The sequence below is a fragment of the Liolophura sinensis genome, chromosome 1 (genome assembly GCF_032854445.1).
Source record: "Liolophura sinensis isolate JHLJ2023 chromosome 1, CUHK_Ljap_v2, whole genome shotgun sequence".
Lineage (NCBI taxonomy): Eukaryota > Metazoa > Mollusca > Polyplacophora > Chitonida > Chitonidae > Liolophura > Liolophura sinensis.
In genome coordinates, this window is record NC_088295.1 from 62,729,931 (window position 1) to 62,799,077 (window position 69,147).

At 39.0% G+C, this 69,147-nt stretch overlaps 1 protein-coding gene across 1 annotated transcript; it reads left to right on the forward strand.

Moving 5' to 3' along the window:
- Nucleotides 1-22,653: 22,653 nt before the first annotated feature.
- LOC135461622 (uncharacterized) lies at nt 22,654-48,218 on the forward strand. Its single transcript, XM_064738799.1, has 6 exons — nt 22,654-22,788; nt 33,477-33,563; nt 41,990-42,049; nt 42,439-42,632; nt 44,984-45,222; nt 46,344-48,218. The coding sequence occupies exons 1-6, from the start codon at nt 22,713-22,715 to the stop codon at nt 46,480-46,482; spliced, it is 795 nt and encodes a 264-aa protein (XP_064594869.1). The 5' UTR covers nt 22,654-22,712; the 3' UTR covers nt 46,483-48,218.
- The last annotated feature ends 20,929 nt before the right edge of the window (nt 48,219-69,147 follow it).

A 69,147-nucleotide genomic window follows, 5' to 3' on the forward strand; every position in this document is an offset into this window, starting at 1 on the left:
TGCGGAAGGTCATGAGTTTTCCCCGGGCTCTGCCCCGCTTCCATCCCCCAATAACACTGGCCGCTGTCGTATAAGTATTTATTTATTTATTTGATTGGTGTTTTACGCCGTACTCAAGAATATTTCACTTATACTACGGCGGCCAGCATTATGGTGGGAGGATCCCGGAGAAACCCACGACCATCCGCAGGTTGCTGGAAGACCTTCCCACTTACGACCGGAGAGGAAGCCAGCATGAGCTAAATTTTAAGTCAATCGGGCATTGCGTCTTGTCAAAAATGACTGTCAAATGTTTTCACTTCAACCCAAAATGGCCGCAGATCACGTGACTCTCAGGCCACCCAACTCACCGCGAACGCGGTCTTCACGCTGTGCTAACGCGCTAACCAACTGAGCCACGGAGGCCCCTACGTCGTATAAGTGAAACATTCTTGAGTAAGGAGTGAAATGCAAATCAAATAAATAAAATTAATGTAGGATATGTAACAGTAAACTATATCGATGTTTAAATCAAAAAGTCTAAAATTTTGACATTCGATCGGTTTGTGACTATGATTCTCTTGTATATGTGTAAGTCCTTGGCCATTTTTTTTTTAACACTTAAAGATGGTGCATTCATGTTCTTGATTTAACGTGTGCATATCCAGATTCAGGCCTTGTGTTGTTTGTATAGTCATGTCCCTAATTAAAATATTTATTACAGATATCTTGAATCATACGTCATAGGGTGGGCGGCCTGAGAAAGAAACCCAGGGGTCCTGTATACATGCAGCTCACCCTTTGTCTGAAACCAAAATAAATTTAATCGCATTAGCCACTATTGAGAAGGTGAGCGTAAACACAAAGCCATGGTGCCAACATAGCCAGTCTATGTTGTCTGCCTCGTCTTTGTGTGAACTAGAGATTTCGCGTGCCTGGCGGCAAATGACAGGGGAAAATGTCTCCTAGTAGAATATAAAGAAGACGTTATATTTCTCGGGATTGAACCCTTAACCTTGGGCTAATAAGGTGCACCTGCATGCAGTGTCAAACGGTAATTTATTTATTTATTTATTCGAATGTTGCTTAGGATCCTACTCAAGAAATTTTCAAACATACGATGGGCGAAGGAAACTGGTGTATCACCAACTTTCTGGTAAGTTAATAATACGCATGTATCCCGCATGACATAGCTGTAGATAAGCAATTTACGTTCGACTGTGCAGTCGACCACGAGCTAAGTGTGTCGTCGACCGCTTATGGTCACGGAGGTCCCACAAGCAGTGAGAGCAGGGACGAAAAGCGATGTAGCATAACGACATGCTTGAAGACGAGATCATCAACTTGCAGTGATGACCGTTAATCACTGATGATGACCGTTAATCACTGATGATGGTGTGTTATATAATATATACATATAAAGCCTTATCAAGATCACAAATACGCGTTCATGTTCTATGGAGAAAGGCAATGTAGGCAACAGAAGAAGGACAACCAAAAACTATGATCAACTAAAAATTGTCATTAACTTACTATCAGTATGCTCCTTACAGCTCACCTTACAATTCAAACATTTCGCTGTACTCAATTCAATGAAAAAATATCTTAATGCAAAAACCTATGTAAGTCTTTCTCCTGATGGTTTCCTCATTTTTATGTGTTTTTTTTCCTGTAATATGAATTTGTATGTCAGTAGTCACCACGTGCTTAGCGGATATATCCTAACTTCCTTTCACTCCGACCAGTCGGTATCGGAGTTCAAACAGGCTATATATTATACTTTCTTTGTATACATGAGAACGCTTAGGAAAGCAAATATGGATCCGAATGGAGGTAACTCATCAGGGATTTCATTTAGGTATATTGACACCTGTTCATATCACAAGAATTGATGCCTCTGTGGCTCAATAACCCAGGAACCTCTCACCAATGAGAGCGCTCTGAATTCAAGTCCAGCTCGGCTGTACGTGGGAAGGTCTGCAGCAACGGCGGATGGTCGTGGGTTTCCCGGCTTCTCCCCACGATGATGCTGGCCGCCGTCGCACGTACTCTTGAGTACGGCGTAAAGCACCAATCAAATAAATACATACGAGTCACAATATATAGTTGTAATGAATTTCCCATGGAAACATTCTCAAGCAGGCAAATATTTAGTATTTATTTATTTGGTGTTTTACGCCGCATTCAAGAATATTTCACTTATACAAGGGTGGTCAGCATTATGGTGGTAGGAAACCGGGGAACCCCACGACCATCCGCAAGCTCAAGCAGGTATATAGCCCTATAATTCCACATGGAAATGTCCAGTTGACAAATAAGCACGTCCAATGTTGTTATATATTGTCCAAAATAATGCAATTATTTATGTTGTATGTATACAAACAGTTGTCATTGTGGATACACTGTTAATTGAAAACATTTCCCTTCTAAAGTAATTCGGACATAAGCCATGTAGTCTATTTTTCTTTCCAGCCTTCGCGATGGCGTTTTATGAGCCATCTGGTAAGTTATAGTACACGTGTGTTATACGAGAACAATGGACATTTCGGCATGGGCCCGAGTCAGTATTGCACGGGAGTTGTACCTCGTTGACCAGTTTTGGTAACAGTTTTGCGGAGACTTTGCCTGCAAACAGCCAGGGGGAAAGTCGCAATAACTGCTACATCCCACTATAGTCGAGTGCGTTCTGTGTCCCCTTACACTCAGGCACCTCGTTAAGTGAATGACTCTCGCTAAAAGGTAGATGTCGAACATTTGACAGACCGACCCGCATATTGACAGACAGAGCGACTTGCAAGAGCCGGTTGCCTCAGCCAAAACCAGTGTCATGGCGTGCAACACGGAACGAGATATGTGGAGTTCCTGGAAAGTATAATACGTCAGTCTGAAAATGAGTTCCTCTGGGACGTAGACAGCAAAGCCTGACCGTTCGCCACGTTCAGAGTCGCGTACTCACAGTTGTCAAAATATCTGACTCTCTCCAGAGTCTCCACGTTATGGGATTTCGTCGTGTACAGTTCGTCGTAGGGACCAGACGCTGCTCTGTCCGGAGCGCGGTCACACTGACTGGGAGCCTTCGTGTCACACGACATCAATCTGTCATATGTGGATGTTACCATCTGCGCATTACATGCACCGCCTGTGAAGTTCTCATTAGCTAAGTCATCACAGGTAGAATAAATGTCTTCTGTGCCACCTGAAGATATTCGGTCATTAGTGTCGCCTGATGCATCTGGGACAATTCCATGCGGGCATGTTAGACTCTGCTGCCCCACCTGGCTCCTGTCAGAATTTCTTTTAACCTTTCCGTCCGGGTCTGTCTTTCCACAACGTTTGTTAACTCTCGCGTAGAGATCACAGGTCTTGCGTGGTTTTGGCGTTGGCTTCACTGTTACGGTTTTTTCTTGAGTAACTGTACTGGCGCTTTCTTGACTGTGTCTCTTAAAGTCTTTGATTTCAGCATATATCGATGTTATTAAATACCTCTGAATTTTCTTCTCCAAAAAAGATCCTTGAGGCGATTGACCCTCCAGGTTGATATCATGGGCTTCTTCCATATCATGACACGACGTTACTTCGGGCACGTGGGTGACAACAGGTTGGGGCCTGCGCAATGAAATGTCCATTATTTCATAGGCGTATTGACTGGCCTCTTCTTGAGCATCGCACTTCCGTCGTTTCCTAAATACAACCAGATATGATAAAAGGAGCAATCAAACTGAATGCTTTTGACATTTAATTGCAGAATAACAGGATAAAACTACACAAAACATAGGCCTTGCGCCTTTCTTAAACTATATGAAAGCAATGTTTTGAAAGCATAAGCGAGCATCATAACAGGTTAATTCGAAATTAGTAGTGAGAAATAAAGTACGTGGATATCCAAGATGTTCCGCATACTGTAAATCCTATAAACTTGTCAGTTATATACCACACCCCCGAAAAAAAAATGTAGATAATCCATATTGAGCTTAGTAATGGTACTATCAACTTAGATTGTTTCTCTTCTTGGTTGTCAGTTGAACGTGCAGAATCGATCTCAGAACTGTAACAACTACCCTTTATCTAAAATTCCGAATAGCTGTTTCTTGAGACAAATCAAGATGCCGCGACTTGCTATACCTTTTAACACAGAGAATAACCACTGCAAGAGTGCTGATGGCAAAAATTACCGCTGCTCCTCCAATGATACCGCCAAGAAGTGCGCCTGAAACAAGAAGGTTAGACGGTTGGAATGGTTATCCGGGTTGAATAGCTTTAGACCGACGTATTGAATCTACTAACTGTTAACAAAGAGTCTCGCTTTATATTGCTTCAAACAAACGCCAGCTTCAAGCATACAATGTGTGTTTCATATACGGAATTGAACATAACGTTTGAGGGAGTTTGAAATTTAATATGCTAATATGAAATATGGATTTGAAACGTCGAACATTTGTATACCAGGGCCGTTGTTGGCAGACTCCTATATTTGTTTCTCATGGAGAAAGACAAACCCTACATCTATACTCTCGCCTGTTTAATTTATTTTCCGCGGGTTCGGCTGCAGCCTTTAGTCAGGATATTTGTCATCTTGCTGATTAGGTGCAATGGTTTCCCCTTGGCTCTCTATCCACCCTTCAAACCTGACAACAATCATTATAGGTGCCCCATTTTTTAATATGGCGTAATAAATGTGAGCCCACAAAACACAGTATGATAAGTTTTATTTTCAGCGTTACAGAGATCCAATGTCATGACAGTGAAAACCGCAAACACGAATGATTCTTAGATCTTTGGAAGGTCAAACAGATTGCTAATCATAGCCGAGCCAGCTTTACAATTCAACTTTGAAGAACCAAAAAACAATCATAATCAGCTTTCGTTGGGCCGAATCGATTTACAGACGTGACACATGTAGCGTTATTTCAAGCGTCAGGATTAATAATTAGTTCGGTTTTGTTGACCTAAATGTTGATCTGTGTCCCAGAATAGGCCACTGACGATGATGTGGCCTTTGACTAAGAATACCGGGCGTGTGCAAATTGATTTTAGATTTACGTCTGCCAGAGGGATGGTTAAGATGTTGTGTGTCCTTCCGGGCGTGGCAATTGCTTCAAACTTTGTCATGACCTTTGTTGCCAGACAGTTATATCTACATGAAAAACTGGCATAAATAATGAAATGAAACACATATTGCGTTTGTTCATTCAACTATGATGGCTATATTCTTGTTTTTTACGTGTAAGCGTTAGTGAAAGTCGCACTTTACTGACGCGTCTTCGATATTTTGTATTTTCTTTTTACTGTTGGAATAATTATGCAAAAACTGTTATTGCACTCAAAGGCTCAGACATAACTCTCTGTGCTGTGAGTGTTCTATTGTATTGTACTCTTGCATAAACCAGGTGAGCAAAGGATTCTTGTGTCCCTTTGGATTGTTTTCATGTTCTTGTCTGTTAAATGTTATGGCAACAGAGCATTTTAGGTAACTGTAGACTGGTGACGTCTGAGAAATTGCAAATTAATTTTCTACCTAATTTTGATTAAATCACCTTCAATTTCGTATTATTTAAGCATTTACGTGAATAGTTACAATAAAACCCTTAAAAATTTAGGCAAATTGACAAGACGCCGTATTTCACCGGTTGCGTGTGACCATTTGCAAACTATCACACTGTCGTTGCTGATTTGTATGTGGTGAGTATGTCCGCACAAATGGCGTGGATTTAGTTACAGTCTTCGCACCGGAAGCTCGAACCCCCAGATGGTCGGAAAAACATTCTAAGCGATTTCCGCGGAGTAAAATGAGCAATTATACCACTGTATATCCAAAAATCCAAAACCCAAATTATGGGACAAGATTTCTTAAAAGGGAAGAAAACTTAAAAACATGACATTATAGGCTGAAAAGAGAACTTTTTTATATCTGGTGCTGCCTGATTTTTGCTCGCCATACACGTAAAGCCTGAAAACGGCAAAGCCGGCATAAATCGCTGATTCCATCGCGTCCTCCATCTTTAACACTCGGTAATTTATGCTAGGTGTGTTGCCTCTCAGCCAATGAGAGTTGTTAATACTTCCGGCTTGTTCGTGTAAACTCGGAACCTACGTCCAACGTTCCGGTTTCCCGATCGTCAAACGGAAAACGAACTGTACTGTTCGCTACCTTCTGGGAAGAAGAGTTCTACCGGAAATGTACGAAGTGCCCTTCGGCGATCTCGGACGGCAATTCTCCTCCTAATACAGAAGACTTCAGGACTAGTTCTTAGACAAAATGGACTCGCCAACAGCAGATTTTGGCGCTGACTTTATTTATAATTTATCAACTTGAGGTACATATTAGAATTTTTTATGGCATGCACCTGCGAAGAAATGCATACCTTTTTCAATGATATTTGATTCATATTCAAATTTTCTTCTCCTTTAATCAAACTGGTTGCCTGTTGTCAAATTCATTACTGGGGAGGGAAGGGCAAATATTAAAGACTTTAATTATTGCCAAACATTTTCCTTTCCCTCGTTCCGCCGGCATTGAATATAAGTTAATAATTCCTAAGTATGGCATTAAATAGCAATTAAATAAATAAATAAAATAAATAAATGTTTTTTTTTCAACAAGCATCTGCATCATGATTTAAAGATATAAGCACAGCTGCTGTTACCGTTTACGCTATTTCCAGCAGTTTGATGATCATCTGAAGCACGCTGTACATCGTGACTCCCCTTCTCCGATGACGGTATAATGCGAGTAGAGTGGTTTTCTGCCGTCAGTGTCCAAGGCGTTGTTGTAGTAGTACTCGCTGATGTTGTTTCAACAGATGGCAGTGTTGTAGCATCAGCGATTGATGGTTCAGTAGAGACTGATCTGGTGTTGGCGTGAGGATGAGTTGTTGTTGTTGAACGGTGTGTCTTTTCGAGACGGCTAAACGTGGTTAAGGACGTGGCCGAATTCAGAGGCCCGATCGACGGTATTCTTGAAAACGGCGAAGATATAGAAAGTGCTGGTATTTGGGTAACAGCAGTTTTTTTCCCGTAACTCTCTGACAGCCAGGTAGTGTTTGATGTTTGGGATGCGGATGAGTTCAGGTGTTCCTCTTGCGTGGAATGAGGTAAAGGATCTTGCACACTCTCTGCCGTGGTTGTAACTGTGACTTCTGTTTGAAGAACAGTAGATGCTGGTGGTGATGCTTTTGTGAAGAAAAAAAACAATCAAAGATAAAATTAAGTAATATTTAAAATGCGGACCGTTGCCACTTTAACTGAGACAAATTTGGATAATTTTGGGGGTGGGGGGGAACATATGACATTTATTCCAAATAGGAATTAAGGAAAATCCAAAATTAAATGGCGGTATTAAATTTTGACGCATAAGAGTAAAAAAAAAAGTCAAACCTTAATTAGTCTTTTTTTCTTACCACATAAGCAACTGTACCGAATAGACCGCATCGTGCTAATGCTGTAGGCATTCCTGGGACACCTGATGGCAACCCTGTCCACGGATAGTTCGCACACATTGGAAGCCTCACGACAGAGCAGTTGCAGCATTGGTATCTTCTGTCTCTTGTCTTGGTAGCAATCATCGGTCGCTTCTCTTTGGCAGCAGTGGGGCTCCACAGAGTGACTAATTTCGTATGGACAGCCCGGTCTGTTTTTGGTGGCATACGTCACCTGATGTATAGCTATGGTACAGCCAATTGGACAACGCAGAGTGTTGACTGTTTGATTTAGCCCGGGGATTCCCCTACACCCATGCGACCACTGGGCACCTGCAACATTAAGATGTAATAAAGTATCTGTCGGTGAATTTTTTTGGACACATTCTTAATCGAACAGAAGTCCAGCTCATGCTGCCTTCCTCTCCGGCCGTACGTTGGAAGGTCTTCCAGCAACCTGCGGATGGTCGTGGGTTTCCCCCGGGCTCTGCCCGGTTTCCACCCAACATAATGCTGGCCACCGTCGTATAAGTGAAATATTCTTGAGTACGGCGTAAAACACCAATCAAATAAACAAACAAATTAATTAATCGAACAGATGCTATGGGTCATTTTAAGAACTGATTCCACTGCGTCGTTCAGGCACAGCGATGATATTGTGGGTTTGGCTTTTACCAGTGAGGAACCTCAGGTATTTAAAGCACTGTCTCGTTTGAACAATGTGCTCGAATCCAGCTTTTGCAGCCTTGTCTGTGGATTTAAAATGAAAAGGTACAATACAACGCAGGTATGGTTTTAAGGAAAATGAAAACTGCTATGCCGAAAAAATCAGAAAAAAATTCATGTTTGAAGTATATTTTATATTTCGTAATAACCCTTCTACTTTATGCATATATTTTGTCAATGGTCTGAGATATTCGGAAATGAGATCATCGATGAACACACTGGGAAACACAGTTGTTTTTACAGCTATCGTCGTTGACGTCAATACAGCAGCAATACATATCATATACTCCGTATTAAGAGATTAAAACCAAGTGTTTTATGCGTTCATTAACTAAGAAAGTTCGGTGGTTTACTCCTATCACTCTGGTTTCCTGCACACCTAAGTGAGTGACAAATTTTAAATGTCTATATAGTTGTTAAACAGCAACCAAATAAATTAATCAGTGCATTGCCCATGAAACTAAACACGACCAGTGTAATAATCCCTTTAGAACTGGAGTCTATGTGATGAAGGCCTTTAAGCGTATATGGTGCAGACTATACATATTCACTTTTGTAACCTGCAACCTGTGGCAAAGAACGGAATAACTTCAAATTACCTTTTCTTGCATTGCGTGTTTAATATATTAAATTTACTAAAGAGTCTTCTGTAAGATGAAAAATATGTGTAAGTCCTTTTTTTCTTTTTTTACTGTCTTTCGTATACCTTATTTTGAAACGAATTCAATGAAAAACAATTTCAGTGGGAACAGTTTAGGGCATAGCCACAATTTAACTTTAATTTCGGTTTTTGTTTTTTTGTTTGTTTGTTTTTTCGTTTACTTTTGATAGGAAGATTAGTGTTTACCACAGTGTGTAAAGAGATAACTGACTGAATGGTTTACTAACCACGGGCTAGCCACACACGTACGATTTACGACAAACACAACCGCTATGTTAATATATAAGATGAAAGGGGGAGGTCATCCAAGCCCAAGACAGGGAGAACGATCGGATTGGTTGGACAATGCAGGAAACTCAGTTAATTCAAAGAATGCCGAGGTGGTCCGGAAACCCACGTGAAGAAATCTAGAAAATTTGATACGGATTTTACAGGCCTCTTCCATGTGGAAATGTGTTGACTGGAGCTTTAAACACCAAACAAATCAAAAAAGTTTTGTAATTGTAAAAAGTAGTTTTAATCGAGAAGCCAGATATTGTTACTATGTTTTTGTAGCATTTATTAGATCCTGTGTGTTATGTGACGATTTCAGTCAACGTCACAAGTTATTACTGCAAAAAACTGTGTGAAGGCTATTTCATCAAACGCCTTCCCTGTAAATTACGTCAGTTTTAAATTCTCTTCTAAGTAATATGGAGAGACTATCAAGATTCTTTGGCACTCTGCTTCATAACTATGTCTATACTATTCCGCTTAATCCGGGGCCGTATATTGATCGTATTGAAATAGATCGCCACGCTGGACATATAAACAGCTGCAATCAAAGCGCAACTGAGAGAGATATTTTGAGCACTGACAACTTATACACTGGTACAATAAACAGTTTGAAAACTGATTTAATTCACTCTCCTAGAACATTCCTTGTGTCTTTCCGTCATCACTGAAATCTATTGACTTCTTCTCTTTCCATAATTCTTTTCAGCGGTTTGTGTTGAACCTTGTTTTGGGAATTGACTCCGCGACTACAAACCCGGAAAGGTTCATTTGGGTTGATGGCTGGTTTACGAATGTCTGTAGTGACGCCTACAATTGACAGAGTCAACTTCAGGACATGATTGACTTGAGATAAACAATTCCATGCACTTCAACCGACAGTATCTATTTCAAAAGATGATTTATTTATTTATTTATTTATTTATTTACTTGGTACTATACGCCATACTCAAGAATATTAGAAGGAGACAAAGACGACTTAAATGGCTCAACAGTTCAGCTTTGTTTTGGAAAAAAGAACGGTTAATGTCACGATTTCGTCTATGTCACATTAATTAATGTCAAAACGTCCATAGAGACATTCACCTGTATCACACACATGATCACATGCCCTCTCTTATTTTGATGATTTAGACATTCACAGGTGTTAGATCTATGATAGCGATGTCTCATTACACCCAAAGAGATATTCAACTGTGTCACACCAATGACAACACTGTCTCATTACGTCCAAAGATATTCACACGTGTCACATCCATGATAACACTGCCCCATTGCGCCCAAAGACACATTTACATGTGTCACATTTGTGATTACACGGTCTCATTTCCCCCCCCCCCCCCCCCCCCCCCAATATAGACATGCACGAGTGTCACATTCACGATAACGCGGTCTGTATAGACATTATCCTGTGTCACATAAAACGCAGAAAATAAAAATGATATATTAAAGGACACATGTATAATATAGTGTAGTTTATACATTGGTCTATTCTGGTGGTGGAGTATCCAAAATACTACTCTTGAATTCACATGAGGGCCCCATTTGAACCAAAGGCCAGGGGGTCAAAGCAACTCATCTTACATATCATTGAGACAATGTGTCCAGCTGTAGTATTTTAATTCCTGAGGGCGACCGAAATTTTCGCAAGATTATCCAGTTCTTCCTATCCCTGGAGCTAGAAGCTCGTGTTATACCCTTGCTAATTGACACTGTCAACACATTCAAGCGGACATTTTAATTCAACAAAATGCCACAGATCATATGAGAATTCCCGCCTTCGTTGAAAGCTGTTGATTAATCTTATACCAGAAATTCAACATGAAACACCCTGTTTTCCAAAATTCGGGGATCACTTAGACAACCACAGTATGAGCACTTCATCATCTTATGCAGAGTCGTCACTAAAACGCTAGTGAAAAATAATACCCTTTCTTTGAAATTTATAATCAGGAACCTCCATTTCACAAAACTCCTGTAACATAGCACGAGCAAATAATTGTACTGTACGCCAGGGTTCGATTCCACTGACTCGTATTTGATTAAAAGGGAAAGCGTGTATTGAAAATAGAAATGCACTCTGAAGATAATATTCCTTTATTTACTTTATACATTTTGTTTCCGCTGTATAAAATATTGCACTATACGGTGCATTTTAATAACTATGTTAAAAATTTTGGATGCGCAGTGACTGTATTCCGAGTTTTCTACTTTTATTTTCACATCTGGATTTAGTTTACTTGATGGTGTTTTCACGCCATAATCAAGAATATTTCACTTATACCACGGTGGCCAGCATAATGGTGGGAGAAAACTTGACAGGAAGCGCGTTAAACTCGCGACCATCCACGACCTTCCAAGGTATAATCATAGGGGATACTCGTGTACTAATAACCTTTGTAGTCTTTATGAAATTTCAAACACTGATAATTGTACATTTCTTACATTTGACCGCCGTCATATAAGTAAAATATTCTTGAGTAAAAACTTAAAACACCAATAAAATAAATAAATAAATAAAATCGATGGATGGATCATCCGATTTATGCGTCGAAACAGACATTCATATACCAGCCGTCAAACAACAAGGACATTCCAGATCAACAGTTTTCAGTGATTTTGGAAAGACGCAAGGTATGTTTAAAGCGGTTGAGTGAAATCAGTATTTTAATCGTGTACCATGCTGGAATATAACTTGTCAATAGCAAAATATGTATCTCAGTTACGGATCTAACAAATGCTACAAGGCGAGATATGTTCACGCCATATGCAGGACCCCTCGGTATATTGCTGTCCAAATAAGGATAATTTACGTTGTCACACTTCAAGTTATCCTTGTTGGTGTACAGGCCACGACAGAGGAAACCGTTCAAATATAGGTCCTTCCAGCGAAGGTGTTTAAAAATATTTCGCAGCCTTTGTTATATATGGATTGTTTAAACAAAGCAGATAAGCAATATACCGTTTTTAGTGAATGGGAAAGATGTCCCACCATTCCTTCTCGTGACAACGTTCCTTCTCATTCCATTCCCGGTGAAAACAATTGTGACGTAACCAATGTGTATTACATCCGGTTGTGCAACATTACTCGTATGACTGCTCATTTGCGTGTTCTTGATTGACAATTGGGAAACGACTATTCGCGGGAAAATTCATTTATGTCACAATTTGAATTTTTTGGAGGCCATAACTGAGGTGGACTGAAAAAAGTAAAGGTACCCCATTTATATCAAATTTGGAACTTTTTAGAGGCCATGACTAAAAAGAGTCGGTATTTCACCGGCAACGTGAGACCATTGGCCAGCTATCACACTGTCGTCGCTGCTCTGGTTTCCCTCTTAATGTTCTCTATGCTGTAAATTTTTTATTATATTGTATTCCTGCATTAACCAGGATTCCTGATGGACTAAGTGGTCCCTTTGCATTGTTTTAATGTGATTGTATGTTAAACCAGGATTCCGTTGGTAGACTAAGTATCCCCGAGGCCTGGTCCCTTTGCATTGTTTTAATGTGATTGTATGTTAAACCAGGATTCCGTTGGTAGACTAAGTATCCCCGAGGCCAGGTCCCTTTGCATTGTTTTAATGTGATTGTATGTTAAATGTGATGACAACACAGCATTTTGGTTAATTCTGGACCTGTGACCTATATTTTTTTTGGGGGGGGGGGGTGTAAATTGCTACCATTTATGCATTTACATGACCGGTTAAAATGAGGCCCTGACTGAAAAGAAACTTGCATGTGACCATTGGCCAGCTATCACACTGTCGGCTCTGCTCTGGTTTTACTCTCCCTTCTGTACGTCTTTAATTATATAGAGTAGACATTAGATTGAAAGATTATATTTGGGCTTCAAGTTTTACAGCTTTGTGCATTTGGTGGCTGTATTTTAGACAGCCTAAGTCATAGTGATATTTACATGGACGTTACATTACATGTATTACATCCACGTGTCTGCGATGCTCAGCGTAGTTACTTCAGGACACGTGGCACACATAGGGGGCGATGTGTCTGGCAGGCCTGTGAGATGAATCCCACAAATAACTCCACGTTATCCGGACAAGATGTTGTGCCTTTAAGCCATATTAGGAATGTCAACAGGGCCGGCTATCGTAAGCTCAGTAGCAAATACTTCGTCAGCCCACTGACCTTGTAGATTCTCTCACTAGACAAATATTTATTTGAAGATGTTTGTTCTAACCACCCCCTATATACAACAGCCCTTGTTAGCGAACAACCCAGAAACGCAGAGCTATTCGGGATGACTTATTTTCTTGTAACAAAACAGACAATGAAAACTGAATTAGATAAGCACGCCAGAGACGCCATGGAACATAATATCGAAGTATAACTGAAATATAAAGCGGACAATTTCTCGATGTGTAAACAGTTTGACTGACCAGATATTTATCGCGCGGGTTGCAATCTAGATCTTTTATAACCTGATAAAAACGCAATGATAATAGAGACTGTAGTTGATTTGGTGAATAAACAATTAATCAATGCATTAAATCCGAAGTCGCAAATCACGTAAAGACGTTAGTAATTACCACAACTTCTCTCAAAACATTTTATGGTTAATTTTGAAAGTTTTATTTTTTTATTTATTTATTTATTTATTTAATATTTATTGTTGTACTCAAAAATGTTTCACTTATACGACGGCGGCCAGCATGATGGTGACAAAAAACCGGGGAGAGCCAGAGTGAATCTCACGATCATTCGTAGGTTACTGTAAGACCTTCACACATACTACCTTAACTTACAGAGTTGGAAGTTTTACACAAAAAGCTAAAATTCTGTAATATAAGAGAACGGGAAAAGAAAAGTAGGCCCACAAGAAAACTGCGAACTACATTTTAAACTTGAACACACTACATGCAATAATGTACTTTGTATATGAAATGAAAAATAAATGGATAACAGTCCCTGATTTTCTTACATTGTGCATATCATATCCATATATGTGCTACTAATCAACAGAAAATCTAACTTATATATTCAGCTGCCTCACAACACAACCAGATTTTTTAAAATTTGAAACCATCGGTAGATAGATTATCATGGGCATTTTAATGTACAGACCAGTGCTAGAAGAACTCTATCTTGTTTATATCTTAATTTCAGTTAACTTGCATCCGCATCTATTACGTGGAAGGTTGAGGCTTTGGTATGCCTGCGTACTTTCTTTCAACTTTGAGGCTTATCTTGGTGATCGAATTTTCAACTTTGACACCGTGTTTTGTTTTATTGGCCACATCATCTTCTACTTTTGACGTCTCTTCGTACATCAAGAAAAGCACGGCTCATGATGTAAGTTATTCTACCATGTATTCATGTATGTCTCTCAGTTGATAATTGTAGAGTTTACAAAGAACAAAAGTGCTCAGTAAATGGTTTTCAGATATGTGTATATGATGGAACTGTATTGTCTTCTTACCTTTTTCTCTGTTTCTGCTCGGAATTTGGCCTATTGTAACAGAGGCAACCATAAACAGCATCAGCAAAAGCAACAGCACATACGCCATTCCTAACTCTCTCATAGGTAAAATAGTTCACCAGACCAAAGGAATCTCCTCGCCTTTCACCTCTCTTCAGTTGTCCCCAAGGTTGTGTATTACCGCCGTCTTATCCCGGCAGACCCATTACACCTCTGATTATACCTCTCCTTGCTGTCTTAACGGGCTAATCCGAGCTTACGGCGAATGTCCAGAGTGGATTAAGATTTTAAAGTGTGCAGATATCCTTGGATGTTCCACGTCCCAGTCCTTTCATAATGCTGGATACCGCGTGAGAGAATTTAAAACTGTCTCGTTCCAGTGTTGAACGCTCCGTATCATTCAAACAGAATTTTTTCAAACGTTTGAAACAGACATTGCTCATTTGCAAGCCGTCCTTTAAAAGGCTCTAAGCTTATATAAACCTTTTCTATCTTTTACATATATATATATATATACACACACACACAACTCTTACCAATCATACTGATGATATCTCATAGCAAAAAGATATCATCAGATCACACAAAACAGTCGAGAACGTCTATATCCATAAGAGAAAGTAACAACCTATACTGGCTTCTCAAATAGTTTACCGTTCACATATCTATACATAGGAAAAGAGAAGGAACGGTCATTTTTTGCTTCCTGACTTGTGTTTTTGTTCTTGCCACAAACATGAGACTCAGACCGTGGGTCAGCCACGGTGTAAGGCCGGTACAGGTAGTTCCGGCTTCCCACTCTCTCTTCCTCTGACCACGTCCCAGTTATACTGCTCAGTAGAACGTGGATAACTGCTGAGCACATCTTTACGGACCTCAGGCAGGCATTCTTTTGTCTTAACCACGGTTGGGTACAGAAAATTCACGCTCCGTACATTCCGCAAACACTGACTCACACAGAGGCCTGTATCTATGCCTTCAGTTCTATAACGTTAGTGAATGATACCCTTCAACCTGTAAATCTTACAATATCATGTACAATAATCTTAATTTCAAATCACCTAAAATATATACCTATAATAATATATACTTATTCTAGTAAATAAAATAGATGTTGACATCCTCACTCACTATACTGTTATCATCACATTTAACATAAAATGCTTAGTCCACCAGAAAGATTCTTCATGGTTTATGCAAGAATACAATATAATAAACGACTTACAGATCTGAGATACAGTCAGAGAAGCGAGGATACTGTGACAACTTACAAACGGTGACACGTAACCGGTCAAATACGACCACATGTCACCTGATCTAGGGGTTTTATTTAGGGCTTGAACACCGAAAACTGTCATTATAGAGTTATATGAAACAGTTCATTGATATAACCTTTGTGAGAACATCAATCAGCTTGTCAAATGACAGGTGCTTACGAAACAGGTGATTTCCTCAACTCGTTTTATAATTTCCTCTCTGATCCAAGCCAGCCTTAAGGAATATCTCATTCACACTTGGTTTTTCAAAACAGCGGCTAAGTAAACCAATGGAAAGATAACATCATCAAGACCTAAATGCAGGTTCAGGAAACATGTGTTCATTGCAGTGTTTAGATTTCTAGATCAGGGATGTCTACTGAATTGCAATTAGCCTCATCGCATTTGTTTCTTCTGCTTAAGCGTTACCATTTACGCATTTACATAAACTGTTGGAATAATCAGGATTGGAACACTTATATGTGACCATTTGTCAATCATCACACCTGTCTTTTAGCATATATTGTGTTTAATATTTGACGCATTTAAACTTGCTCATATGTTGTATGTATATGCCCATACAGAAACTGATGCCACTATACATGTATAATGGTTAAATTAAATGTCACTCTGTCAGTCATTGGTGCTGTAAATTATTTTGATTGGTTAACGCCGTGCTGAATAACTGTCCATTTTATAGGCCGTCTTCAGGTTTATGAAATGAAGATGACAGTCTTCGTGTCGTAAGGGTTACCCCCCCCCCCCCCCCCCGCTGCTATAGCATTAATAAAGAATATCATGGAATTTTGAGGTAATATACACCATCACAATGTCCTTCTTCACCGACTGGTCTCGGGTCATTTTCCAGTGAATTCATTTTTACATAGATTCAATCAGCATGACTCGGGTTTTTGTGAGACCCCTTTATTGGAAGATTCCATCTCACATCTGTTATTTCACTGTAAAACCTACAATAATGCAAGGAAACTTTTTTTTTTGCAGATCTAATTATAGGTGGGGACACTAACCCTTCCTTGGAAACTGTCTTCAGATCGTTATATAATGAAACCCTTCAGGCTGTTACCTCCTCTTATTACAATGTAAGAAATTCTAGATGGTATGTAGTTATTAGTTCAAGGTTCGATGAATTGATATAATGTTGGCCTACTGACCATCTTTTCTCAGAATTTCGTCATCTTTTGTTTTTTTTTTTGTTTTGTTTTGCTGTGTTTGTGCAGAAAAATTTGAACTCCTATGGACAGCAGACGACATTAAGGTGAGGAAAAGGTGAATTAAGGGTATTGACTTTTGGTCAATGGTTTGGTCTTATTCCTCCTTCAACTTTCAGTAGGCGACTCATTTTATCGCCCACTGGAATTTCCCTATGACATTTAATATATATAGGGAAGTGGGGTTAAAGGCTGATTCCACCATTCACTCCCGATCACCTGTCTCGGTTATACTCATCTGCTATATGGTGTAGTGTGGATAAGAGGCTTGAAGGTGCGGAACTGTTGGCTGTGGACAGAATGTATGGTACCTGAGGCGCTACTTGTCATTCTGGGTCAATCCCAAAGTATGTTTTTCCACAGGAGTGGTGGACCCATGTAAGCACCAGATTCCGTGATAATGCACTTCTTGAAATTTAATCTACGATACTAAGGTATACGGGCGTAAACTATTTGGAGCCGACAATCAACCAGCATCATTCAAAACTTGTAAGATTTATTGCATTCACTCTGAACGAAGGTACCTAATTTAGCCTTATGTGAAGACTGAAAAGTAGATTATGAGCACTGTTCATTTTAATCTGCAGTAAAAGCTGTGTTTGTTTTAACAAGCGCCATACTCCAAAATCTTCCTGCTTATAAGACGGAGGTAGAGGAAACCGGAGAGACACAGGATTGAGCATGTGAAAGTGTGGCAGAACCTTCATCATTTCGTGCAGCAGTATACTGACGCCAGTATTTGGAAATTTTAGAAACAGTATCTTGGAAGTTCATAAAGCACCCGACAACTCTTAATACGGCGTTCTAATCTGATAATTCCGGCTCTCAAGACCTACACAAATTGATGTTTGATACTATCAATCAGTGATGATGGAGGATACACAACAAAACATAAATTACTTTTTTGTGAATGGGCTGGTTCTCAGATTTTCTTGCTCTGTTATCCCCAGAGAACTTACATCCATCATCCTCTTACTACATTTGTGACGTCACTCTGGCCCAAAGGTATGTTGATCCTAGTCAACACACCTGTCGCCCGCTTACTACATTTGTGACGTCACTCTGGCCCAAAGGTATGTTCATCCTAGTCAACACACCTGTCGCCCGCTTACTACATTTGCCAGTGATATCTGCATGCATCACTCAGAGCAAGATGGAGGAAATATCTAAGCAGGCCATCACGTAACTAACGGCTCAGTTAAAGGCAACGTCTTTCTTGGTGTTCTTCGGCGAGGAAAGGGCGCCATTGTGAGCTATATAGCCTATTGAAATGCGTTACCATCTGACAAATGAACATAGATGGGACTAATCTTCAATGTTTACAGCTTCTATCTGAGCTCGAGCCAAGTCTTGAACGAAACCAGACGACCCCATACTGCAATCCATCTTTTACATGTACATCATAAATTATGACTTTTTGGTTTTCAATTTGTTTTCAAATAATCTGTTCAGTTATATTCTTCCATTAACCCTATTAATAATTTTGTTTCGTGCCGATTTCTGTAAAAATTTAACAGAGTTTGGAAAGTTAATTTAAGCATTCTTCAGTAACTCATTACATCATTTAACAAGCCGCACATATATCAGCGAATTAATACAATGACATGACCTGGTTACATGAATGAAATGGCACACGAGGTCTCTTTTAATGCTGTTGTATATTAAATATGGTGACAGCGCAGCGTTTGGAGTAATTCTAAACGTCTGAGAAATTGCCGGTAATATCACTGCATTTTTAAAACCTAATTTAGAAGTGGTAAGGGGCGTGTAATTTTGCTACGGTACTATGAATGCATTTATGTGAAGCGTTAGAAAAAATCCCTAACTGAGGTAAATTTAGAGGCTGTAGTTCACCAGTTACGGTTGACCATTTGCTAGTTATCTCACTATCGTCGCTGCTCTGGATTTGCTCTTAATGCTGTACCTCTTTTTATTATATCTTATTGGATTGCACAGAGGGCTTTATATAGGTTTCCTGTTAGCAACAACGCGTCACAGACAATTTAATACAGGGTTGCTTGAAGACATCATCATTTTGCACCTTTATACAAGCAAAGAGCGTCATTGATATGAGATATTATTAAGAGTTCTGACCGATTCGTCTTTAACGTCATTGTAGACCTGTTAGGGCTAACGTCATGTGTTCTATATAAGTTCTGTAGAGTGAAAGGAATGTGGTAGTCATCATCCTATCATTTAATATTGTCAGTCCATTCAGACGCCAGACCAAACAGAATCCATCTACCCTAAACAGAGCACTCTGGTTGGTGGACTCCCCACGTCCAGCGTAGTTTGGCGACTACATTCCGTTCTGCTGTATCCGGACTGTACTCCAAGTCCGGAACCCGGAAACAATCCGCGATGGTAACGGCCTATGTCTTTGTAGGGGATTAACTTATTCGATCGGTCTGGTGCAAATAGGTCGTTATCTCAGGTGTAGGAGTGTGAACAGTACGGGGGAGGGGGGGGGGGGAATAGGAGGGGGTGGTTGTGACAAATGTTGATATGGCATCTCGGGGTCTTCCCTTAACCCATACCACGCTTTGCCAATCGGTCAACTAGCTGTCTTCATTAGTTTTATTAATTAACAGATTAAGGACATCGAAGGAGCAGCTTGAAATGGGAAGCCGATTTTCCATATTTAGCGTGAGGCTATTATGAGATGAGCCCTTGGATAAGCTTAGTGTGTAAATCAAACTGCTCGTTTTTAGCAAAATATGATCTTTGGGCTTAATATTCAGTTTATTACAAATCGTGGATAAACTCCGGACGCTGTAAATTACCTATTATTTCTTTATAATATTAACACTGACGTTATAAAATTTCGATTCGAATTAAGGTTTGACGCTAGACTGTTAAGTTTAAAGATTCCGACAGCGGTAAGTCATAGAGATGATGCATTCACTGACGACATCAGACAGATTTCTAAAAAGTTGTTGACACTGGTATCCGTAAAAAATGATTTTTAAGTTACTCAACATGATCATCTCTAAATATAACCTTCAGAAAAGGGATGGATGGCCGCGAGTTTTCTCCGGGCTCTGCACGGTTTCCTCTCACCTTAATGCTCGTCGCTGTCCTACATGTGAAATATTCTTGAGTACGGCGAAAAATACAAATCAAATAAATAAATAAACAAAATGTATAATTTCAATTTTTAAAAATTGTAAATTATCCTTATCTGGAATATAAGTAATATACCATATAGCGTATGTCTGGCTTTGTGACATTTGTTAGATTTCAATCAAACACCAATTTGTCAAGGGTTCCTCCATCTAAGTTTCTTCAATTTTACAATGAACATACGTCTAATTGAAACAGAAAAGTTCCAGGTCAGTAATCACAGGGCCAATACAACACTTTTTTTGATAACAGAACAGAGTGTTCAGGACCTGTGTTTGTTTCATAGTTGAAATATATCTATCGAAATATGCTTAACCCGGAACTAGGGGACGTATAAGCATTGTGTTAATATGCATATGTTAATCAAGATAGACGTGGTGCTTTTGTGAATAGTTGCAACTAAAGCCTCAATGCGGTACCTGTATCTGTATAATACCTTGATATCATATTTACGGACTACGAGTGTTTGGAGTTGATGTGATTCACTGAGTACCCACTGTCTTCCCTGCGTCACTGAAAATTGCGTCACTGACTGCTTCTCTCTCGCATGTTATTCACTTTATTCAATGTTGATTTAATTATACCTTACGTATTTCTTTTAGAACAAGCTTTTTGGGTTAGTTTACTTTGATAGTCCCATCATGGTTGACCAGTTTTATATGAATGTCGGACTTGACGCTGAGACTTTGTTCACTGATTCATTTCATGCATTTGATTCGTGTTTAAAGTCATACTCTGGAATTTTTCACTTACCTGAAAACGTTCAGGTTCAAGAATGGAGTAAATCAAAGTAAAGGGATTGAACCATCCACCCATTCACCAGGTACCTCACAACCCCCTGACAAAGCTGCAGCCAGAATACGAGACCTCCTCGCTGAAAACCCAAGGGTTGTTGTTTTAAGTCTTTAAAATACAGCTCAAATGGTATGTCGGACTGCTTCGGTGGTCTAATGCTTAGAGCGTCCGCCTCGAAGTCGGGAGACCTCGGGGTCAAAAACGAGTCGGGTTATACCAAAGACTAAAATGGTACTTTCTGCTTCCTCGATCGGTGCTGAGCTCTAAGATATTAGAGCAAGTAAACGTGACTTGTTGGCCCGGCGTAATTATAATGTGACTGGATGGGGTGTCATGTCTGGTGTCTTCGACATGATACTTTAGCGGCGTCAGCACATTGGCGGCATGGACTCGCCCTGCCACAAGAAGACATAATATACGTACACACACATAATGACTTCTAGTCGTCATGACTGAAAAATTGTAAAGTACAACGTCAAACTCCAAGCATACATGCATACATGGTATGTGGGTATGCTGACAACAGATTCGTTACAAAGAGTAATGACACAAACGTGCATTTTATAACGGGAAATTACCGGAACCAGCTTAGAAAGTTATACCATTACAACAGCTAGTGTACGTTTACGTTTTGCTAAATCATCGATTGGTGTTTATAGAAGGTGATGATAGCTGTTATTACATACAAATGTCATTCAAGGCTGGTTGTCTAATCTCTACGCTATGATTCATTCTATTCACACATCTGCATTTACCAGACATTCCTGATCAGCCATAGGAAATATCCTGTTCAGGGCATTCTTGGTCTGCAGTCATGGTCTGCAAATGTAACGTAATGCGGATATAATTTCCAACACTAATAATTCGAGACCAACGAAAATACTGGCCCATGTGAGAGTTCGTGAAGTCCGTTTCACTTGAATCAGTATTTTCGCCGGCCTCGATTTATTAGTGTTGGAAATTATATCTACTGGATGTATTCCCTGATGATAATTACAAATTAGGATAATTACACCCTTATAATTGGCGTCTGAAAAAAATCTTGTGGAGTTGAATAATTCTCGTCTATGGTCAGCACGCTGTTGCGTGCATGTCTCATACAACCCACCGCTCGATTATCTCCCCTTTTATCGTTTTTTTCTATCTGGCTACAAGAAAACTCTGAAGGATGGTAGCTTGGGATTCACACGCCGGGGGAGGACAATAGGAAATTGGCTTCCTCTTGGAAATGACTCGTCAAAGCCTGACAATAAATCCTTATGTTGAGGCTGTCTCGGGGTTCTGGATGTACTGATCTCGTCATATGGACGGGGTGCCGCGGGCGACGTGAAAAATGGCTGGAAGCACCCCAACCTGGCCTGAGAAGCACGGTTCCCGAGGGGACCTCCCGTCTTGACAGATGTAGTTTGCGGGGGAGGGAAGGTTAAAGGTTAGAGCGACCTTGTAGGATGGGAGGACGGATCACCTGGTCGCCACGCTGGCCTCGGGATGTTCACAATATGCTGGCTTGCCTCGCGGAGACTTATTAACGACAGGCGAGTCAGAGTCGTGCACACGCAATTAAGCTAATCAGTAACTTATCGAATTTTAATTTTCGTCTTCATCTACTTAGTGGACGACGAGAAACGAACAGTTTAGAAAGACTAAACGATGCTGGAGCGCTAAATGCCTGTATTCAATCAGTTGTAGTTGTTAATACGGGCTTATATACTTCTATATCCATTCAGTGTGACCACAGCGTTGCCGGTACTGGGAGCCTTGTTTGATTAAGTCTTTACCGTTTTTTCCGCTTTACCACATCTAGCACGCTGCAGAATGGAAGATGTCCGAAATGTTGCGTATTTTATCAACTTGCTGTCAATTGTGATTTTGACCATTTTACCATTATCAGGTGAGTTAACTTGTTTTGAAATTAATATGCGAAAGTAAGCGTATTTCTAACTGCTTTCAGTGTTATCGATGGGTTAATGTCTTTATCTCTGTAATTATAAGCATAGTTTACTAACGTTAACTACACAATTAACAACTTTTAAATCAATTCACAAGAGTGGGAAAGAGTGTTCTTTGAAAGCTATCAACGATACCGCGAGGCTTTACAGTACTTTCATTCTTGATGAGTACAATTTACATTTCCAGTGTCTTTTACTTACCCAAGTTTACCCAGAAGAAAAGGACATTTTGCTTTTTAAGACAGTTTATAGTGACGACAGGAAGTGGTTGTGATATATGCACTTCATTTCATTACTTTAGGTGTATTAAACATCATTATGGTCATTATTGTGTATTAGATTTTAAGATTTCGAGCTGTATTAAGTATGTATTCCAAAAATGTATGTATTTATTTTATAATGTTGAGTCTAAGAATCATTCAGCATTACTAATTGAGTTCACTAACAAAAGGGGCAATTGTTCCCGTCTGTCACCATGCAGGCATTAATTAGCACATCAGACTAATTAATTAGGCCGGCATGATTGGCTTTGGTATTTGCCTTGCGCTGAGTTTCTCCCTTACACAGTCGTCCACATATGTCGATAAATGTATATAAAATGTAGTGGTTTCAGCCAGTTTTCGGCACTAGAATCTGTGCTGTGATTCAGCAAAGTGTGATCCTAATAACGATAATAATGTAAGATGTGTACAAAGACGAACGCTGTTGCCGTAAGCAGCGACAAGCAGCTCTATACGTTGCTCTTTCTGTCTGTCGACCTGCCTGTCGGTTGGTCAAACTATTAAAATGGGTCATCGTTTTTACTCTTGATGTCACGCAGCAGTTGTGAGTTTGCACTCTTTTAAATACTCCTTGAAATGCCTATTTATTTATTAATTTATTTAACTGGTGTTTTACGCCGTAAAAAACCCACGACCATCCGCAAGTAGCTGTCATACCTTCTCACGTTTAACCAGAGAGGAAGTAAGCAAGGCTCACATCAATTGCATTGGTGAGAGGGTCCTGAGTCATTCTGTCGCGCTAACACACTAACCACTTTGACACGGAAGTCCCTTGAAATACCGACTGAATACACAAGTCAGACTAAAATCCGATTATCACAAGTTTCTGACATTAAATGTATTATCTTCACTTGGCGTTCTGATGTTTCCACGTGCTTACGTAAGGGTTTATACCTATAAGTGTGATATCTCTGATACTATTGGTGTACCGCCAGATCACTTATTCCCTTCTTCGCAAATTCCATCGATAATCTATATATTCTGAGGTCATCTTATACAATTGTGTTGAAAACACAACCCTGTAGATTGGTGAATTTTACCAGTTAATTTTTAGAGCAGCAAATGTGTAATATGTTAGGGTGGTGACATACACAGATGTTTTCATCACATATTAAACACCGTGTTATTCTTACCGCTAAAATAAGCTTTTTTCGACAAATAATGTACCGTAGACCGGTCGCCCATTGAAAGGGGGTTCCCCAAAGAAGTCGAAAGTTCGAATACAGCTCTCGATGTCTGGGGTACACGGTTTATGTCAAAGGGTGGAGATATTTGAAACAACACGATTTATTTATTTGAATGTTCTGTATTAAACTTTATTTTAGTTTGGAAACCTTTTGAATACGATGTAAAACACTAAAGGAACAAGCGTCGATCTTTTCTTGCGTGGACGACAGTATGTAATGATTGGGCATGAAGTTTGCTAATTTCCACAAATAGGCCTTCAAGACCAGGATGTCGTGTCAGGAAACTTCCCATCTGTTTTGCTCGCGCAACATTATTGCTACACAAAACCAATTTAGGTTTTTTGGACATCAGTAAAAAAATCGACACAAATACCGACTTAAGCAATTTACTGAACATAAAAAATTTCCAGAAATCAGGCCAAGACCTGATTTGTTTAGCAGCACCTTTCCTCTAAGGAGCAAAGACCAATGACTAGATTATTGCTATGGAAATCATCTTTACCGGGAAATTTAAATCACATGTCAATGTAATTGCGCCAATTTACAGGTCACCTTTAATGATTAAACTCTGTTTGAACATTGTCGGCATCTGAGTGCAATTTTATTGTAAATTCGATGAAAATTACGTAAAGCAATAAGTTAAACTGTCCATCTTTACTAAATCCAGACAATCGTTGAAAGTTTAAACAGGTTGATCTGATATCGTAATCGATGATTTCTATTAAATTGGGCGCACACCAAGATAAATTAAAAATTTAACAGGTTAGACGACGATGTCAGATAAATCCATTGATTAAATTATTGATAGCACAGTAACTTCTGAACGAACTTTAATGCCACCTGGTTTAATCATGTTCTAGCCACAGTATGGCTGAAATATTATCGACCGGTCCATAAGTTATAATCATTCAGTTATTCATTCAGAGCGAACTGGGATACAGGTGCAGGTTATTACATTACTGACAAAACTGACCGTTTGCATGGAGGGAAAGCATTAAAAGTGGAAATTAAATTACACTGAATATGTTTTTTACCTGGATATCAGTGTTCACGGTTTCTCTCATAAATGTTACGAGTTCGTTATCTTTATTTATACATATTTTTTTACACATTCCTTTGGAAACTAGTCCTAAATGTTTTGGAAATGGGCCGTGCGGTTATCGACTTAGAACGCCCTTTTGGGTTTGGTTTAGGAGTGGTATGTGAATGTCGAATTTGACCCTTAGATTTACAACAAACACATCCATTCCAAAAAATTTCTCGTAGAGATCAACACAGCCCAGGTTCAGAAAGCCAAGACTTTTCCCCTAAACAACTTGCACCTAATTTTGGAAATGCTTCTATCTCGATTCGATGCAGGCCTAATTCAAAAACTTCTTGGCATTTATAAAGTGGAAACTTTAAACAAACTTTGCTTCTTGAAATAATTTCATTTTTAAAGTCCAATCGCATTTTGTGGGTTGTGCTACTTCAATACTTCACGTAAATTGAACAACCTTTTTACCTGGATGATATTACTGCTCGTCCTTATAACTGTTCTTAAGATACACATCTGGGATACGATGGTTTCATCTTGTATGTATCCCCCATATGTTATCTCATGCGTCAATTGATTCAGGAGGTCTGTCTGATGATAATAATAGTGGTTATACGACAATGAACGTTTTTCTCGTAGAACTGTGTCTCAACTTTTCTGGCCGTTCAACGGAGAGCATGGTAACAGAACAGTTAGGGACTTTCAAATGCAACAACAACAACAGACAATACCCTAAACGGATGACCTAAGTGGAAAATTATCAACTTAAAGCTTTTCGCACGTGAAATGTGGCTTAGGAAAAATAAAATAAGAAGATTACCATTCCATCGTGCTGCAATTAAGCAATTTCAAGATGTGGATATCAAATATGCTTATCCAAACAACACCCCCCCCCCCTTCCCGCCTTCTTCACTGAGATAGCAAACAAAATTAAAATACCCTAAAAGATATAAGAATCACATTAATCCTTTCGGAAGTAAAAACGATAATAAGGCTCCGTGGCTACCTGTGTCAACGCCTACAACAATCAAAGTGAATTTCTTTGTATTTGTAGCACACGAATCGAAAGATTTATCTTGTACTGTTATTTCGGATTTAAAGTTCCAACCCAAAGATATGGGCGAAAAATCTGACCCAGACACACAGAAGTATAGTGGCATTCAAACTGTCCACCGGAAACCAGTCAATGTGAGAATAGACAGGTTAGGCAACGAGTGACGTCATCGTTATTTGTGCAATTACGTCACAGTTGGCTAATGTATATGTATACCAAACTGGCCGTGAAGGTCTATGGTTCAATTCCTTAAAGTTGTGTGAAAAGTACATCAACGAAGTGTGACGTTTTAGCACAAAATAACGGTGACGTCAAGAATGGGAGCAGTTTAATCTCTCCATTGTCTGAGACTTTGTCGGATTAGTTGCGAAAGTGTTAAAGGACTATTTGATACGATCCATACTGCAAACCCTCATACAACCACCAGCCGTATAACTGTGAAAAGAACACAGTTCGAGAGAACTGACGACCTCTGCCAGTCCACCAGCCCTTATACATAAGAGGGCGCCGGCTCGGATCTAGCTCTCAGAAATTCGACTGCCGCTTTACGTCAAGAAGCGGGTAACAGGCGACGTGGGGTCTTTCTTCTGGGGTTCTGTTTCTGTTTTTTTTCTCAGCCACAAACCAGATCCTCGCTTTATGATTTAAAAAAAATAAATAAATAAATAAGAGAGTAATAAAATTCGACACTTCCAATTCATTTTGCCTTTGTGTTATTTAGCCCAATTTATGTTTATCTATAAACATAAACACACTATGCAGACATCGGCATACTTCCAGATTATTTCGAAGTCCGATTTTTAGAAACACTGATCACGGTAGATATTTTTTGCATCCGGTGTCGATAGACATTTAACTTGTTTCCAAAAGAAAAGCAAAACACGTTTCTCAGCAAAACTTGTCTTATCGACAAGGGTTCTAATCGGTCCAGGGAAGCCATCTGTGGCGTACATGTAAGAATTCCGCACGTTTTTCGTGTCACCAGTTGGCAGGACGCCTTCAGTGGCTCTAGTCAGATGCCTTGAGTTACGGGAATTCGGCGTGCTAACTGTTGGGGGTGGGAGGGCTGTCCATATACTTCTGGTCAGGTGCGCGCCGGCGAGCCGATGCCGTACAACAATAGTATCTGACAAGGTCAAGACTGTATTAGGCTATCTGCTTCCACAAGTCTTTGTCCCAGTCGTCTCCTGGGAGCTATTTGTATCAATACATGCGAGCTGCTGTGTATATTTTTAATAAATAGCAATTAATACTGTGCGTTTCTCGGTTCGGTAATTTCCCCAATGCCGCATGCGGTCTCTTGTGCCCGGATAATAACAGCACCAATAACAGTATTGGTCTACGAGACCTGGGCACTGTGTTTTATCCGAGGCGGATCAGTGATGAATTACTGGCCTTTGCAAGAATAGAATCAGGAAGTCGCTAAAGTTGAGCTGACATAGATTGTCTGTTTGGTGTGGGTAGGGCTTAACGCTCTATTTTTGCACGAGACAGCATCAACCTTGGCTCAGTATATGTAAGAGTCGCCGTTGGAAGGTCAGCTTTATAAGTAACACATATACTTTAGTGCTGGTGTGAGAGATTGGACTTATATAGTGGCTGAGATGTTTCACGGTGTAAAACCATGCATATGATGAGAATGATAAGTTAAAATTTAACCATAGTGCTGATTATGTATCAAACAATAAAATAACAGTGCCGGTGGTATACCATACCGACTTCTAATTCTGACGATATATTGAACGGTGCTAATAATGCATCGAAGAATGAACTCTTCATATTGATGATATATCGAAGAATAAGTCACAGTACTTACGGTATGTCAAAGATTTAACTCAGTTTAAAGCACAGGTTATTCATAGTGTTTTATTTGATAATTAATCTAGACTGTTAATTCCAAAAGTATATTTTATGAAAACGGCAATTATCGTAGATGAATTTATGAAATACTCCAACATTTTGAAGAAACTGCAACGATGCGTGTGCGTGAGTGAGGAGTACGATGAACGTGTGGATAGTAGGAGGTGGGGAGGATAAATGAAAAATAAACGCATTCACTGACACCATGATTTTATTCATTGATGCATCATTCCACTATTATTTTTTCTGTTACACGGCGGCACCATCATTGTATTCTTCTCCGGCGCTATGGTTTTATTCTATGATGCATCATCGGCTCTATTGATTTACCCTTTGATACATCATCAGCACTATGGTTTTATTCCTTGATACACCATCAGCTTATTATTTGATTCTTTGATACATCATCGGCACTATGGTTTTATTCTAAGATACATCAAAGGCACTATGGTTTTATTCTAAGATACATCAAAGGCACTATGGTTTTATTCAATGATGCATCATCGGATAATATCGAACGTCTTGACGAAGATTTAGAATTGGTGTCAAACGTTTGCTCTTATTGGCGGTAATCCTTGTCATGGAAGAAATATACGCCAACTTAGATAATGTGAGAAATTACACGATCTGTCTTATAAACTGAAGGCTTCTTCTATCTCATAAAGTATTATGAAAAAGAAAAGTAAAAAACAAGTAAGTTAGGCCTGTTTTCTTGGTCATCAAATAGCAGCACTGGGACTATATTGAGTGAAATAACAGCTGCACAGTGTGACTTCTTCCGCATTAAGCACTAACAGTTTTGTCTCAATGCAATTGGTTTATTCCCTCAGCGACCTTAGACAAGTGTTGCAGGGACACTGAGGCCCCCTTTACACATCGACAACGCAATATAAATGCAAACGAGTCAGGTTGGGCGTTAGAAGTAGGGCCTGTTGTTTGAAGTAATTAGGATGCGCCGTGGTAATTAGTGTTGGCGAGCGGCCCTGTTCGTACCGGGATAACTGAGTTGGTACGCGGGGGAGGTGCTAGGTTATGCGTAACCTCGCTAGAGTACGTCCAGAATGAAATTATACCTTAAGGTAAATGAACTTTAAATGTCGGAAAGTACGGGCAATTATATGCATATCTGACATTAACAAATCATACAATTCTAAACGCTATGTTCATACTTTCTGATTCACTCGTTTTAAAGCATAAATTGTAGTTTTGAAGTAATGAACTTTTTTAAGAAACTAGCTCAAAAAGTCCATGAACAGACCCATGCGCCGTCCAGACCGGTGTGCCATTTTTGTGTATCGTCCTCTTGTCTCTACATTCTTGACGATCGGATATGGATAGTATATTATAAAAGATTTACAGCATAGAGTGTAAACCAGAGCAGCGAGACAGTGTGATAAATGGCAAATGGTCACACGTAACCTGTGAAATAGGGCCCATTGTCAATTTATCTCACTTAGGGCTTTATTTTAATTGTCCATGTTAGTGCTTAAATATTGGCAAATTTCACATCATGGCTTAAGCAGACTTAGGTGAACACAAAGTGCAGTGATGATACTCGCACTTTATTTGATGTCATTGGCCTAGATTTACTAAAAATGCTGTGTTGTCATCACATTTAGTAAACAATAACATGGAAATAATGCAAAGTGATAGGCCCTATGCCTGGCACGGACACACTTTGTCGCTCATGCTAATTTAGTCGGTCACACTGATTTGATCCGACACACTAATTTGGTCGAACACACGAATTTTAGTCGAAAGATGAGCTCTGAGTTTTTGGGCTTGTGAGCCTGAGTTAATGCTAGAAGAGACTTCTGAGGGCTTATAATAGAGGCGTGTTTCTTGGCTGTTGAATGAAAGACTGGAAAATGTTAGCAATTAACTGATAACTGCCAGCAAGGATATCAATGTTCCTAAGGGCGATTTATGTTGTCAGTGTTTCTCCACAACATTCGTTTAACTTATTCCAATGGCTCCAGGCCATGGTTGTCTGAAGTGAAGAGCCTTGCCTTAAGTATGTAAATGGAAAGACCATTTTATACTGAGTGAAGAATCTAAATTTTTATGCGCAGGAAATATGCTATAATATCTTTTGGCCATCTCTTAATGCTTAAGGTTCGTCTCTGATAACCTTATTTCCATCTCTGTCGACCTTATGTCAATCTCTGAAGGCCTAACAATAAGCGACTGATGGCAATTATCAAAGAGTCTCTTATAATACATTGTGTCAATGTCTCCCTTTGAAGACTCCGATATATTAGCCTGCAGAAATCTTGCTGACCTCAGACAAGCCGGTATTTACACCTCAAGGCCATTTTGTAAGTAAATTACTTGGACGGATTTCGCAATGTTTGTCGTTGTAGGGCCTTGCCCCTCAAATCCCACCTTTTTCACACGGTAGGTGTAGTACTCATCTATGTTTAAAATTTCGTTAAACACTGATGTCTTAGACTGTGCCGATGATAGTCCTGACTATCTGAGGTAAAGTGACAGGAGGTCGTACTTCACCGGTTACGTGTGACCACATGCTAATTATCACACTGTCGTCCTGCTCTGGTTTTTACTCTCTATTCTGCAATCTATTTCACCTGTTACGTTTGACTATTTGCCAACAATCACACTGTTGTCACTTCTCTAGTTTCACTCTGTGTGTGCTGTAGTCCTTTATACTTATTGAGTCTATTTCATCAGTTACGTTTGACTATTTGCCAACAATCACACTGTCGTCACTGCTCTGGTTTTACTCTCTGTGCTGTAGTCCTTTATACTTATTGAGTCTATTTCACCAGTAACGTTTGACCATTTGCCAACAATCACACTGTCGTCACTGCTCTGGTTTTACTCTTATGCTGTAATCTTTTATTCTGATTGAGTCCATTTCACCTGTTACGTTTGACCATTTGCTAATTATCACACTGTCGCTGTTGTTCTGGTTTTACTCTCCACGTTGTACGTCTTTTATTATATCGCATAACATCCATACCTTTGTATAAGCTATGGTGACAATTAACCCCATTTTTTCACATACCAAAATTAAAACATCTGCATACTACAAGCGATACCCTTGATAATTGAAGGGTGTCAAAGCTCTTTCTGGAAACCTGTTGTTCCCTGGGGAATAATGGGGCGAGTGTTCATGTCCGGGTAACGGTTCCACCAAACAATTCAATGTTAAGTTGATTGTAACTAGAGACCGCTGTGGCTGAGGTAGTTAGCACGCCAAAAGATTCGTTGAGAGTTCAAGTGCTGTTCATGGTAGCTTCCTCCCCAGCCGTACGTGGGAAGGTCTGTTAGCAACCTGCGGATGGTCGTTGGTTCCCCTCCCCCCTGTTTCTGCCCCGTTTCCTCCCACCATATAATGCTGGCCGACGTCGTAAAAATGAAATGTTCTTGAGTACCGCATAAAACACGAATCCAAATAAATAAATAAATAAATAAATAAATAAATAATATTATAACTACTGTAGGCTACACATGTTAATGATATATGTTGTTATAGTGACTATAATCAGCTCACCTAATGATTGCGTTCAGAACAACACGCAGATGTAGCTGGTTTAAATTGCCGCCAAGCTATACGTAAAACAATCTTTGTGGACAGATCTAAACACCCTTTAAAGTCAAAGAGAGCTAGAGAATTAAATGAAATTCATCCGACGGAGAGCTGAAAGCTTTGCATAAAAATACGCGGATATGTTTTTTTTTTTTTTTAGGAGATAAAGGTATTTAAATGTTTGATGTCTATGGATAGCTTTAAGACCCATGTAGACTATAATTACCAAAGAAACCTTCTAAGGTGTATTTGGCGTTATGGTAGCATGCAGTTTAAAAACCTGCTTTGAGCTGTATTTAACGGAATAAACTAATGCTCAAGCAAACATTGAAATCAACTTACAGTCAGTGACAACACAACACCGAGAATCTTATGAACAGTCATGCATGTACATGTACAAGGTCATTGTCCCTGGAAAAGTGCGATGGTACCCGCTGGCTCTGCTTAGTTTTCTCGCACCCTTTAACTATAATGACGTAAAGTGAAATATTAAATCATTGGTAAGTCGTAGAGGTTGGCGACAAGAGGAGCAGTAAACTCCCTGGTGAGACGCTTCCGGTGGACGGCGGATTTGCTCATGCATCGCCCAACATGCTATGAGGCAAGTATAGTCGGCTTAATATGGACTGGTATCTGTATACGATAATGTGCTTAAGTACATAAGAACATGACAATTAGCATATTTTGCTTATTCCAATTCCCTTAGATATAACTGAAGACCTTTAGATATAACCGCTGACACACAGCATGTTGTCGATTTACTTCAAGCAGGGTTTCATTCTAAATGTCTAAATAGAATTTTGTTTTAAATGTCATAAACAAATTCTACTGAAAAAGGATCTATTAATAGCCTATAGTCTAAAGGATTGGCAAGATGTTCCATAATGCCTTAATTTAAACGTTGACACGACGTCACTTAGAGATGCCTCGCTGCCGTAATCACTCAGTCCATCTAGTTCTACCAATGTGAGTGACCAAACAATCAGACGAGTCTTCAATAATCTCGTCATTTGACTCGCTTTCTTGCAGAGATGAATTAGTTCACTTGGAAATTTAGATTTTTTAATGAGTTGACCCAAACTTTTCTCTCAGTGCATGAATGTCACAATGAAGACTCACCTGACTGTTTATGAGTCACATACCTTCCCACGTAAGGCCCAACGAACTAAAAAAATCAACCTGTTTTGTAAAATTGCTAGTGAACTTACTCTAGATTTCGGTATTATGTTTCAGCACAATCTGTAAATAATGACTAGTATATTTAACTCCAGTGTCACTTCTTTCTCATACATACTGTCTTGGTACTAAAATATGAGGCAGCATTGACGAATTTCATTATTATTTTGTATATCACTCACCAGGTCCAATATGAGTCAGGTGGCAAGTCTGTTGCCTCTATGGCTAGTTATATTTTTGGATGTTCTTTCCAAGAACAAGGTATTTTTTCTGTCGGGATGTTTACTGGGCAGTTGAGGTGTGAGGTGTTAATAAGCAGGAACTAATCAGCAGGCCCAGAAACCCACTCGTCTTTTGCGTTTCCTGTTCACGTAGGAAATTCTGTAATATTAGCATCCAGCAAATGTCAGTCACTCTGATCCTGTCAGAACTAGTCGTTAATTCTCTCCCATATTAATCTTGGGGTGTTTTCTTATCTTTCAGAATGCTATCGCCGAGGATTTAACATACCTTTACCATTAGCCGATCCTTTTATCACGGAAGATATGGGAGAGTCCGAGCTTAACACAGGTATGGTTCCCTGTCTTTAATCACCATGTTCTAATCAACACAAGCAGATTAGCATTAATATGGTATGTATTATCACGTCAAAAATAAACCTATCCAAGTGTAAAGAGTAGATGTTTAAAAGTTAATGTTTTCCTCCCACAATCTGGTGATCAGTCGCGTTTCTGAAACAAGCCTCAAGGGTGAAGCCTTCTCTGCCTACATGAATGGTGTGTTATGGGCTTAAGTAACTTTAGTATGAAGCTGTCAATTTTATTTCTGAGCAAACTGTAGAAGAATTTTTCTTTCATGTACGACAACCCAAAAAGTGATACTGCCTTCCCAATTGTGCTGCAACTCGTATATTAGTTGTCAATCAAGAAATCAACAAACATTTTGCTGGAAAAATTTGAAGGGCTGTATGCAGTGTTAAATAGACGCCTGCGAAGTCCACCAAGAATGTTGTGGGTCTCTATGTCTGTAAGTAAATAAGAACATTTAGGAACTTTGGGAGTTTTGTGGTTGTGGAAACGGTATATAAGAACTCATGGGTTACAGGTGACCATTTGTCAGGCATCACACTGTCGTCGCTGTTTTGGTTTTTCTCTGTATACTCTACGTCTTAATTATATTTTATGTGTATCTAATAAAAATCGATGGGTTCAACTCCTAGACTGAACAGTGGTTTAGAGAGCAGCAGTGGTATACTTGTTAATTCAGCTTGAAAAACACTGTTAATGCATGTGCGTAGCACCACATTTGGCCGAGAAGTCAAAACTGCAAGCAGCTGATTACACTCCCCCACCCCCACCCAGCGCGCTTTGCTATTACGTCATTCAGTGCGCAATACAGTACGTGTACAATTAGGCCTCACAATCAAAATTTACATACAACCTGTAGTAGGAAGGTGATCAAATCAGTCCTGCGATTTTCTGGTTAACATTCATAAATTAAATACGTCTCGTCTTGTAACTTTTAGCTCTTGCCTGCAGTTCTTTGTATATTGTGGGGAGTGGTTGGGCGAATTCGATTGAATTCCAGGTATACTATCAGATATTTTTAGTGCTCTTCTTGGAAACGAAAACTTGCACCGAAGTCTCCACCTATCAACTAAAGGTAAACCCCGGACAGTCGTACAAACTATTGTCAGGTAGTGCTATTGCACTTGCACCGGGTACATTCGCCAGTATGTCTTTTCGATAATCAATACATGTACTTGCGTCGGTGGTAGCCCACCAGAAGCTGAGTAACGGTATTATAGACTCTTCACTTTATCTAGATTATACACCAGCTGCCCGTATCATTCGCAACACTCTGTTTTCTGATCACCGACTATAATGACTTAATACCAGCTTAAACTGTATACGCTGTCGTCACAATGCCCGGATGACGACAATAGGCTGGTAATAGGCCCAGAGTCGTCGGTGAACCCTCCATGATGATTTATGGATTGGATGTGCAAAAATACCACTATTGTACTCGGGTTATAGCATGGCTTACAAAAACGGCACGTGGCTGGTGATGACGTATTGGCATTGGTATATCTCGGTTTATTTTTACCATCCTGACGCTTATATATGTGTTCTGGTTTAAACTAGGACAATACAGATTTCATTACATCATACGGCACTGTTATTAACCTACGTTATAAAGTTCAAGGGAGTGGAGCGTCGGTCAGGGCTCCTTTGCCCTCGAGGTGTGGGTTCATTCCCAGCCTTGGGCGTTTTCATTCTTCGTGAGACCTTGGTGACAATAAGAAGCGATGGATCTTGCCGGTCATCCATAGAGCTAGTGGCGTGCAAGCGTTCCAATTTCAACAACAAACGAACAAATAACCCCGCAATAAAATGTTAAAAGTTAAGTCCCAAATTAGTGTGAAAGTTCGGAAACTGTAACACGTCAGATATCATGAACGCTCTGCCAAAGAATATATTAAATAGTATCACAAATTTTCTCCTGTATTTTGAACCAGGAAGGAACATATCCCGCCAAAAGTATTGCCAGTAAAAGCTTTGCGATCACGATTTTCGTTGTAAAAAATGTATTAGAAGCTGACAATATAGATGATTTTACCAGAGCTAGAGCAACACTGTGATAGTCTGGTCTAGACTTAGTTTAATGCTGTGGTGTCATCTTATTCAATGACAGTATCTTAAAAACAATTTGTCTCTCGGGCTTGGACTCGATTCGCCATTGTGTGAGAAAGGTACACTATCACAAGGGTAAAGAGAGAAATCTAATTGTCAAAACCGACATTCGTACATGGATGTACAGCACTCGTAGATCATAAAAGCTGTTGCAGGTCAATAATAGCCAGACACATTCCCTAAACAATTTAAAACACTAGTTCCTCAGAAATAATATATAAATGAATAAATAAACTCTGGTAGCGTGTAAGAGAGAAGCAGTCATAAGTTTTAATCAATGCATAGACGACAGTCTTTGTTTTAGGCATCACATCCATATACAAATTTGTAGTGCGTAAATAATTTCCAAGGTCAAATGTAAATATAGATATCTGAGTTGCGGTTCGATCCCAACTGTTCGTAATAACACAGAGCTGGTATGATAAAAAATGGATAAACACGTGCGTTGTCAGAAATATTTAGCATTTTGTATAAGATCAAAAGCTCATGGCGAAAGAGATGTGCTTTTATTAATGTTCAGTTGTCTGCTTGTACTGTGGACCAAGTGTACTGCATAGGTCACCAGTGTCAATCAACTACCCTTTGTATCAGCGAGAACCGTATAACCTAATGTAACGTCATTGGTTCGTGACTTAAGCCGTTAGATATATGCTTTTGTAGTCACAGTGGTCGACAGGTCAGTGGAACTTTGCACTTATTTGCCTCATTTCAGTCTCATTACCAAAGACTCGTACCTTACATGCAGCAAGTTTCAGTGTCTCATAGCGTAATGTTAAATTAAGAACAAAAGAAGAAATATCATTTTTTTTTTGTCTTTCCTCTATTTTCTGTTCTTGCCTTTTCCCCCTTTTTTGCCCAGGTTTCAACAACCGTAATTTTCCGACACATGCACTTCCATGTTCATCACAGTGCAGCTGTGAACGTTTTTTTTTTAACGGATTCTAATTCGCCGTAATGTGTCTGATGTTGCATTTAAGGTTGTTTATATTGTAAACGTAAAACTAGATTTCCTTTGACAGCAACTTCTAGGTTTATTAGTGCTACTTTTCGGGTAAAGGCTAACAACGTTTTTACGTATAATGCTTCCGGTTGCTCGGTCTTATATGGAATAAATCGTCTATGGCATACACAATAAAATGTAGCTGGTATCCCAGTTCGTGTTGACATTCACTATTGTATAAAAGGGAATGAATAACGAATATAGCTCGGCTGTTCACGACATGTCATTATAATGGTCAGTGTACACCTATAGCGTGCCGGCGTTTTGTAGGACAGGCACTTGAATCTTGTTGGGATGGATTTCGAAATTTACATTTGAATTTGTCTGTCAGTTTTTCATACATTTGACTAAATCATGACTAAAAGTGAATTTTCTTAGATACATGTTGCTCATTTTGAATATGCCCTACTTTTGGAATAAGTATAAAAAATAAAAGCATAAAAAGTCGAAGTGCATTATTCAAGCTAAAATGAACTGTTTCAGTGACAAACTACGAATGTAACGCCAAGGTACATGATACAACATATTATGTATAACTGTCATGAATATGATCGACAGTTTCGTCATTACTGTCGTCTTCTTGGCTGTTTCTGATATTTACTCGTACGTAATGCTGCGGAAAAGTTTTTGTTCCCTTTTTTTACCTTATTCTGTAGTGAGAGCCAAACGAGCACCGAATAACTACCTCGTACAACCGTTATGTTGGGTTGTGGGTGTGCTTCGGTCTTTGATTAATGGCCCCGGGGCTAGTGTTGATTGATCTCTCTGGGAATTAACCTGTTAGAGGAATCTCACATGTCACCTGACGCTTTAAGGGTTTGCTGAACTTTGGCCTTTAGGCACAAAATGAACAAAAAACGGCGGCCTAATCTCCATTCAATTTCCATGCGCTTAAGAGATTTCCTTCTGTTCTTAACCCAAAGGTGGTTTTTGTATTGAAAAGCCGACCACCCCCGCCGGAATAACGTGGGGCCGGTAAACTATCACACATTTTTCTACCAAACAAAAAATACTATTAGTTACATGTAAATATAATTTGCATGTAAATAGTTTTGAAAACGCTATTGTTTGACCAGAAGAAGGTCTGTTAGGTAATATTTTAGTCAGAGAACGTGTGAAAAGCGTAAAATTTTGAAAGTGTAAAAGTGTAAGTAATTATTTTTGGTCTGTCAGTGAACGTTCAGTAAAAGTAAAGTTGAACAAAGTTTTCTGGTATGAGAACGTCAACTAACGTAAAGCGAGAAGAAGAATTTATGGTGAGTAGTCAACTTACGTAAAAGTGGAGAAAAGTTAATCTGTCAGATAACGTTGAGGTACGTAAAACTGGAGACAAACTTTTCCTTCAGATAACGATGAATAACGCAAAAGTCGAGAAATTTTAATGTCAGATAATGCTGAGTTGCGCAAAAGTGGAGAAAAGCTTTTCTGTCAGATAACGTTGAGATACCTAAAAGTGGAGACAGGGTTTTCCTTCAGATAACGTTGAATTACGTAAAAGTGGAAAAAATTTAATCTGACAAATAACGTTGAGTTACGTAAAATTAGATCATACTTTCTCCACCAGAGAGCGTAAAGTTACGTAAATTAAATGGAAAACTTTTTTGTCATAATGCGTTGTGTTACATAAATCGTGTGGAGGAAATCTTTTTGTCAGATAACGTTAAGTTATGTAAAAGTGAAGAAAATTTTGTGTAGCAGAACGTTCAGTTTTCTGAAAGTGGAGACAAATTTTGTGTAGCAGAGCGTTCAGTTTTCTGAAAGTGGAGACAAGTTTTGTGTAGCAGAGAGTTCAGTTTTCTGAAAGTGAAGACAAGTTTTGTGTAGCAGAGAGTTCAGTTTTCTGAAAGTGGAGACAAATTTTGTGTAGCAGAGCGTTCAGTTTTCTGAAAGTGGAGACAAGTTTTGTGTAGCAGAACGTTCAGTTTTCTGAAAGTGGAGACAAATTTTGTGTAGCAGAGTTCAGTTTTCTGAAAGTGGAGACAAGTTTTGTGTAGCAGAGAGTTCAGTTTTCTGAAAGTGGAGACAAATTTTGTGTAGCAGAACGTTCAGTTTTCTGAAAGTGGAGACAAATTTTGTGTAGCAGAACGTTCAGTTTTCTGAAAGTGGAGACAAGTTTTGTGTAGCAGAGAGTTCAGTTTTCTGAAAGTGGAGACAAATTTTGTGTAGCAGAGCGTTCAGTTTTCTGAAAGTGGAGACAAGTTTTGTGTAGCAGAACGTTCAGTTTTCTGAAAGTGGAGACAAATTTTGTGTAGCAGAACGTTCAGTTTTCTGAAAGTGGAGACAAATTTTGTGTAGCAGAGCGTTCAGTTTTCTGAAAGTGGAGACAAGTTTTGTGTAGCAGAGCGTTCAGTTTTCTGAAAGTGGAGACAAATTTTGTGTAGCAGAACGTTCAGTTTTCTGAAAGTGGAGACAAATTTTGTGTAGCAGAACGTTCAGTTTTCTGAAAGTGGAGACAAATTTTGTGTAGCAGAGCGTTCAGTTTTCTGAAAGTGGAGACAAATTTTGTGTAGCAGAACGTTCAGTTTTCTGAAAGTGGAGACAAATTTTGTGTAGCAGAGAGTTCAGTTTTCTGAAAGTGGAGACAAATTTTGTGTAGCAGAGAGTTCAGTTTTCTGAAAGTGGAGACAAATTTTGTGTAGCAGAGCGTTCAGTTTTCTGAAAGTGGAGACAAATTTTGTGTAGCAGAGAGTTCAGTTTTCTGAAAGTGGAGACAAATTTTGTGTAGCAGAGCGTTCAGTTTTCTGAAAGTGGAGACAAATTTTGTGTAGCAGAACGTTCAGTTTCTGAAAGTGGAGACAAATTTTGTGTAGCAGAACGTTCAGTTTTCTGAAAGTGGAGACAAATTTTGTGTAGCAGTACGTTCAGTTTTCTGAAAGTGGAGACAAATTTTGTGTAGCAGAGCGTTCAGTTTTCTGAAAGTGGAGACAAATTTTGTGTAGCAGAGCGTTCAGTTTTCTGAAAGTGGAGACAAATTTTGTGTAGCAGAGCGTTCAGTTTTCTGAAAGTGGAGACAAATTTTTCCTTCATTACATGTCGAGAAAAGTTTAACGTTGAGTAACGTAAATTAAATGGAGGAGAGATTTTTCACCCTAGGCTGTTGGATTAAGATGAATAGAGAGACTTGCCACAAAGAAGTTATTTTGCTCTAAAAGATATTAATACAGTATTATGCTACATTTCATCCAAGGTTGATATCGACTTATCATTTAATTATGCTTACACTATGGTGCTAGAAGGTGTCTAGCATAATGATCAAAATGTCGTAATTAACAGATTGTACAATTGGTAGATGCCAAGTATCACACTGTCATTGTAATCTAGGTATAAGTAACCCATGCCAATGTTTTTTGTGTATTCGGAATGGTGCACCTGATCCAAAAATTCTTCAGGGATTAAATCGCAAAATTGATTGGATTAACTCATTAAACTGATTGAATGGCACTATCATGCTTGTTGGATTAAACATTAAACTCGCTGGGTTAACTCATTAAACTGATTGAATGGCACTATCATGCTAGTTGGATTAAACATTAAACTCGCTGGATTAAAACATTAAACAGACTGAAGAAAACATCATTATACTGGATGTATTAAATCAGAAATTAAATGAATTATTAACCATTAAAACTAATCAAATTAGTTTAAACTCGAGTACTGGCTGGATTTAATCGATAAACTCGCTCAATAAATTAAACCTTCATACCAGCTGGGTTAGACCAGTAAGCCGCTTTAATTAAACAAGTAAATTCACTTGAGTACATCAGTAAGCTAACTGGATTAAATCATTGAACTGAATTAGGTAATCATTGAACTGAATTAGGTAATCATTGGTAATCACCATCTGGATTTAACCACCAACCTCACTGGGTTTAGCCGTTTAATTCCTTGGATCAGATCCACCCTCAAGATAATACCATCAGGTACATAAGTCACAAGACATTCCATTAAGCATGTCTCAACCTGCAGTCTTTATTAGTGCCAGTCAACTCTGATTCCTTAGATACAATACGTCACAAATTATTAGCAACTAATGTGTTAAAAATTCCATTTCAAACACCTTCATTCAGGCCTGCCTGACATGTTTTTGGAAAAAAAGCCTCCAGCGGTTTACTTCATTAGTGTATCTTTTTTTCACCTTGTGTCTATTAAAACGGTGTTGGTGGCATCACCAAGCCTCTCCACATGGCGTTGTATTAGCCCTACATGTATGTGAACCGTTTCCCTTTAAAAATTAGCGAGATTTTTCTGAGTTTTATGTAAGAATTTACAAATCCACTTGTTTACACCTTAATTTAAGTCGTCCTAGATATGTTCTCAATCAGCATGCATATCAGTACATTACATTCTCCACTGCCTTCATTTAATATACCAAAGCGTGCAAATGATTTATTTATTTGATTGGTGTTTTCACTGAACTCAAGAATATTTCACTTATACGACGGCCAGCATTATGACGGGTGGAAGACGGGCAGAATCCGGGGGAAACCCACGACCATTCGCACGTTGCTTCCAGACCATCCCGCATAAGACGCGTTGGCGTGCTAACCCCCGCGGTCACTGTGGCCCCGCATGAAAATTAATCCGAATTTGTATTAAGTTTTCGTGTAAGGGAAGAACGACTTTCTCCACAAGAGGATCCCCAGACTTCAACAGTTTTTGTCCATGCAGACTTTTTATGTTTCTATGTGGTATCCCATGACTTGTTCTCACCAATCCTTGGTTGACAAATAAAGCGGATAACATGTCAGTATAGACGACTTAAGAATGAAAATTGATGAGAGAGATTATGGCCTGCGCGGCGTTCAGTAGTTCAGCATACTTGGTCACGTAATAGTGTGGAAGGATCATGTCTTCAGTCGCCACCATGCCCACATATCACTGACGTTTGATAAATATCATCAGTAGTCAACAGACTTAACCCACTAAACAGTCGCCTTCATTTGTTAAGTGAATAACAAGAACACAAGACTACAACAATACGTCTAACAGTGCTTGAATACAAAGGTCAATGACATGTTGGCCAACGGGATAGGTAGTCAGGATTCTATTTTGGGGTGAGACATGAACACTGCGTCCTCGGCAGCCAATTTCCATCGTCGTGTCAACGTTCAGACAGGAACGAGTCTCATGTGGGCGACATCGTAAAACATGAGAAGTTGTCTCGTTCAACGGAAAAGTTCCTCATCACTTCAAGCGTCTGCTTAGGTCGAAAGTGTCAAAACTGAAACTTTTTATTTTCCATCGATTATATTTGAATGGCAATAAGAAGTATAAATCAAACTGTTCCTTTTTTCTTTCCACAGAATTCAATCAAGATCCGTCCAGTATATTCGACAATGGAGCGCTACCTTTAGTACTTAGATGTAAGTTATACAATAAATGCTGTCTCGAACAGAGTTCTTCGAATTCAAGATGGTTTGAGAGTAATACAGAGAAGGGAATATTGTCTGCTTAAATGTCTCTGGAAGAAATACGTCTGGCGATTTGCTAATTGTGAGGTTTTTAATTTCTTAACACAGTGTCTGGTTAAGTTTTGTACCAAAAGTTGGATGCTTAGTATGTCAGTGGTAGGCAAAAACATATTCCCAAACGTTCCATTTCGTATAGCTTCTATTAACTATTCTGTATGACTTGTCTTACACGTTCTAACCCATCCATTCATTTTGTCTATTATACTGTAATAAGGTTTCAGTTTGATTTATTAGCTTTATCTGTTAATAAACAGATATATATTTCCACTATCTATTGGCAGCTTTTGAAGAAAAACTGGTTCACGACTTACAGTACCATCCTGGTTTGGAACACATAACGGAAACCCAGGCGTTTTATCTTAGGGAGCGGCTCCGAGGCTTGTACTCATACCTGAAGAATCACCCAGCCTTGATGGACCGCAGGCTTCAAGTGGCCTCAAGGAAACCTCTCTATACATTTAGATCAGCCCCTGTGGTACGTCACTTCCGACAAATGTATATTTAGATCGGCCCCTGTGGTACGCCACTTCCGCCAAATGTACATTTAGATCAGCCCCTGTGATACGTCACTTCCGGCAAATGTACATTTAGATCAGCCCCTGTGGTACGTCACTTCGGGCAGATATACATTTAGACCACTCTCTACGGTACGTCACTTCCGGCATGTATACATTTAGATCAGCTTCTGTGGAATGTCACTTGTACTCATATCTGAAGAATTATTCGTAGGCTTATATACCCAGTCAAATAAATAAATAAATAAATCATTCAAATAAATCGAACATAAAATATGACACACAAGTGTAAGAAATTCATATAAAACTTTAAGACCCTCCCATACAAGTGCAAGACATTCACGTACATGGGTAAGACATTCACATATAAGTGTAAAACATTCACATATAGGTGTAAGACATTCACATACAAGTGTAAGGCATTCACGTTCAAGTGTAAGACATTCACATATAAGTGTAAGACATTCACATACAAATGTGAAACATTCCTCACTCAAGTTAAAGAAGTGTAAAATGTAAGATATCCACACACGTGTAGGGCATTCACATACAAGTGCAAGACCCTCACATATAAGTGTAAGACATTCACATGCAAGTGAAAGATATTCACATAAATTATGGCATTCACATACAAGTGTAAAACATTCACAAAAAGTACAAGACCTTACCTTGTGTAAGACATTCACATACAAGTGTAAGATATTCACATACAAGTTTAAGAAGTGTAAAGTACAGGACATTCACACAAGTGTAAGATATTCGGGCATCCTTAAAGAAGTGTAAAGTGTAAGACATTCACACGTGTGAGGCATTCACTTACATTTACAAGTGTAAGGTATTTACATACAAGTGTAAGACATTCACATATACGTGTAAGACATTCATATACAAGTGCAAGATCTTCATATAATGTGTAAACATTCACATTGTCCAAGGCACTCACATACAACTGTAACCGAGAGGGAACATCTTCCATAAGCGAGACACAGAGCACAGAAACACAGAGTATTGTAAATGGGAATACTGTTAACATGAGGTAACATATCCTCGGAACAAACTATTGCCATATGCTACCATGGCATGCTTATTTCTGGGGTTCGTAATTTTGTATCAAACTTGAATTAATAGGTACGTGTTAATGGTCACTTTATTGCTCTTTGGCAAAGATTAATTAAGTTGGCATTTACCTGGAGAGATAGGGTAAGACTTAAGAACAGACATGCAGGTATAGACATATTCAAGAATATACCACTTATACGATGGCTAATAGGAAACCGTTGGGAGAATCCTGGAAGAGACTGGAGGAAACCCACGACCATCCGTAGGGATCACCTTGAAAAGTGATGCTTTCGCGATACCATTATACTAAATGAAAAGGAACCGGAATTCACGCGGTGTAATGATAGCAAACGTGCATAGTCTGTCTTAGTGGGACAATACTTGTATCAGGCATCCTAAGTATTGTGTAGGATAGTGGTTTAGTGTAAAGCTCATTTTGCTCGAACTGGCATCATTAAAAACCGACAGAGAACCATTAGTGACATTTCGATGTCACTGTACGGAACAGATCCCATGCAGGTTTGTTTTTCCAACACACACGCTAGACTCCTCATAATAATGACTGCTATATACTTCCGCACATCACAACGCCCCGTTCTGGTATTTATTCACCCTGTAAACAAAATGTATCGCATGCGGTGATTTAAAAAAGCAAGCGTGTTAACCATATTTTTTAGATATGGACATATACATTTCGTATATTTACTGGGCATATAAGTTTAATATTTCTTTTAGAAACAGAAAATTTGAGACAAGATATCTCTATGTCTAGGGCCTGATGGGAATTTGTCTTGTTTTAGTGAGTATGTCTTACATGTAAATTTCTATGGTCCTTTCCCACAGAGCTGTCTTTGGCAAAGTTCCTCGTAACTACCATGTCAAGATAACTATGTCTTTAACATGTGTTGCCATGGTAGTTTCAAGCTACTTAGCATAGGAAAAATTTGTACCATGGACTGGGCTCAACATCATATGTAGGAAATCGAAGCTCATTGTATAGGTGTTTATTCATAGTAAGAACCGTAACGTCGTGTTGCACAGCGGACCATACCCGAAATGGTCCATACCCTTAGGTGTCACCGCCGTTCTCCTCTGCGTCCTTTGAGGCAAATTCAATTAAAACTCTTTACTATGCAAAGAAAAGACCTCTATAAGTCTCCCGTTCACCTGACGATCTTTCAGCTAACAACAATGTAACTAATTAATAAATAAGTCTGTGCTATTCAGCCAATGTTTTCTCGTTTTATTTTAGGTGCCTGAGAAGAGGACATCATTTCCGGTGGGGATTCGTTACCCAGTGTGTCCGTCTAGGAATGAATGGCGACTAATTTACACGGCGCGCGATATTAACAACACCGCCGTGGAACTGTTCCAACCGCAGGACGGCTCGGAAGGTCAGCAGTGGTTTTACACGGTATCCTGCGACCAGACCAGGATTACGGCTCTTAATCCTACCTGTCCATCATGCTGCACCGGCATTGATCATAGAAGGTATCTATATCGTACTGAAGCAACATTAATAATTTACCACAGTCTAAACAGTTAGAACTACAAAGAAAGCCATTAATACACAACCCGTGCTTTGACCCATCCCGTTTGTGTGTTTACTAGTTTGTTTGCTTGTTTATTTTTTGTTTGCTTGTGGTTTAATGTCGTTTTGTACATTTCTTTAGTCGACGTCTCCTTGTAGCAGGCTGGTGCCAATTACTTAGGCTTTCGCGGCATACGAACCGTATCCCGGAATACAGGTGTACATATGTATTCGGTCAACACACATTCCTGAAAGGACATGTCTCAGTTATGGATAAGATTATGGGAGATCAAAATAAATAAGCTGTTCACATACATTCGGGAGCATCAGCTACTTTCTAATTCTAATGAAGCCAAGGTTTATCGCAATGACAAACACTTTCAACAATTTTTAGCGAGGCGTTTAGGACATGGACACTGTTTGTCATGTACACCATATGTGGAAAACCGCAAAACGTGACTCTCCTCTTAATTCGCAGGATTGTAATAAGTATATGTATGCACTGACAGAAATTCTTTTCAACACATTTATTATAAAAATATATTAAAAATTCATGATGTAAAAAAAGTTTCTTTTGTATTTTATGTCGTCAGATCAATATTGATACGGAATGTTCACTGACGTAAAGTTGGCTAAAGTGACAGGAAACAAAAACTGAAGAAACACATCAGCGGAGAAACCACTGAAAACTGTATCTAATACAGCTTATAGTTTTTCTTATTCATGTTGAATTCTCCCTTTATCTTTTCCAACAACAGCGTTTGGTAAACACCTCCCTTTTCTTATTGAAATACATCGTTTATGTGCTTGAGTGAGCCTACTTGTAAGTTTACATTCTGCAAAAAACCTTCTTCCATAGATGAAAATAAAAGTCGCGAAACGTTCATCATACAATACCAACATTATTCATAACATTTATAAAGCACTTGGGTCAATGGGAAAACATGCTATGAAAGATAATTTAAAATTTCGTATCATATGATATACTTTGGTAGTTTTCAATAGTCTTTTTTGTTGACGCTTAAAGCAGCTTTCCTTCTCGTGCACTTTTCAAATGTTGCTTACACATTTATCCTCACAGGTTTTCGTCTGAGTGCCTGACTATGAAGTCGTACGTAATCGCTCTGGTGAAAAGACAACAAGATACATTCTTCGACTGGAACTGGATCAAAGTGGAAAGCAGTTGCAGTTGTGCCATCACGCGAAAACACGGCGGCTGAGCGTTCGTATATTACACACGAAGGAGCCAAATCATTTATTTATGCCTTTCTAATCTTTTGTCAAGCAAATTCCATTCTATAGATCAACCAGTCCCAATTTTTTTTATCCTATAGGCCATTATGGCAAAAAGAAAAATGGATTTTAAAAACATTTCAATGCTTACGGAACAAAAGAAACACTGTCGATGCATACAAATGGGTTATCATCGCTTCTTTATTCATGTGACAAGGCGTATGTTGTTAAACCATTGCTTGATCTGATATTACGAGGCTAATAGTATTGCCTTGTAGCAGTGACATGTATAGGATGTTTTAGGAAAGGTTCGAAAATTAGTGGAGCTTTATTGACGTGTCCTTCTTTGCCAAACCATAGAAACACAAAATTAAATTTAGACATCACATTTGATCAAGTGGTCAGAATAAAGTTCACGACAATTACAACTAACTATATTTTCAAACGTTTGGGAAACTCGAAAGATGCAGAGTTCGTGACCATCGAAATATTTTCGTTTTGATTCCTTGAGAACATTCCAATCGTGGCTTGTGTGACCCCATTTCGCGCCTCCCTACCGTTTTTTAACTGTTCAGCGCTGTTTGGTTTCAGTGAGAGGTAAAGTGGTTCTTCACTCTGAAGTCATCTCCATTCTCTTCAGAAAGCTATGACACACTCATGTGTTGTGTTTTTATTAATAATGCCAATGATTTAACATCTACAATGAGTTAAAGACAACATGTCTGAAGGCCGACAGATATAACAAACACATAGTGGAAGAGGCTTGCATTGATTATGGCCAGAGGCCTTCTATTTCTGTATGCTGTAAATATTGTTTCTCTTATTCAGTTGCCTCAAGAGCTGCTATATACATGTGGCAAAACAGACATAATCACATATTAAGTTAAAAATGCTAGATACCATGGTAGTTACAATCAACTGAACCTTGTTATCGCCTTGTTGATGGCGCCCTTCGTGGACATTGCACATGTACATGTCGTTTGTTTATCGAAATTATGCCGTGTAAGTCGTTCGGTTCTATATTGTATATATGCTACCCATTGCTTAATGCACAATAAGGAACATGTAGTTCAACTACCATCTTACTGTAATTTGAATAGTCCTGTTATTTGTCCTTATCATGCTTAATTTCAATAAATTGTTGTTGATTTGCAGAATAGCAATTGGTGTCGACTCTTAGATAGGGTAAACTCATGAATGCCGAATTTGGTGCCATTAGAAACTTTGCTACATCCAGTACATGACATAAACAAACGTTCCAAGTTTTACTGTTACGTTTATAGAGCTTAAGACGTTATATTGATGTTCGGATCAAGATTTTGTGAACCAATTTTGTGTGGTGATTTCCTATTAAAAATAGTCTATAAAAAGATAAAACGTTTAACAGGAATATGAGATTACTTTGGTGAAAATTGTCGGCTTGCATTAAGTTGCCTCTTACAAATGCATGCTCTCAATATTTACTATTTTGGATAGATCTAAACTCCTGTGTCTTATTTAAAGAAACAGTGATATGCTTAATGTTGAAATATCACATGTACACTGTATCACTAAAGAATGATTAAAGTCAACACAGCTTTGTGTATATAGATTGTTTGTTCTACAACGATTATACTGTCTTCAGTGCACATTTTAATTCACTTTACACAGTTTTAAGTTTAATTTATCTCCGTGTACGCTGTTCCGAGTATTATTGGAATCTTCGCCGTCGATCCAGGTTGTGAGGAAGCATGACATCTGTGGAAATTAAGCGACTTAAAGTGTTTCATTGATGCGGGCAATCACTTCTAATATCGCCCAGTTTTAACGGGCAGTTGTTATTAACATGGAGGTCTAGGTTAGTTAACGTCTGGTATATGAACGTCTGTTTCGACGCATAAATGTATATAAGAAGTTATAAGGTGTAGCATATAAACTGTGTCCAACAGCCAAATGCTGTATTTCACCCATCATTGGTTTTCTTTCACTACTGACATGGTTCCCATGCAAGTTTTTAACACTGATTATTAGCCAATGTTGTCAACAGACAGAATAATCTGTCCTCTTAAAGTGACGATTTCATATGCGACTAAACAAACAAGAACCTTTTCGTCGCCACCCTAGTTTAGCTCTCGTAGGTAAGCGCGTTTTCATTTTCTCTTTTTATTAAAATTCTCCAGTAGTATTTCGTTTAATATCCATCTGCATTTTCTTACATGCATCATAAGCCCTGGTTATTAGCAAAATCATCATTACACTTACACCAAACATACGGTAACTCAGATATAATTGTTTAAAAATATTCTCCCGGATTGAATTTTCAATATACGGAATCCAGTAATCTAACCAAGTTAGAGTTAAAGGGAAATTGCTACCGTTTAGTGCTCTTATAAGCCCTGGGAAGCAGCTTGCTTTACCACACGTAGTCATGTGGTACATATCCTTATATGGACGTGGTGCAGAGAATAGACCGTTGTTCTCTTTCGACGTTGACAGCTTAGCCAATGCCTCGAGTTTTTAAGCAGGCAAGCTGATAGCCTTCAGCTTGATGCTGTATCGTTAGAACGTCCCCAATGACTCTATGCTTCTAAGTCAATCAAGACTTTGTCCGAATTAGGAATTCCAGTGCTTAAATTGAAACAGGGAAAATGACCCTTGAGGACCTTGCCTTGAACGGCATTATCTCAAAAACATTTCGATTATTGGGTGATCTCAATACAGCACATGTATGGGTTGAATGGGAATTGGTCTCTAGAAAGTATGTATCTTAGAAACACTGAAACCTTATTTGAAAAAAAAAGACTTCAAAGGTTTGATGAAGCCCTAAAGGAGTGTTATTCAGTCAGAAATATGCAGCTTGATAAGAATCTGGTATAGAAACACAGAATGCAGTTGTGAAAAAATGAAATAGTGCAAAGGTTTGAATCCCCGAAGAGGTTTTGGCCTATTCAGTCAGTAATATTCCAGTAATGCTTCATTAGGGTATATCATTGATCGAATACAAAGCTTTGAAAACATGACATGACTTAAAGGCATTTAGTGTGGTGAAATAGCTTTGTGTTGTGTTAACGTTACAATCTTTTATACAGAAAATGACGAAATACGTAACTTTCTTAGATTTAAAGACTATTCAGTATTAACTCTATATGCTTTAGGAACTCAAGGTGAATTCTTTGTACTGTATGTTGTTTACCCAAAGGCACTTAAACGTGCATTTGGTATTATTTAGCCCAGTAACCTCGCATTGACATTTGTTCATTCTGTGCTGTCTAAAGCGGAAACAGCTATTATAAATGTGACGTTATACGCTGATCTTTCAAACTAACGTTTCGCAATAAATTTCTTAAAAGTAAGCTGTTTTTGTGTCTATTCGATTTTACACATCTCAAAGTAATCTTCTCGAATATTTAAACTTAAGCTCGTAGGACACCTGGAAAAGTATTCTAGGCTTTAGAGAATCTTCGAAATATTTATTTACCTATATAATCTCCGGATGTTAATAGCATCTAGCAATTCGTACGATTTCTATAAAAAAAATGTCTCGACACATTTTGTATTGTCTCCCTCAAGTATAATATAATATATGATAAAATAAGTTTCTCTGACATCTTTTAATTTCGTCTTACAGTTTTCCAAAAATCGTAAACTTACTGAAAAGCACATTGTAACTTTCATTCGGTGACAAAAGAGCCATATATATATGGTCAGTGGACCTAAATGTGTGGTATATCTAATTGTACATTGCCCCTTCCACAGTCAAGGTGAGCATAGTTCTGCCTCACTGGAACACCATGCAGAAAAAGAGCACACCCCACTCTGTCTCAATGTCCATGATATTTATTTATTTATTTGATTAATGTTTTACGCCGCCCTCAACAATATTTCACTTGTATGACGGTGGCCAGCATTGTGGTGGGAGGAAACCGGGCAGAGCCCTGAGGAAACCCACAACTATCCGTAGGTTGCTGGAAGTCCTTTTCACGTACGACCGGAGAGGAAGCCCTCATGAGCCGGACTTGAACTTACACCGATCCCATTGGTGAGAGGCTCCTGGGTCATTGCGCCGCGCTGGTGTGCTAACTCCGTCGGCCACGGAGGTCCTCCAGTATACATGATACCGGACCAGCCTACAACCAAAGAATGATTAAAGTCGACACAGATTTGTGTGTATAGAGTGTTAGTTCTAAGATCTTCAGTGAATTTTAAAATTTTACACAGAATGGCAGGGGCTATATCTTCATTATATACATTACACAGATTTGATAAAGAAAACAACTACGTATTCTCAATCTACCATCGGAGTTCAGTTTATTTCCATGAATGCTGTCCCGAGTATTATTGGAATGTTCGCCCTCGAACAAGATTATTTGAGGCACCATGGGATCTGTGAGAAGTAAGCGAAATAAATAAATAAATAAATAAATAAATAAATAAATACCGTTATAAATGAGGATGTAACACATGCTTGGTAAATATATTTGCCATGGAATTTGGTATTTACAGCTAACAAAAATGTATAACCTGGATTTTGATCGCGGTTATATTTCTAATATATCCATAAATATTATCATAATTCAGATTAAATGTATATGTTTGGATGCAAACAACAAATTTACATTCAAATAAATTTATTGGACGTGCATTACATCCTTATTTAGAACATTATTATGCAGCGGCGATAAATACCAAAAGGATAAATACCAAATACTCACCATACAAAAGTATTTCCAAATACCCTATTCTCCTGAAAGAAAAAAAGGATAAAAATAATTAAGACCATATTTGCAAATCATTTTTGACGCTCTTTCATCTGATTTTGGCATCATTTTTATGTTTTCTTCTCCTTTAAATAACAGTCAAACAATTATGTATCTACAAATTTGTGATATGATTGAAAAGGGCCGAAGATGCTCAAATGGACCAAAACCTCCACGTCAATACAATCCGGTGTTAGCGGAAGGTAACAATACTTCGAAGGACATCGTATGGGTGAATTCATACAGAATAGATTATATGTTAATCCATGATTCGTTACAGCTATAGGACCCATTAAATGTGGCCAGTATCTGGTCAGGAAACTGAATCTGGTTTCCGAGAAGCTGTATGTCTATTTTCCTCTAACTTAAACATGCCAGAAAATATTTTGGAGTAGGACGTTAAAGTCCCAATGGAATGAATGGAAATTGGGGTTTGTATGGCCGAAGTCACCGAAAGGGAGACTACTTCACAAGTAACATAACGCGTTAAAATTATCTCCCTTGATAAAATACTTTTGGCTTTACACTGCCTGTTGTGGACGGATTTTCTTTTAGTAATTTGGTGATAAATCTAAATAGTTATTTGACAACGCTGTCCTTGTGGTGAAGTCATTCTACACATGTAGTTCTGCTTAACTGCAAAACCGTGCCGAAAACACCAGATATCCCCCACTGACACCAGGATGATGCGTGAGTACCTGTACTTGGCCTATTCTCTATATGTGGTACTTGTTGCTGTCTCGTTTGGCGCTCAGCACTGAGATGTTAGAGCAACGAAACATGACTGGTTGGCCCGGTGTCAGTATAATGGGACTTAAAAGAGGAAGTTGTAACTTCCTCGCTTGGCGTTCAGCATGAAGGGGATAGTGCAATGACTGGTTGACCCCTATCAGCATACGGGTAAGTCGTCTTAGTGAAGCAGCACTAGATAAAAGAGCTGTGGAAATCCGCCCTGCAACAAGGAGGCTCATTACATGCACTCTAAGGACTCTTTCGTCGTCATATGGCTGAAAAATGTTAAGTACGATGTTAAACCTTAACTACTCACTCACTCACTCAATCTATGCTGAGCGCATATAGAGACTAGTTTTTATTAGGCTAATGTCCAAATGTCCTCTTGGTCAAAAATGGCTCTGGGCAAATGTATTCTTGGCCAGTTGTTTCCCTGGGCAAATGTCATCCTGGTCAGTTGTTCCCCTGGACAAATGCCCTGTAAAACATCCTCAACATACAGGTCTGAAATACTTACTTGTCTTAGGAACTTTCATTTTAATACTTGGCGTTGACGCAATAACCCAGGAGTCTCTCACCAATGCGGCCGCTGTGAGTTCAAGTCCAGCTCATGCTGGCTTCCTCTCCGGCCGTACGTGGGAAGGTCTGCCAGCAACCTGCGGATGGTCGTGTGTTTCCCCCGGACTCTACCCGGTTTCCACCCACCATAATGCTGGCCGCCGTCATATAAGTGAAATATTCTTGAGTACGTCGTAAAACACCAATCAAATAAATAAATAAATAAATAATACTTGGCGTTGTCTTTGGTGGCAATATTGAAGTAAGTGTTTAAGTTCTAAAATAGGTTCAGGGATTATTGCACCAGTTACGACCATGTCTGACTTGAGTCTAAGACAGTTTCGTGTATCTGAGTCCTGGTCATTGGACAAATAGCTCCGGCAAATGTCTCACTGGTCAACAGGGCCTCACTGAATTACCTCCCTTCAGGCCACTCTCTCGCTTAAAAGGTGTGTTTATAGGAGTAGGCTGTGGTGAGGTGGGACCTCCGGTAAGTTTCCGAGTTAACGTGACATAAGGTAGTTTAAAAGCTTAACTTTAAGACCAGTTTTAGTTTTGTAAACTTATTCAGAGAGCCCTGGACAAACGTTATATATTTTTTAAATTTGGCAGTAATTTAAAAAATGATTCTGGTCAAAACACAATGCAGAGGACTTCGGCGATTCAGCCAAATATATATACTTAAGTTAAAAACATAGACTACATTTAAGATCTCTCGACATTTTGACGGCTCTCTAAGCCTGGTATCATCTTTTTAAAATTCTGTGGTCTAGGAAATATTTGTTATTCTCAAGATATCACCTACATACAGCATGCTTTGATAGGCGAGGCCCCACTTCTCGTAGTTTCACGCCTCAAGAACTAATCTCGAGTTACGTTATGGTCGCTGTCATTTAACAAGGGGGGTAATTCAAAGCAAGACTATTGTTCCCCCTGGGCAAGTGGATCTATGCTAATGTTCCTGTCGGCAGAAGGCTATAGGCAAATGTCCTCCAGGTCAGTTGTTCCCCTGGAGAATGGATGTGGGTTAATGTCCCGTCGGTTATTTGTCCCCCTGGTGAGTTGTCCCCCTGGTCAATTGTCCCACTGGGCAAATGACTCTGAGCTAATGTCCTCCAGTTATCCCCATGAGCAAATGGCTCAGGGTAAATGTCATCCTGGTCAGTTGTCCTACCGGGCAAATGGATCTAGGCAAATGTCCCTTGGTCAATTGTCCTCATGAGCAAATGGTACTGGGCTACATGTCCTCCTGATCAATTGTCCCCTTGGGTAAATGGCTTTCGGCTGGTATATGAATGTCTGTTTCCAATGACCAATGTTGAACATAAATTAACCCACTACATTTCGGGATAAAGTTACAGTGAACAACGTGGAAAAAAATTCACACTCAACATCATGTAGTTGAATGTATGGCGAATGTATTCAACGAACCTCAATCAATCTCGACACCTTCAGGTACATGTAACTAGACAAACTGGGATTATATCTTCAGTAAACCAGCACGTGTGATACACGTGGTTTGATTCAGACCAGATCTTGGGCAGGGGCTATATCTTCATACAGTGATTAATGGTATGTATGAATGCTGAGAGGAAGACTTATATAATAGTTTTTGTAAGCATTATATATATGGTAAGTGAAATAACATGGCTTGCCCATTGTATGTTCCATTCATATTTCATGACAGCAACCTGGATGGTCGTGGGTTTCCCGCAGGCTCTGCTCGGTTTTCTTCTACCATAATGCTGGCCGTCGCCGTCGTAGGTCCTATAAGTGAAATATCCTCGAGTACGGCGTAAAATACCAATCAAATTTATATTGTACCGTTTAGTATAACAAATTTTGTTGTGTTCATTGTTTCTTTAGATTATTTTCTCACCAGTGGCACATCCTCATTTAAAAACTGTAAAAGCGCTGCACACATTTCTAGCAGCATGTTAACATTATTAAACTATATTATCATTCAGTCTAATATGAAAGGGTTCACATCACTGTTTCAAATGTTGGGATCTGATTGTCTGATGTTGTTGTCTGATGTTGTCTGATGTTGTTTTCCATTTTCAGTTTTGTTATCTCCCAGAATTTGTTCGCACCTGTTAAAGGGTTGTATCTGGTTAAATTCCTTGTCACGCACATGTACGTTCACACAATCTGATACTTGGGTACGTGTTTTTCCTCCGATCTTTGTCCAGTTTCCTCCCACCACGATACTGGTCGCCATCGTATCAGATAAATATTTTTGAGAACTCGGCGTAAAACACTATTTAATTAAATAAATAAACAAATCTAATACTTAAGAAGCGAAACATTGCGTCCGTGTTACTTGGAAACCTTTAATCAATGAACTCCGGGGGTCAGACAAGTGGAAAAAGCTATTATCTCTCCGGTCGTAAGTGGGAAGGTCTCTCAGCAACCTGCGGATGGTCGTGGCTTTCCTCAGGGCTCTGCCCGGTTTCCTCCCACCATAATGCTGGTCTCCGTCGTATAGGTGAATTATTCTTGAGTACGGCGTAAAACACCAAGCAAATAAATGGATCAAATATTATCAAGTTTGCTACGACTTCTTTATCAAAACAAGAGACAGAAGAAACTCTCAGCAAGGTGTGCGCATGGGTTTACATAGATGGTGTTTAATAGCCAGTAACTCAGTATTGTAAATATTTCAGGTGATCTGCCTTAGTGTGTAATGTGCTTGTTGAATGAATGTTAATTAAAGCTTATAATGACATTACGGTCATGACATTACGGTCAGTGGGGAAGACGGTATAGTCAGTCGTCCACAATGTGTGTCAAAACTTTGGTGTTTTACCTCGTCATTTATGTCCGAATTACTGAAGAAAATAACTTTTTAGGGATCACCCCTGTGAACCTTCATCTCACTTTCATGTTTCATGTTTACTTGATCTTCAGTGCATTGGGCACTATAATCTCTTTATTTGTATATAAATAATATACATAATATTAAAATATAGCTGTATTAATTTCTGCTCAATGTTCATATACACCATAATTTATATGCATAAACACCATAATTTTTAATGCATTGGTGTAACTTATGTCCTGCACTCACACATAACAATGCAGCGTTATTATTATCATATAACTGAGACGGAGATGCATGGGGAATGTGTTGTATGAACAAGACTGAGTGTTTGGGGTTTAACGCCATACTCAACAATTTTTCAGTCAGTGCATGCACACGTGCAATGTGCCTCCTTGTTGCAGGACGGATTTCCACCGCTCTTTCATCTAGTGCTGCTTTACTGAGACGACTTACCGAAGGCAAGTAAGCGGCCCCACCCGAGCCATTATACTGATACGGGTCAACCAGTCGTTGCACTATCGTCTTCACGCTAACGCCAAGCGAAGAAGTTACAACTTCCTTTCTTAAGATCTTAGGTGCGACCCAAGATTGACCCTGGATCTACTCTGGGTCTACCGCCTCCTGAAGCGGACGCTCTACCAACTGTGCTATCGGGGTGGGTGTAAGACAAATGATATCGTTGCATTTATAATCAATGTTCTGATTCTGTGTGTTGGGATATAATAGGCCTTTTGGAGTTTTAGTTCCAACCTAGTTTTTAACCAAAATAAATACGTTTGAACTGCTGCCCTGATGAATAAATGAATGTAAAAGAAAATGAAAATAAAACCAAATGAAATATAATGAAATCAATGTAGCTTTATGTGAGCACCAGACTAAGTATGTAATTGGATGGGACACATAATACTGAACCAGACGTTGAATATACCCATCTGGTATGATATAGTGACACCAGATGCTGGAATGAAAGTCTGCTTCCTGGCCAGGTGTCATCCTCAATGAACTTATGTTTCTTATTTTATTGTTACAGGCATTCAGAATATCCCACTGTGTAACTTGGCTCAAACGAAAAACGCAATGCTTTTTTTTACCATAAGCCATATAACCTGGATAAAAAAGTTTACTGTTTACATATCTTTGAGTTTTAAAATGATACAAAACGTTAAATTCTGTAAAATATGCATGACAGACTCTGAAAATGTTACGACGCGTAATGGTTATTTGAAGTTAGCAACGGAATGTTATATTGCAAGACTTTGGGAGTTTTGGGACTAATGTGAAACCCAACAAAAATTGTTAATTTGACTTAAGTCTTATCTTGCAACATTTACTTAACATTTACTTAAGTGTTAAATTGCTAACAAAAGTATTGCCCTAACATTGCAAATGCTTTCCTTCCTCCACCACTGACAATATTTGGGTTTAACATATGTAATCGCTGATTTAGTCATAAAAAGCAGACAGGAGATTTTCATCCCATTTCATGACCCATGTTCTAGACCTCTGGCCTCTCAGTAAAATATCCCTAAGTACGGCGCAAAACCACAGCCCAAATCTCATTAAACGAAAAACAAGTATACACTTTAATAATGTAGAGTTTTCTGCATAATGCCGTCGCACTAGTATTTACTCTTAGTGTTCAGAGCTCCTTTCCTCAGTGAGCACTTTCCTCTAATTCAGTGATACCATCTACCAAATGTTCATAGGTGGTCCAATGGGTTCCATTTGCGCATCTCTACTGGTAGACCGTTATATGTTTTCATATGAATACGACTATGTCCATTGTTACGACCCAAACTGTCTGTATTATAAAGAGATGACTTGTTCGAAATACACGACAGTTTAACCGCACAAAAAAGTAACCAAAACCAGCAGATTTTATTTTACAACAATTTATTAGGTTTAACAAGAACAGATAACAAGACTTTTACAAATACTAAAGTACTTAAGTTTAACAAGAAAGGATAGCAGTATGCATACAAATACTAAAGTACTTACATGTACAACGGTGTCAAGTCCAAGCGGACACATATACTCTACAATGCTTAAAAATTGCACAGAGGCAGTATTCATAAGAGGGAAAATCCACAGTATAACTGAGTGTATGACGAAATATACACAAAATTCCACAGACAGGGTCCGTGTACTAATAAGCACTGTGTACACAAGAGCACAAATTAAATATTCAAGTTCAGACTGAACAAGTGCTCGATGGAGATAGGATATAACAAAGCCAGAGGCTATAAAGACACAAAATTCAGCACAAAAGGCCTACTAAAGTAACACACAGCGAAAGCATCCAAAACTCTCAATAATTCTCCTTTCTCCTCCTTTGACCCGCTTTCATAGATCTTATATAGACTGGTGGAATTGTCTAGAATAAGAAAATTCTTGAACACTTGTTGTAAACAAACAGGCCCCGAACTGAGCGTATTCTGGGACATTCTAAGGCAGAGGCAGACAGCAGGCCCTGAACTCAGCATATGTAAACAATGGCAAGCTAAATTTAGAGGGTAACGGCAGTTGTTCACATAACAAATGTCACGTGTACATCGAGCCAAATGAGGAGGCAAAGTCTATAAGTGCGGGTCGTTTCAAAAAGAATTGTAAATAACATTTAGAATTGAACTCCGAAGTAGAGAATTTTAGGGGGAGAATATGCAGAAAGAGTTAAATTTATTTCGCGAGACGCAATTTACGGGAGACAAGGCGTTTGAGCGGTTCATAATGGGCTACTGCTGTTGCTGTTGCACACCAAGGATATGCGGGAGTATGTAGGTTACAGAGGTGACTTCGTCATGCATGTTGCAAAACACGTGTAGTTGTGACATATGGATGACATCTCTGTATTCAAACTTACTGGATACAGGCGTACGTCGTCTGTATGCGGTGATGCTCTTAAAATTTCCAACGCAAAGCTTGTAGGAATTTATTTTTACGCTCTTATAACGTACATGATAAATATAACTTTATTGATATTAAATTCAACATTTGGCAGTGGTGAAGAAGGGAAACCATTCGCAATGTTAGGTTAACACTTAATTTTGTTTGCAATATAACACTTAGCAAAATGATTATTAAATGTTTCCATTTAAGACTTTGTTTAATCTCATTTTTCTGTACGGTGTTTCACATTAAAACTCTTGTAATCTAACATTCTGTCTGCTACTATACCTGCAAACAATTGTTACGTGGCGTAACAAATATGTTTTGTATCATTTTAACACTTAGGTTATGTTGATATGTGAACATTTGCGTTTTTTTATATCTCAGTTCATATGGCTTAAGGTAAAAAGGGTGAATGTCATTTTCTGACTTTGTAGGTACGATTATCCACCGCTTGTCAAGACAATCGACAGGTGCTCAGCAAAAGCCGAAAGTTCATTAACACTGTAGTAAATATTCTTCACCTGCAAACCTAGGCAGCGTCCCAGCAAAAGCCGAAAGTTTATGAACGCTGTACTAAATGTCCTCCACCTGCAAACCTAGGCAGTGTTCCAGTAAAAGCCGAAAGTTCATCAACGCTGTACTAAATGTCTTCCACCTGCAAACCTAGGCAGAGTTCCAGCAAAAGCCGAAGGTTCATCAACGCTGCACTAAATTTCCTCCACCCTTAACCTTAGGCAGCGTTCCAGCAAAAGCCGAAAATCCTTCGACGCTGTATTAAATGTTTCCTCCACCTGTAAATATAGTCAGCGTTCCGGCAAACGACGAAAATTTGTCAACGCCGATCCAAATGTCCTCCACCTGTAAACCTAGGCAGCGTTCCGGCAAAAGACGAAAATTCATCAACGCTGTTCCAAATATCCTCCACCTGTAAATCTAGGCAGCGTTCCGGCAAAAGACGAAAATTCATCAACGCTGTTCCAAATATCCTCCACCTGTAAATATAGTCAGCGTTCCGGCAAAGACGAAAATTCATCAACGCCGATCCAATGTCCTCCACCTGTAAACCTAGGCAGCGTTCCGGCAAAAGACGAAAATTCATCAACGCTGTTCCAAATGTCCTACACCTGTAAATCTAAGCAGCGTTCCGGCAAAAGACAAAAATACATCAACACTGTTCTAAATATCCTCCAACGCAAATCTAAGCAGCGTTCCAGCAAAACCCAAAGTTCATCAAGCTCCAGATACCCTGCACCTGCAAATCCAAGTAGCGTTCTATCATTTTGATCTTGAGTAAGCTATGGACTTAATAATAGATCAAGCCAGCAGGAGACAGTTATAGTATTAAGCTCGAGACAAACACATGGGACAAAAGCACGTTAAAAGTAAGATGTTCAAGTTGTAGAGAATACTAGATCATCATTACGTAAACCGTTTCTATCACAAAGCAAGTTCAAATCTTGACCATGGATCTCTGTGACCAAGGAGAACCCCAAGCCCTTGACGAATGGGGTCGAATTCAGTTTTCAGCATCCAGGCGAAGTGCAGGGGTTTCCCATGTCGCATTCCTCTCGTTTTGCATGGAAACCAGACCGTTTTCATACAAGGGGGAAATACCCGTTACCTGAGGTCATATGATAGATGTCTCTGAATTTCCACTCGCCGTACAGTTGGTTTCCCAAAGAAATGTCCCTACTATGGGTCTTGTATTGAAACTGAAAAGGCAAAGGTAACGGTCAGTGCGCATAATTAACACTCTCACAAATGAGTGTATGTAAACATTAGACAATTCGTCCTGAGAAAGGTTCATAAAATATCTCTAGAGTTTTGGGAACATTTTAACAAAACAGAAAAAGTTTTGACAAAATAAAATCAGAATACGTTTGAGGAAATGCAATTTTATCGTGTTTTTTAAAGTATTTTTTAAGTGTATGCCCACTTTGAAGTTGTTTCATATTTCTTTATATGCAGTGCGGATAATAGCTCGTGAAATTTGAACGTCACTGTTGTGAAAAGCTTTAAGTTACACAGGGAAGTGTACAGATTGTGTGATGTGTTATATTTCCGGAATCACTAATTTCATACGGTAATACCATAAAATGTTAGAAGTAGCAAGGATATGCCGTTTCCGCTGAGGACCCCTTGCAGTTGGCGAATATCATACATACAAAAACCCTACAAAATAGTCCATTGGGATTTGAGTGATTGACCCTGTCTCTTTGGAAAAACACCACCCCACCCCCTAAACAAAAAAGAGAAAAACCTGGATATCTGCTTTGTTGCATGGTTTCGGAATGATGACTTTGTCATCATTCATTCTTCTGATTGGGCAATCCGCTTTGGGTAAGCTATACCGTCCGTAGAAGTATACCTGAATCTTTGGCGCATACGCCAGGCAATAGACCACCTGTCTTCTTCATCGAACTGGTCCTCTTGATGCTGTTAACACGCTGGTACAATTTATATTACAACGTTCAAAGAAGCTGCTTCAAGATGTATCAACGGAGGTTTTCCGTACGGCTTATGTTAGCTGCATTCCTTTGTATTTGCCAAAGTAAGTGAAATGGTTACTGTATTTTTGCTTTAAAAATTTTAATTAAAATTTCCAGTCTAGTTTTGTTTTGTTACACTTGCACAAATAAGTATACGCGCATTATTGGCTGTCAATTAATGCACAGAATTTGATCCATGATCTTCTTGTCGTATTTTTAATACTCCACACTTCAGTGGAATTAGCCTATTGGCTCTAGTCAGTGACGAGCGATAATGCCAGTTTCCTACGCGTAATTGTTTTTCAACTTTCAGCAAAGTTTGGTGCATGCAGACCGAAAGTTTCAGCACCGGGCGATGCCGTGGCGGGTCGTCCCTTTACCCTGAAGTGCAGTATCAACAGAACTATACAGGACAGTCGTGCCGTGATCTGGCGTTACTCACAAGGGCCAAGCTGGCGGTATGTTACGATATATTCATCTGGACAGTGCACACAGTCAATACCGTTGTCCGTAACATATCCAGCTGGATTATCTGGGGGTTGTAATGCCGTCAACGGTGAAGACTGGTTGGTTGGACTGGAGGTTTGTTAGATGCCTCCCAGAGGACGGTGGTTTACTGCGGGAACTCTTCAACCATAAACCTGATTGCCTGGTCATATATCAGTGGAAAGCACAACTTTCAAAAGAATTGAAAGAAAGTAAAAAAAAAAAAAAAAAAAAATATATATATATATATATATATATATATATATATATATATATATATATATAATTAAATGCTAATGGTTGTTACTAGCTAATGGTTGTTATATATATATATATATATATATATATATATATATATATATATATATATATATATATAATTAAATGCTAATGGTTGTTACTCGTCCTGCATTCATGTATACATTTATTTCCTTGTTCCGCGTACATGTTTTCTGTTGTGTTTCGTGGTACAGTAACAGAGATATAGGTATTACGTGGACACTGACGGTAGACAATTAGCATGAATTTTACAGATAAATTTCTGATTAAAAAGGGCTGTTGACAATTAGATTTTTCGTCTTCATCAAACCTTAACTAACTGGTTTACCTAATGGGTAACCCTGATGGTAACCCGGAGACAACAGAAGAATGAAAGTTTTCTTTTGTCCATATCATCCTTTATTTCTGCAGTGACTGTAAAACAAGTAAACCTTATGAACCCGCCTGACACAGTGTTAGAAGGAAACCCCACCAACTTTACCTGTGTGACCTCGGCTAGTAAGCCGCAAGCCTGCATAATGGGGTTCTTACGGAGTTCCGGTAATGTCCGGGAGCTAGACCCGCGTGACTGTGACCAGGACTCCAACTCGATGCAGAATACATGCCGGACATTAATATTTACAGCTAGCATGGAGGATAACGGAGCCGAGCTCTACTGCAACGCTTCAAACAATGTGACGGATCCACCAGTTCGCTCAGGTGTATATCCATTAAATGTACAGTGTAAGTACGATCTTATTTATCTTATTTCGCCGTCTCGAGGAGAAGAACGTAACTGGAGATTAAAGGTGCTTGCGTTTCATTCGTTAGGCTACTGGAGTCGCGTGTTCGATCCCGACCTGTTTACACTGCGTTGCGGGACCTTGGTGACAGGTAAATGGTTGGCGACTCTTATGTAGCGCAGCATGCTGTGCTTTGATTAGTAAAATTAAAGCAGACTTCTGATTAAAAAATGAACAAAAAGTAGAATTTACTGAAAATCAAAAATGACAGCCGCGAATTACGACAGAAATGAGAAAACAGCTGTGTGTTGTTTGTGAACACCAATACATGTACCTATGATTATTATATACATATTAGTAAGTGTATACGGAGCCTGGATGAACTTATCTGTGGTCGTTGTCATCTGTTACAGGTGTTCCCAAACTAACCTGTACAAAAACTGACGTGATTGTGTTGACGGGTCAGAGAGTAGTACTTTCTTGTGACGTCATTTCAAAGCCTGAAGCAAATGTGATTTGGCTTCGAAATGGAAAGCAGATTGATGGGGCATCCTCGACCTACTCGAGAAGCCTAACTTTCAAGCACATGGCGACGTCTCAAATACGGTTGGGAGAAGCTGACCGAATGACACCAGGTACATATCAGGTGGCGGCCACAAATGAAGTAGGATCAACTCGAGTGGACATCAAGCTAACTGTCATAGGTATACCTTGCACATTACACAATGCAATGAAAGATTAGCAGCTTGGACAGTAAGACCAGAGCAGCGACAACAGTATGATAGTAGTCAAATGGCCATATCTAACGGGTGAAAAAACCCGGTCTCTTGTCAATTTACCCCAGTTAGGGTCTTATTCTACCAGCTATTTAAATGCTTAAGTAGTAGCAACTTACACACCCATTTCACTGGGCTGAAGCAAAATTTTTGTCTATTTCTTTTAGTCAGTCGCCTATGTTCACCTGTCAATAAAATTAGTCATGCTCTTTACCAAACTTGCGTGTGTCTGTAGCGATATATGGATTGTCTGGAGAGAGGTGGAGTGGTTATATAAAACACAGGCTCATGCAATCTTTAATTCTTGCATAGCTGACCATTTAGTACAACAATCCTCAAAACTTGGCGAAATGGAAAATGACACGCTTTCTTATTACCATATTGTGGGTTGGTGCCCAGACTGTCATTCCGTTATATTTTTGTATTCAGTGTTAAGTTAAATAAATTTATATGCCTACTGTTTTATTTTTTAAACATTAAAATGACTTTCTTCAAACATATACCACATATACATGTATACATTTGAAACAATCTGAATTTTGTAACGTTACCCTACCATGTTACCTAGTAGATGTATTTTGAATAAATAAATTATGTGTTTTGACCTGACTCTCCTGCGCATAACCAGAAGAGGAGTTTCTTCCGGACGCCATACAGGTGCTGTCTTGTAGCGGTGGTCAAGCTACCCTTGTATGGGCCTCTGGGATTGAGAAGATTTTGGTGGAGTTCTATAAACTGGAGTACGCAGGCGAAAACGAGATTTGGGAAAGAGAACTCGTGCGAAATCCGGGTAGGGTAAAACTTGTTAAAAAGACTTTGACAAGTCTACAGTCAGGGGTATGGTACCAGTTCAGACTTCAACCACACACTGATCCCGAAACGTCCAGATACGCCACAAGCAATTGTACAGTTCACAGCGGTAAGTAGAATGTAAACTTCAAAAGTTGTTGAAAACTCGCATTTTCTGGCGTGATGAGTGAATGAGTGCATGCAAACACGTCTAATTTTCACAACGTTATAACACTATCGACAAGCACTTACTCATACTGGAGTTCCAACACTTACCCGACTGTCCTGGCCATAGGCCCCTGTTAATTTTCCATTAATGCTATAACTCAGTACTATAACTCAGCCCCAAACATTCAGTGGCCTATAAGCATTGCCTAGCATGTGAGATAGCAGCCATAAATTTTGACGGTCAAAAATTGTTTGCCTTTCTATGCAATCAGCTGTGAGAGGTACGTCTCCGCACCAAAGGGACGTCACTCACAGCCTCGTCACTTCCGTGCACCTTGTGTCCTGTCGCCAAGTATTTCAAACTTTCATCAATAAAACTCATACTTGCTTAAAGTTTAAACATTTTCATTATTTTCATACCAAACATGCACCTGTACACAAATAAATAAATAAATAAATAAATAAATAAATAAATCGGCTGTTCGCGAACAGACTACACTCTAATATACACAGACCTACATTCGTAATATGAACGATTTAATACGGTGCTGAGTCCTTTTTAAGTCTGTCACCACAATCTACAACAGATCATAGATAATACCATCTGATAAGCAGTTTTAACAGTAACGTCTAGTATGTTTTAAATATTTGGTGTGGAGGAAATACTTCCCTTAATACCATCTTATTAAAGAGGTATCGTATCACAGGTGTTGCCCGGATTGTATTAATGCACTGTTATCGCACTGTTACGTCCCAGTGTTGTTCAACTTTTCAGGCATAAAATTAAGGAAGTTTTGTAAATAGGATTTTGCTTTTATCCTATATAAGTGAATTAAATAGCGTCTTTTTTTCCTTTTTGAAGGGTCGGATATGTTTCTCACCAACTTCCGTGATGGACACAAACATAGGTGTCAGTGGGTGTACATAGGTGTTCCTGTTATGAATTTCTTTTGCCACGTTGTTTGTAGAGTTATTCACAGAAAATGTCAGATTTATTGATTTTATCCATTTAACATCTCTTTAAAGACATGTACCATCCTCAAGCTTAAACGTGTTACAGTACATTCAATGCTGTTTCATTTGAATTTTCTAAAATACTAGCTTTGGTATGTGAATATATCATAGCTTTTTGACGTACAAAGTTCGCAATTATTCGAATAAAAGACACTGCAGTTACTTGGATCATCAGAAAGTGCGAAGGCGATAAATGAACGATAATAGAGAATGACGACTAACAAATACAGAATCTTTTTCTTTACTGATACAAATTTAAAATATGATGCGTTTTCAGTAATGGGCCAGATTTTCCGTTACAGAATAGCATTCCTTGAACTTTGTTCAGAAGTTATTATAAGTTACTCTAGGAAATCAAATGACCTTGTGGCCAAAGAGCAATGTGAATCGAACGGCCACAAAGGCTTGTATCCATTTATTTGATCGGTGTTTAACGCCATGCTGACGAATTTCCCCCTCATATGGCGGCGGTTAGTTTTATGATAGGAAGATACAGGAGTCATGACTTAAGACCGCAGCTCAAATAGGGACAGCTGGATTCGAATACGTGACTAAATTGGTCAAGAGCAAGGTAGTCGCAGCGAGCAAAACCATGCAGTGGTAAATAAATACCGTTATCCTTCTTTTACAAGATAAACCCTTTGAAAGACGTACATAACTTCGGCAAGATGATTGTGATGTTTAGAAAAATAGTGCTTGTCATTCCTTAATGGGAGTTATTTACATTACAACTGTACGAAGAGCTATCAAAGTTAAAAAAAAATCTGATAGTTACAAAAAAAAAACTTTTAAAAATTGTCAAAATTTCTTATTGACTGTCACAAAATTTGTCTTATTTTTCTTCAAGCAAGCCTGCTTGAGCTTGTCTCTGTATAGGGTCAACGAAGTAGATTGTCCTCAAGCCTCCCAGAATCATGTAAGCGGAATTTCGCGGCAAGATTCCTGATAAAATTGATTTTAGTTTACCATGATCGTGGCATCCATGAACTTTGTTCCGAATCATTGGTTAGATGAGAGACGCTGTAAATGCTTTATTATTGTTTTTTTTTTTATAGAGTCGCCCCTTGGTAAAGAAACTGCATCTCCAGGCATCAGTAATGCTTGGAGTAGGCGTGGCTGTGGGCGTTACCTTTGTCACTGTCAACGGATTATGGGTGACGTGTGTGCTTCTATACAAGAAAAAACTGGTGTCGAATTCAGGTATTCCTTGCTACATTAAGAAAGTATTTTTATCACAGAATTTTCTAGACATGAGGATCTCCTCTCTCCCAAAAGAATGGAAAATATAATTGAGACGCATGCGCATTTATAAAATGCATCCCACGATTAAGAAAAAGAATAACACCATCCCAAACAACAATAACAACAACAACGGCGTCCTCTGAGCTGCTGGTCGCAGCCAAAAGCTTTAAATAACCACACTTTCTGAACCAGTTATGCCATTTACTTTGTCATATAGGCCAAAGCGTCAGTGTGAACTAACTAGCTTTTAAGAAGATTAACGCCAGAAATGTCTGGATTTTGTGAGCATTCGTTGACTGGTAATTTCTTAAAAATAAAAAAATTACCTCCTTCCTGTAAACAATCCTTGCAGTTTGGTCTGACCCTTAAAATACACCTAAACCTTATTTCTCAAATATACATGTAATCTATGGGTGGTACAGCTTTTTGCCACAGTCTATTTAAAAAACAGTGATACTGAGCTATTCTATTGTTCTGTTTCAGCAAAACCAAAGAGGCCCCTCGATAAAATCATTTCCAGGTAACCGATTTACTTAAAAGTATTTTGCAAAATTCTAAAAGCTAACAGTGTGTTCACGATCGGCTTTAAGCGTTATCTATATACTGATACATTTGATGTAATAAAGAAAAATTAAAAAGTGTGGAGTCTGGAGCATATACAGATTTAGATTTAAATTAATGTTTTTTTTAATTTTATTTTTTGATTAGAAACCAGCCTCAACGCTCCTGTGGGAGACCCACTCCTCCAGGTAAAACTGAAATTTGTCTGACGTTGTTGCTTACATATATGAATCAAAATGTAATCTTGTAAACTTAAAGCTTTTTACAACTTTACAACTGGGGACTAGCTTCCGCTATTCATAAAAACATTCTGTTACAAGTCACCCCTTTTGAGCTTGTAAGGTAAGAAATTGATACCTTTGCTAATTTCAAATCTATGTAAGTTTTCTTATTATTTGGGAAATTATGAAGGCATCTTTGAAATTGGTTTAAACAACGATCTACGTTTTTGGTACAATTTATTACAGAAACTGTGAAATTGCTTCTGTTCTATTTTTCAGTAAAACCACAACAGAGCGTGGAGAAAATCAATTCCAGGTAACGAATTGTTTACAACATCCTGTAAGCAGACTGTTAAATTAGTCTATAGTATTCAGATACTAACATTTCGTTTCCCTTTTTTGTTAGAAACGAGTGTCAAAAAGGTTCAATGGCGAGACCAACCCCTTTAGGTAATGTTGAAATTTGTCTTATAAAGTTAGTTTGTATGTATGGTACACCCTATCAGTAAGCCATGTTAATTAATTTATTTGATTGGGGTTTTTTCGCCTTACTCAAGAGTATTTCATTTATGTGACGGTGGGCAGCATTTTGGTGGAACCCTGGCAAATACACGACCATCCACAGATTGCTGGAATGCTTTCCCACATCCGGAGAGGAAGTGGACGAGAACTCGCTGTGACCACGTATTCACGACTCTGTCAAGAAAGATTCGCTCACGACTCACTCACGACTCAGTCGTGCACTCACGACTCGTATAAACCTATACGTATCTACACGCATTCTTGTATGCTTTAACCTTTATTTCCAAACAGGGGCCTCCGTGGCTCAGTTCGTCAGCGCGCTAGCGCAGCGTAATGACCCAGGGGCCTCTCACTAATGCGGTCGATAGGAGGTCAAGTCGTGGGAAGATCAGACAGCAACCTGCGGATGGCCGTGGGTTTCGTCCAGCCGCTAACCATAATGCTGGCCGCCGTCGTATAAGTGAAATATTCTAAATAATAAGTTCGGAGTAAAACGCCAATCTATTAAATCAAATAAGTCAGTTCCAAACATACATGTACACATATAAGTTTCTTTCGTCACTCAAGCAGTTTCATACAGCTGTGGCTTGTGGGCAAGCGGTTATACTGAACTGCTTACTGGCGTGTGCTTGCAAATATAACCATGCCTTTTCAGATGTCTTTTGTTACAAATTATGAACAGTAATTGTAGAGAGAAGAAAAGGCTTATAGTATATATACCCTGTATATATTGCTTTGCAAAACTGAAAATGTCCGTTAAACAACAGTCAAATACATAAATAGGTATACTGCTTTGGGGCGGTTTCAATAGTGTATATACAGACTGATTAATGACTCACGCTGAGCTTGTATAAGCTATATGCTAATTTTTGGTTGTAAAACATTGAACAGTCTACAGGACTGGACTATCGTTATCTCATCCTTGACTGCATTGTTCATACAACAAACCCTCAAGATTGAGAATGAGTAAGCAAAGGTAAAGGCAAAAAAAAAAGCACTGACGTGAAGTATATGTGAGATGAAAGACTTTTAAACACCGCTCATAAAAATAGTGCGATTTATTCTTGTTTAGAAGTTTTTCAACCCAGTGAAATGCATTTGAAACTTTGGATATTGTGGTTGCCTTTTCTCTCTATATTGGGATCAATGAAGTCACACACATAGAATGCTAAATTCAAAATGCATTGACATATAGGTCTGTGAATATTTTCACCGAATGAACTTTGAATCGAGTTATTTGAAGCCAAAAATATGGATGATGTCATTAGGTCACCGCAAATCACCATAAAACCATGACCATGAAAAACTATGAAAGTATTTTTCTGCAGCCTAAAAGACTAGCTGGTTATTTAAGATTGTTCACCCCTAATACCATAGTATATATTTGCAGGGTGTCACAAGAAATCTTTACCTAAAAACGAAAAAATCACAAAGCAGCAAGGCAAAACGGGTAAGCCAAGCCTGATTCATACAACAGGTCTAGGTACTGCCGGGTAAGAGCGGTAAGCTATGCATGGTTCACGAAACACGTCACGGTGCTGTCACGTGAGAGCGGTAAGCCATGCCTTGTTCATGAAACACGTCACGGTACTGCCACGTGAAAGCGGTAAGCTATGCCCTTTTCCTGAAATATGGTACAACACT

Bases quoted from the DNA above. Each gene is read 5' to 3' on its own strand.
- LOC135461622 (XM_064738799.1), top strand. From the start codon at position 22,713: ATGGAAGATGTCCGAAATGTTGCGTATTTTATCAACTTGCTGTCAATT. The intron at 42,633-44,983 runs GTACGTCACTTC...GTTTTATTTTAG, and splicing joins CATTTAGATCAGCCCCTGTG to GTGCCTGAGAAGAGGACATC. The intron at 45,223-46,343 runs GTATCTATATCG...TTATCCTCACAG, and splicing joins ACCGGCATTGATCATAGAAG to GTTTTCGTCTGAGTGCCTGA.